The sequence below is a fragment of the Budorcas taxicolor genome, chromosome 20 (genome assembly GCF_023091745.1).
Source record: "Budorcas taxicolor isolate Tak-1 chromosome 20, Takin1.1, whole genome shotgun sequence".
NCBI lineage: Eukaryota > Metazoa > Chordata > Mammalia > Artiodactyla > Bovidae > Budorcas > Budorcas taxicolor.
Window position 1 is genome coordinate 27,627,109 of NC_068929.1, and position 72,089 is coordinate 27,699,197.

General features: G+C 41.3%; 2 protein-coding genes and 1 pseudogene across 2 annotated transcripts; 1 reads left to right on the forward strand and 2 right to left on the reverse strand.

The window, feature by feature from the left end:
* Positions 1-4,742: 4,742 nt before the first annotated feature.
* On the reverse strand, positions 4,743-14,793 carry GZMK (granzyme K). Its single transcript, XM_052658995.1, has 5 exons — positions 14,730-14,793; positions 14,315-14,462; positions 7,813-7,963; positions 6,766-7,035; positions 4,743-4,904 (listed from the first exon to the last, which is right to left on the reverse strand). Exons 1-5 carry the CDS (start codon positions 14,791-14,793, stop codon positions 4,743-4,745), a joined length of 795 nt encoding a protein of 264 aa, XP_052514955.1.
* A 10,074-nt stretch (positions 14,794-24,867) lies between these two features.
* Positions 24,868-32,913, reverse strand: LOC128065917 (histone H3.3A-like; annotated as a pseudogene).
* Positions 32,914-39,343: 6,430 nt separating this feature from the next.
* On the forward strand, positions 39,344-46,687 carry ESM1 (endothelial cell specific molecule 1). The gene is made up of 3 exons (XM_052659296.1): positions 39,344-39,644; positions 42,655-42,807; positions 46,587-46,687. Exons 1-3 carry the CDS (start codon positions 39,344-39,346, stop codon positions 46,685-46,687), a joined length of 555 nt encoding a protein of 184 aa, XP_052515256.1.
* Positions 46,688-72,089: the final 25,402 nt, after the last annotated feature.

Sequence of the window (72,089 nt, forward strand, 5' to 3'; positions counted from 1 at the left end):
AAATTAACAGAAAAAAATAAAGTAACTTTCTGGAAGCTCTCAGCCAATGATTTTTATTTACATCTCCTGGACCATTACTAACAGTGAGAGAGCCTGGAAAAGACCATCTTTTAGCTGTGTACATTTGTAACTCCAAATAAAATTTGACGTTTGTTACCAGGGAATAAGGAGATGGCTGTTGAGTAGCAAATCAGCAGGCCCTGGTACTGAAGAAACCAGATAAAACACAGGTAAAAAAAAGCCATAACACTTTCTGGGGGTTATTGGATGATCAGAGTACCAATGGGAATGTGTATGTAGAGATACTCCAAATGTGAGTATCTGTGGCCAGAGCAGGGATGGCCTGAGTACTCTTTGAGGGAAAGGCAGGTTGTAGATCTGTTGAAATGTCTCATGGGGTAGTTAAAATTCATTATGTTGGCAAATTTATCAAGATTCAGCGTTGATCTTCATTGAAACTTGATTTTTTTTTTTAAGCACACTGAAAGTAGATATGAGTCTTAAAGAGAAATTCAAATACCTTAACTTAACTTAAGGTAACTTAAAGGTAAAAAAAAAATCATAGATGTAAGAAAGCAAAGTGTTTATTATTATTTTGCAATAAGAAATAAATTTCAGGGAGCAAAATGCTCACAGAAATTTGCTTGGTGAGCATGGAATTAGAAAAAGACCAGATAAATCATCTGAATGCCTAGTGGAATTAGGCTAAAGGCAGGATTGGCTTGCTGTGGGATCAGAAGGCAGGTGTAAGGACTCATCTCCCTGTCTTCCCTGTATCCCCAGATGTCCTCCTCTCCTTCTGGTTGGGATGTTCTTGAGAGATGTTCACTTTCAAGCTGATTACAGCCTATCTTGTAGACTTGGGAACCTTACTGTCTCTTCGGAGTGATTTGTGTATTTCCACTCTACCCCAGTATGTATGGAGTTTACAATTTTAATTCTGTTAAAATTTAACTCTCAGAGGGCAATTTAATTCTACTTACCTCTAAGTTCTCAGGAGATGCCTCAGTAAAGCCCCATATGCTGCCTCTAATAGGCTGTTACATAGCCATTTACTGTTAAAGCCAGAAAATGAACATAACCCTTTTGTGGTGGAGGATAAAAGATGATGAGGAGGGTATGTCAGTCTAGAGTTGACTGGTATGACTCAGCAAAAAGACTGAAACAGTTAACAGGAAATCAACGTGTGAAAGCCTGAAAACAGGGCTGAATCTTGACCACTATTCAAGGAAGACAACTGTTGAGCCAGAATGACTTGGTACTCAAAGAACTCATAAGACAGCCCCTGGGTAGCTTTCATGTGTGTCTCAGTAATCTTGTGGAATTGTAAGCTTTTTGAGAGATCTGAGTATATTGCCCTCAGACAGTCTGTTTTCTCCCTCATCACATGTGTGTCCTTTCCCAAATGGAGAACTTTGTCAAAGAGGAAGAGGGGCCTGACTGACAGAAAGCAGCTCTCATTTAATGAAATAACTTTCTGAAACAATCAAGCTCTGAAGTACTATTCTGATTATTTCAGGGTGAGCTGGAATTTATTTTGCGCAAAAACTGTGAAAGAGACTAACTCTGCTCCCTAGTCCTATGTCGGTTTAATTGCTCACATGCATTAATATTGATTATATTTGGACCTAATTGTTTTCAGTGCTGTCACTTTTTATTAAAACTGGATAGACATAAAATAAAGCATGAAGCTTTTTCCTGTGTCTGTGAGGAATGCAAATGTGTTTTGTCCACAGTCATGAAGAAAGAAAGTGGGATAACTCAGAATGGCAATACATAATATGTTCCCCTAAAACCCTTGAGCAGTTTAAAAATTTTTTAATTTTAAATTAAAGTTAAGAATTAAAAAAATTTAAATAAGAGCAGTTTTAAAATATGCCTCTTTTTGACTCTCAACTTACCTTTGAGGCCATAGATGGAATCAAATAAGCCCTCAAAGACAGAATTCCCCACACTAAAATGCCATATTCTTTTAGGCTATTTTGGGAAGGTTTTTGTATGTTTAATAAAATACTACTTCCCTGAAAGGATGAGGGATACTTTTCAATTGTGGGCTCCGTCATCAGCTGCTGGTCAAAATAAACTGTTTATCTTCCAATTTCAGAGTCACCAGACCTTCCATAGCTGTTGATAGAAACTTCCTCTCTGGCAATCTGATCCGGTTGGACTATTGGATGTGAACAGCATGGAGTCTAAACTCAAAACACAACTCTCAAGTTTTTAGCAACAAATTATCAGGATACTCACCAACTGCAATCAGAGGAAATCTCAACAGTCCTTTTGTTATATTAAAGAGACTTACAACAATATGTTCCATGGATTTGAAATTTAGATGAGATAATTATTTTTTTTACCAGTGAGTCCAGAGTTTCTATAAATCCCCCCTCTATTTTTCTTATGAAATATAGTCTTGGATTTCTAGGTCATAATCAGTATACTTTCAATGAATCAAAATGACACTAAAATATAATTTTTAAAGAATCTTTTTTTTTTTTACTTTATTCTCAAAGAAGTTCTATAATTTTAATTAGATTGCTTTTTAACATAGTGCTTCCATTTGTAAGTATTCATAGTCAAATAGTGCTGGTTAATGTTTCTAAAAGCCAAGACAACAAACAAACAAGCATAAAAGTATCTATTTCTATATGAATATAAGAAAACTCAATGACGTCACATGGAAAAGAGCATTATTTCTCTTCTGAAACCCAGGTTAAATGTAAAGGCCGAGATGAATCCTTTGGCTGCTGACCATTGAAGGAGAAGCCTGAATTATGCTCCCATGCTCTGCTACCACCCATTCAAATTAGAAATTGTTATCACTGTAATCACTGGACCACCACAATCAAGGACAGCTGAGACCCACAAGTGCCCCTACTGAATTGAGCTTTGGTCTTCAAGTGTCAATTCGTATTGAAGGATTTTTAAAAAAAAAAAGAAAAAAATGCCATGAGACTTATTGTTCTTTTTTGTAAGATGTTATTAACGATGTTTATTATCAGTGGCTTTCAGATTTGAGAATTTATTAGAATCAACTACATTGCTTTTAAACAATGCAGATTTCCAGGCCCACCTCAACCCTGTTCAATCTGAATCTCTACGTAAGGAGCCAGAACAGTCTATATTCCAAAACATCTTCTCAGGTTATCCTGATGCCTTTGGTAGAAACATATGAACCATGGCACTATGTCTTTCTTAAGGGGATCATGGAAGACAGTTCTGTTTCCAGCACCAGAGGCTCTGCCTCTGGAAAAACAGTATTTTTATTTCTTGGATACTGTAATTCATATAACTGTTGTGTTGTTCTCTTTGCATTGACTCAGGGCCAAATATGGCTCCTTCTAGCAAAAGTGTAGGGAGGAAATTGTGATACTTTGAGTATTAACAACATTCCTATGTTCATCTTCTCTTTCTTACTCTCATCTCCTCCTTGTCTCAATTCCTTCACCAAATTTATTTTAATTAATTAGCTAGTTAATCACACTTATTTACTTTTTGACCCTCCTCACCCATTTCTCCTACTCCTCACCCTCCACCTCTGGCAACCACTAATTTGTTCTCTGTATCTATGATCTTTTTGTTAAAAGATTCCACATATAAGAGAGGTCATTTAGTATTTGTATTTCTCTGTCTGACATTTCATTTAGCATAATGCCCTCAAGGTCCATCTATGTTTTTGAAAATGGCAAGATTTCATTATTTTTTATGGTTGACTAATATTCCATTATGTGTGTGTGTATGTATGTGTGTGTATAAACCACAATTTCTTTATTTCTCATCCATCAATAGCCATTTAAGTTGTTCCATATCTTGGCTATTGTAAATAGTTCTGCAATGAACATGTTGTTTACTTGTTAAGTTGTGTCCAACTCTTTGCAACCACATAGACTGGAATCTGCCAATCTGTAAGATTCTCCAGGTAAGAATACTAGAATGGGTTGCCATTTCCCTCTCCAGGGGGTCTTCCTGATCTGAGTCTCCAGCATTGGCAGGCATATTCTTTACCTCTGCATCACGAGGGATGACTGCAATGAACATGGGGTGCATATATCTTTTTGAGGTAGTGTTTTAATTTTCTTCAAAGATTTGAAAGTGAAATTGATGGATCACATGGTATTTCTATTTTTTTCAGGAAAAATTATTTACAATTTCACATTTTTTTAATTGCCTTTTTTTTTTATATGTTGCTTTAAATCCTGTTGGGAAGAAAATGTGACATAAAAATAATAAGCACTATCTAAATATTTGTATAAATCTTGATAATTTTTTCTTCACTTGAGCTGGGATATTTGAATTTAGTGTTTCTTCAGACATGACTTAGCAACTGAACAACACCAATAATTTTAAAAATACAGCTTTAAGAATGATACAGCAGAAATAACACATAAACGTGGTTGAAGGTGATGCCACAACTGTCTTTTTTAATCATCTTTTTGCACTTTGTGGGGGTGTAGATTGAGTTGGGGGACATATCATTCCCTGTATCTTATTTCCATATAAGATGAATAGACACTCTTCTAAATTTTATTCAGAATAAAAGCAGCATAGAAGAAATACATCAGTGGTACATGTGAAAAAGAACTTGATTCCTCAACAAAATCAGTCCTAACAGGTCAGGAGTGGACCCTGACTGTGCTCCACCTTAACTACATTCAAGTACCTGAATGTAGTTAGCCTGTGGAACACATTAATGAAACAAAAATGAAAACAAGCAACTGACAGAGCCAAGAAAATCATCTGTAGTCTTAGTCCGCATGAGATGGGGCCAAGTTGCTTTTGATCCAAGCTTGGTATTTCCGGGTTAATAGGATGTAGATTCCAGGTTTCTTGGCATCACCACATTTGCGACCTCCAGAAACTAAGGCATGAAAGGCACCTTTGCAGACCAAGGGGCCCCCTGAGTCACCCTGGAAAGAAGAAAACGGGCAGATATTTGGCAAGAAGATGTTGAACTTTTTGGACTATCAGCTGTTAATAACCATCAAATGATTATTATCTGGGTCATTGGTTTCTTTGTGTCCTACAGAGTGCCTGATACAGTCCCTGAGCAGTATAAGTTCTCTGTGTCTCTCTCTCCATCCAGAACAATGGTTTTGTCCATTTGTTTCTCTGCCTCTCTTTGTCCATGTCCCTGTCTCGAAGACTTTGTACATGTACATGTCTTTTAGCAGTCACTGGGACTGTTGAGCTTTATTCATTAAGAAATGGGGAGACAAGGAAGTTTGAAATAATCCACTGAAATAAAAGAAATTTTTAAAATTAAGAATTTCATTTTGGTGCTCATGGGTTTGAAATCAAGTTGCTATTGAGGCTGACAGAAAAAAGCAATGTATTAGAGTAAATGTCTTGGTGGTGGGCACTCTACCTTCTCTATTATTTTTTTCCCATTGTCATATGGTTGAACATGGGGCTCTGCACATACCCAACACTTAGTAAATACTTGCCCAATGAACAGATTCTTGAGGACTCACTCTGACAACAAAACATGTAACAAAAATTCTGTCAAGGAAAGTGACAAGGTAATAGAGAAGGAAGCCTGGCTTTTCAGATAAGGAGCTGGGTTTTGAATCTAAAGAGCAGCCTTTGCCTCTGCTGCCATGCAGGTCCAAAAGTGCAGTACTTTGTGCTTGGCTGGCCCTGAAAATAGAGATTTGGAGGTGACAGTCTTGGGGTATTACAGTCACACATTATCTTTGAGATCATCAGATCCTCCCCTTAAAAATGCTTAATATAGCATGATGTGAATATATTTTTTTAAAGTAATCCATCTGTGCTAGGTAGCCTTCATCACCTGTTAACATGGTGGTGATTTAGTCACTCAGCTGTGTCTGACTCTTTAAGACCCCATGGACTATAGCCCACCAGGTTTGTCTGTCCATGGGATTTCCCAGGCAAGAAAACTGGAGTGGGTTGCCATTTCCTTCTCCAGGGGATCTTACCGACCCAGGGATTAAACCTGATCTGCATTGCAGGAGGATTTTTTACCTACTGAGCCACCAGGGAAGTCCTTTTTCTTTTTTTTTTTTAAATGCCTCAAGAAACAAAGAATTTGAAAACCATGACTGTTATTCTTTTAGTCAGTTAGCAGTCAACCTTATTTATGAAACACAGAATATTGAATATACATTTGAGCTTTTTGCATTTGAATTTTATAAGACCTCTCTATTAATTAGTTTAGGGGCTTATCCTGTGGCTCAGCAGTAAAGAATTTGCCTGCAACGCAGGAGATGCAGGAGACATGGGTTTGATCCTTGGGTCGGGAAGATCCCCTGGAGGAGGGCATGGTAACCCACTCTAGTATTCTTGCCTGGATAACCCCATGGACAGAGGCGCCTGGTGGGCTACAGTCCATAGAGTGGCAAAGAGTAGGACACCACTGAAGTGTGCATGCACATATTGATTAGTTTAAAGCTGGGGTGGGTCAGGGATTGAGAGATTATTTTCTAGTCACCACTTGTGACCTCAGGGTTGGTAGGCTTTCTAAGGAGGATAGTACACCTCAGAGGAAGCCTGTAAAAGTTATCAGATATAGTCCATTACCCTGATTAACAAACATTAATGAGTGCTAACCGTGTGTTTCACAAGTTCTATGGCTTATTTGTAGTGGCAGATGAGAAAGCACAGTGGAGGCTGTGCAGGATTGGAGAGCACCTTTTCGGAGTTGTGATGCTGTGTTCGCCACACCTCTCCTCCTTGCTGCGAGTGTGCGGATAGAGCTTGACTATAGCTCAGCACCCTGAAATGCCTGTTTGAGTGAGGGATTCTTACCTGACAGGAATCCTTCTGGCCTCTGGCGTCTCCTGCACATAGCATGGTTCTAGTTATAATAGGGTTGTGGTTGTAATAATCTCGGCTGTTGCACGTTTTTCGACTTATGACAGCGACAGTGACTTCTCGCAGGGTATCAGAAGGGCTTAAGCATTCTGGATCAGTGGCTCCCCAGCCAACAACCTGGCATTTTGTTCCAGCTTTAATATCAGTTTTAGCTCTTGGGTGGAGCAGTTGGACATGTTCGTTGAGTATTGCTGCTGTGTGAAGCTGACAGATTGAAAAGAGAGTAAATGATCTTTTGTCCCCAGTAGTATTTTGTGATTAGTCTGATCGATGTATGTGTGGTCCCTCTGTACTCTGAGGGCGTCCTTTTTCTTGAATCTACTTTGGTGGTAGCCCACAGCTGCATTTGTGGTTGTTGCTTTTCTGAACATGCTCTTCATTCCCTTTAGAGCTCAGTGATGCTCAGGGAGGAAGCTTACATAGAGCAGGAATTTTGCCCAGTCTCAAGCCAACTGGCCTTTGCTCTGCATTGGATGATTTTCTGTGGAATAACATCCATAGGTCATGACTTTGAGGGCTGGGCTCTTTCCTGCTGGATAGGACCCTTGAGTATGGTCTAGACTGAGTTTGAACTGGACTTAGTATGGTCTAGACTAAGTTGTAACTCACTTCTGTGTCCCTGAAGTCACTTGCTTGGCTCTGTTGTATAAGCGACTTGTACTTTTCATTTGCTAATAAGAAAAGCATTGGGAGAAAAAGCTTGCAGTGTGGATCCTTGCGCCTGTTGGGAGGTTCTCCTCCCACGAATGTGAACATTAGAGCTGTTTTTCCTTGTATAAACATAGCCCAGGCGTGTTTATGATATATTCTTTTTTCTTTCAAGGCATTAAATGGAGTACAATGAGCCCTAATAGAATATGTCACCACACATCACCTTGAACAGAGGGAGAATGCTAACAAAATGCTTTGTTAGATGATTTAACAACTGAACTGTGAGGTATAAGAATGTTGGAGAAATTGAAGGAACACAATGCTACATACCTTAACCAGCATAATGTCATTTGATTTAGGGTCTGTTGTAAATCCTGGGAATCTTATGAATTTTTTAATCTTAAATGTTTGCTTGGAGGCCTCATTCTTTGAGAGGGAGTGTGCTCCTAAAACCACTTCGGAAGATTGGCTTCTGGGAAACCTAAAAAAAGTGAAAAGAATAGACACACAGAATGGCTCCCCAGTCTTCCAATGGGGAGTAGAAATGGTGGAGAAACCATATACAAACAAGAATAAGGACCAGCTTCAAGGTAACTTGTGCAGGATTAGGCGGAGTGACAGAGGTCATGGGCCCAATAATGAAAGGATGAAAACAAGGGCCAAATCCATCCCAGTACAATTCCCCAGCTAGTGCCATATGGGAGGGAAAGAAGGAAAATCCTAAATGACCGAATTCAAGTTTATTCACCTTCCCAATATTAAATATTTTAATAACTAAAAGGAAAAGACTCAACTCTGGGTTTCCCTGGTGGCTCAGCAGTAAAGAATCTGCCTCCAATGCAGATTCGATTCTTTGGTGAGGAAGATCCCCTGGAGAAGGAAATGGCAACCCACTCCAGTGTTCTTGCCTGGGAAATCCATGGACGAAAGAGCCTGATGGGCTACAGTCTATGGGGTTGCAAAGAGTTGGACATGACTTAATGACTAAACAACAGCAAAGTCAACTCTACACTTGCTAATCTGGTATGTCTAAATCTCATCTCAGGGCAATGGGGAGAATTAAGATCCATTCTCATATGTTCTGTCCACTCAATTAGAAAGATGATTCAGACAAGAGAGGAAAACTTTCCTCTAGGTGAAAAATCATCTGAAATTAAGGTACTTTAGAGTTAGTAGCCATAGATAATTCCATGGTAGAGATTTAGAGGATAAAACTGGTGAGTCAGATGATGGAAACAACACTTTTGTTTTTTTTTAAATCCCTGCTGCTGCTGCTGCTGAGTCACTTCAGTTGTGTCCAACTCTGTGCGACCCCATAGACAGCAGCCCACCAGGCTCCCCCGTCCCTGGGATTCTCCATGCAAGAACACTAGAGTGGGTTGCCATTTCCTTCTCTGAAGCATGAAAGTGAAAAGTGAAAGAGAAGTCGCTCAGTCATGTCTGAACCGACTCTTAGCGACCCCATGGACTGCAGCCCACCAGGCTCTTCCATCCATGGGATTTTCCAGGCAAGAGTACTGGAGTAGGGTGCCATTGCCTTCTCCAGTCATATACAATTATAGTATGCCAATGTTTCAAAAGTTGATCTGATTTATTGTATGTTGAGTAAAATTATATTCACATCATTATGAAAATAGAAAATTATTTTTGAGATTTCAACAACACCTTGGAGCTGTTTCCAGACTTCCCTGGTGGCTCAGATGGTAAAGAGTCTGCTTTTGATCTCTGGGTTGGGAAGATCCCCTGGAGAAGGAAATGGCAATCCACTTCAGTATTCTTGCCTGGGAAATCCCATGGACAGAGGAGCCTGGCAGCCTACAGTCCATGGGGTTGCAAAGAGTCAGACACGACTGGAGTGACTAACACTTTCACTACACTTTGGAACCACTTGCATTCTACAAAAATGTCCCATTTTTATGTGTGTTCTCAGGAAACACCCATCTTCGAATCCTTTTTTTAGAACAAGGAAGGTAATAAAAAAGAATTATATTTGTTTGCATTTGTAACTATTTCATTGTCATATGGAAAAGGGTCAGGGCAGATTACAATAAAAACACACGTATCTGATAAACACACCTATATGCTGTGCTGTGTTGTGCTTAGTTGCTCAATCATGTCCGACTGTCTGTGACCCCATGATGTAGCCTGCCATGGGGATTCTCCAGGCAAGAATACTGGCGTGGGTTGCCATGCTCTCCTCCAGGGGATCTTCCCAACTCAGGAATTGAACCCAGGTCTTCTGCATTGCAGGCAGATTCTTTATCAGCTGAGCTACCAGGGAAGCCCAAACACACATATATATAGATGAATAAAGATTAGCAAAAATTAAAAAGAGCACAGCAACATACAGAAAAAGGAAGAAAAGTTTGTTTCAGGTTTGGGGAACCAGTGCATGACTGTGCATAAATGGGTTTGTATGGTAGGGCTCTGACTGCCGGGAATTAACACTTTGGGGTTTCTACCAAAAGAGTTTATTTTGGTTTATTTTGGGAATTTCAGCTCTATTTGTTGAAAAATTCGCCTGTTGCAAAATCAGGATGGGGATGAAATTCTCAAAGGATGTGGATTGGATTTCCTAGGATGGATTCAAACTCAAATTCAGTGTACCTGCTAAATCCAAAGCTGTGGAGGGGAAGGATAATATAAAATCCCTGGGGCTACTGATTAAATAGAAAAGACAGGTATGTACATAAATAACTAACATGGAAAGGCAGGGAGATATGAATGTGGGATGTGGAAGATGAATTCTGACTAGGGGAAGGGGGCAGAGAAAATGTCTGGTTTTCCTTCATCTTTTACCAATGTCCTTGATCTGTTAATGACTTTGAAGTGTTTTGTTTACTTTTTGTCTCCACTGGGACATGTGAATACCAAAAACAACCCAAGCAGACCATGAATGTTTTTTGAATTTTCCATTTCTAGATACAGTTCAACTGTAATCTGTACTACAAAGGTCAATATTTTCTGCCCACAGGATACCTGGAATTACCTGAGTCCCAGAATCCCACCTCCTTAGCTAAATTCAGGTTTGAATTCCCTTGGAGGAGAAGCAACAATACAGGCGTCTCATTTGCACAGCACAGTGTTTCCCTATGGGTGGTCTAAAGACCAGCTTCAGAATCATCTGGAGGTTTTTGGCTGCATGGCAACTTTATAAGCTCATGCCAAGTCCCTTCATGCCTCTTACTTCCTCTGCCAGTCTGCCTTGGCACTGAGCAGTGTTTCTGCTTAGACCCATTCCTCTGGGTTTGATAGTGAATGTAGATTTCCTATTTTTTTGAGATCTTTTGCATAAGAGAGGAGGGAATGACCAGGCTGTCAGAGATGGGCTATTACGATTTTATTCCATCAACATGACTGGATCATGAAATTTGTTCCTGAGTGATTGCCGTGGAAGGTACAAACACACAGATATTAATATAACATTGCTGTTGTTCAGTTGCTAAGTCATGTCCAACTCTGCGACCTCATTCATGGACTGAAGCACACCAGGCTCCTCTGTCCTCCACTGTCTGGAGTTTGCTCAGATTCATGTCCAATATAACATTATAACATTAGACAACATTTATTAAATTATTTTAGTGTGTCAGGTTTTGTGCTAAGCATTTTACATATTTTCCCTCATTTAAACCTCACCATGGCCCAGTGAGGGAGGTATGATGATCATCCCATTTTGCAGATGAGGAAATTGATGATCAGATACATTAACAAACTTGAGAAAGTCCCACTGATACTAAGCGGAGGCTCCAGGATGCAGTGAAATTAGGATTAACGCTCTGTTGGTTTGAACCCAAGGTCTGAATTTATAACCATTCTACTATGGGAGCCTTGAGAGATTTGCAATGGAATGAGAGCATGTGGAAGGGGTGGAGGTGGGGTTCTATCTATAATATTTGCTGGCTAAGCAGGTGACGCGGCTTCCCTTGTGGCTTAGCTGGTAAAGAATCCACCCACAATGCGGGAGACCTGGGTTTAATCTCCGGGTTGGGAAGATCCCCTGGAGAAGGGAAAGGCTACCCACTCCAGTATTCTGGGTGGAGAATTCCATGGACCATAGTGGGGCCATGGGGTCGCAAACAGTCGGAGTGACTTTCACTAAGCAGGTGACATGATGGGGCAAGTGTTCAATGGGAGAAGGCATTGGAAGAGACTCAGGAAGACAATAGACAAGACTTGGTGAGAGTTTTGCTTCTGATAAATTGAAATGCTGAAAATAAGATTATATAAGACACTTTTTTTTTTCTCTTTGCCAGTTTCCTTTTATAATCAGCATGGCAACTAACAGAGGGGCCTAAGTGAAGAACTTAGTGCGGATGAGTAGTGAGAAGGGAACACCCCAGATCTGGCCTCCTTCATCATTTTGCTGAGAGAGGGGTCTAGTGTTACTAAGCTATTCCCACAGGATACTTGGGAGTACACTTGTGGGAAGCCACCATTGAACTATTTCGTAAATATTTTGGATTTCATAAAGTTTAATATTTTTCCAAGCACCAATATGCCTATATTTTTACACCCAAGTGTCCTGTAGAGGAAATCTGAGCCACATATTCTGGAGTTCTTTTAAACTCCAGCCATTTAAAACAATATTTAGCAATGTTTTTTTTTTTTTTTTTAATTCCAAGATTCCCTTTTCCCCATTTTTCAATTTGTGAATGTATTTTTACTGAATCAAGTTCATTTGACAAAATTTAGAATTCAACTTAATAATACTATTTATCTTTGGGTAGTTGGCTATCCACGCCAGTATTCTTGCCTGGAGAATTCCATGGACAGAGAAGCCTGGTGTACAGTTCATAGGGTTGCAAAGAGTTGGACATGACTGAGTGACTAACACTCTCGCTTTTCTCCTTTGGGTAGCCCTTTACAGCTTACAAAGGATGTCACATAATGTGCTTTTAGCTTAGCAAAAACCAAAAAACCCTTCTTCTCCAATTTATTTCCCTTTTTTCTATACAACATTTATTCAGCCTTTATAATAAATCAAGCTCCATATCTGGGGAGGTGATAATTCATTTGAATGTGTAACCACAAGCATATCTGAAATGTGCATATTTGAAATCGAATGAACATTTATCGATGGTCACCCTTTGCCTAACTGGTCCCCAGGGGACAAATGCCCTAGAAAGGACAGAAGTGATGTGGACCCAAGTGTTATTTCTGTGACAGCAAGAACACCACTTAAATGAAGTAGCCATGTTAAGTCAGAAATTAGTGGCTTGCTATTTAGAAATAAAACAGAAGTTCACACAGTTTGCAGGCTTCAAAATTTCTTGTTTGTCTTCAAATAGTCTCATTAAAATGGGGGCAATCAAACAAAATCCCCAAGATATGAAAGCAAGGTCAATCAGTTGTTTCCTTTAGGCATATAACTGATGCCTAGACGGTAAGTGATTATGGCTAAGAGGTTCTTAAGTGTAGTGCTGTCGTGTTTGTAAGGAAAGGAGAAGGCTCATCTTTTCTTACTTTTTAGCTTATTCAGGCTAGAAAGATAAAGAAGAAATATACAAACAAAAAACAACTCCCCCAAACCAAAACAAGCAAATAAAACAACAAACACCAAAGTAGTTTTCTATTGCTTTTCTTTGATGATGTTTGCAGCATCCCAAGAAGGGTTTTGGATATTTTTAGCTGAAGGAAGAAGACTCTGGACAGTCCCTTGGACTGCAAGGAGATCAAACCAGTCAATTCTACAGGAAATTAACCCTGAATATTCACTGGAGGGACTGACGCTGAAGCTGAAGCTCCCAGTACTTTGGCCACCTGATGAGAAGACCTGACTCATTGGAAAACACCCTGATGCTGGGGAAGTTTGAGGGGCAGCAGAGGATGTGATGATTAGACAGCATCACTGACTCAATGGATATGAGTTTGAGCAAACTCTGAAGCACAGAGAAGCCTGGAGTGCTGCATTCCATGAGACTGCAAAGAGTGGGACACGGCTTAGCTACTGAACAGCAGTGAGAGAATCCTGGAGTGAGAGGTTATAGTCTGTCTCTACAAACACTTTCATTTTCGGTATCCCAGAAAAATACTCACCTCCTCTTTTTCTGTGTAAATCATCTCAACATTTTCTTTTTTTCACCTAGGGAAGCTGTTGCCCCTTATAGCTGTGATTCCTAAATTGCGAACTCAGGCCTCTGGGGTAGGCCTTGAGCAGGGGAGTTAAGGTTAGGGTCTAAAAGTCTATAAGCAAAGCCAATCTATTGCAACTTATCTGTTAAGTATTTTAAAATATTTAAATAGATAATATTTAATCCTCAAAACCCCATGAAGCAGTTATGTACTACAGTTATTATAACCCATTTTTAAAATAGGGTGCAAAGTCAGGATGTCTGATTTCCCCTAACAAGGTCAGGCACATTGCTGCTTCAGTTATAACTGTTGCTGTGTTCCTTGGCATTACATGAAAGACTTGAATTTGTCTATTAGGTTGCCTAGATCTCCCAGAAAAGCAGAACTTCGGGCAGAATCAAGGATGTGTGAGACGGTAAAATCGGCTCCACCAATTCGTCAGTTATCACAGAAGCTAAGGGTAAATCACGGTGGTGCTAGTGATAAAGAACCCTCCCGCCAATGCAGGAGACCTAAGAGGCGCAGGTTTGATCCCTGGGTCAGGAAGATCCCCTGGAGGAGGAAATGCCAACCCACTCCAGTACTCTTGCCTGGAGAATCCCATGGTCAGAGAAGCCTGGCGGGCTACAGTCCATGGGATCACAAAGAGTTGGACGCGATTGAAGTGACTTAGCACGCACAAGGGTAGATTGAATTTTCTCCCGAGAGGGGTGAGCTTCTTTTCTAGGCAACTTGAGGGGACACAGCGAGTAATACTCACCAGAAGTGGCAGTGGGCTGCTGTGAGCACCCACTGAGGATGGATCAGCACTCCCCCGCAGATGTGGTCGCCGCCGTACTGCAGGGATGCCATAAATGGCCTGGAGTGAGGGGACACTTCTCTCCCTCCGATAATATCCATGTTAAAACCTGCCAAAGAAAACCAAGAGTTAATGGAAGAGATCTAAGTGGATTATTTCTCTTAATTCTTTTGATAGTCATTATGTCATTTTCTAAGATTAAAAATCTTTCAGTCGCCTAATAGTGATTATAATTTTGCTGATGAACAATTGCATGCTACATTATAGTTTATTGGGATCTACATGGATATAAACATTATTTTCATTTATAATGTGATAACACAATCACTAGAAACTCATTGAATGCTGACAGGTGGTAGGTATAGGAGATACTTACAGTCTGGAGTCATGTAAGTCCCGGCTAGTAGGAAACATAGAAAAAAAGAAGAAAACTTAGTCATGTTAGTGGCTTAGATTTAAGAAGCCCAGATGAAATATTCTGACTGTATTGGCGACGGAAGGAAGAGTCTGAAGGCGGAGTTTTGATTTTGCAAATTTAACCTTCTCACCACAGGTGTTTTGGAGGTAAAATTTTTCACACCTAATGTTAAAGGTATGTATCAGTTTGGGGAGTTTCAGAATTATGCTTTTAGGACTTTTTGAAACAAGGTATGTGTTCCATAAAGATCTCATTTCCAGAGTTAACCATTTTCAGTATCTGTATAAGTACTCATGTTATAAATGGTGAGAAAATAAAAATTATCCAAACCATAAGAACTCAATGAAGTTGCAGACAGAGTTCAAAGATGTTCATTGCTCTAAAGTAATGCTTACTATTTTTCCTGGCAGAAAATGGTGCCTATCATATTTAGTTTCTATTTTTCATTTGGACATAGATTTATTACATAGAGAGACATGGAACCTTGCACAGATCATGGTTGCCTTACAATAAGTCTTAGCTAAAGCCTGAATATCATCCAGAGAAACCCATATGTTTTGTAGCAAGCTTATTCCTAGACATGCCATTTTCTCTAAATGTGACCAAATTTGGTTAAATTTTAGTTACATTTTTGGGAGATTCCATAATGTTATTAAAGGGGAACATTGGCAACATATTTTAAAATTCTGAGTCTTTATTTTACTCATTTTTAATTGAAAATGACCATGTGTTTATCCAGGGTCTTAATAATAATATCTTTTCAAAATCAAGGACTGCACTTTGTCACTCTCCCCAGGAACAGATGAAATGCATTGCCAGCCTTTCTATAGTACTTTCTCCTTTACCATAAAAGATATTAGCCTTAAGCTTCTATGAGATTCTGTCTGTGCTGGGTGCTGATCACTAGGGTAGATGTTATTAAATGAATACAGACAGACCAATTAGGCACCGCACAAGACCCCAAGCGCTTTCTAAAAACACTGATCAAAGTTAATCTTTAATTAACAGATCTTATTTTCTTTCTTCTAAAATATTTGCATCTTATCTTTTATTTTTTTACCAAAATAAATTGAAATCCAGAGCTATTATTCTTGCCAGATTGCAAAAGACTCCTACTGAATTGTTTCCTAGCAAGACAGTAGGAATAACACTAATAACTATTATACTTGCATATTCTACATTAAATTTAACAAATGTCTTAAATCTTCCTAAAATTCTCTTTACACGATCATTTATATGTTTTCATGTCTTATGTCTGTGTGGAAGGCAGGACAAACTATTATATCTGTTACAATTAAAGAAATTGACTCAAGAGAGGTTAAGTAATTTGCCTAAAGTTACACAGCATACACGCTGGATCAAATCAATTGCCTGATCTAAAATAAGTTGTGTATTAATAAATATACCACCAGAGCACAAAATATGAGAAATATCCTGTTTGTACTTTATTAGGATGCAGCAACAGTAAAGCTCTCCTGCATAGTAAACAAGAATGAACAAACCCAGTGCAGAGTGGTGACTTCCTGTCTCATAGACCTGGTGAGAAAAGGAGAAGCCAGATTAAGAAAAGCCACAAACTTAATAAAGCAAACAGCCATACGCTCCTGTTACTTTTCAAGTCACCTTTGTCACTGTTGGTGTGCCTCGATGGAGCCCTCATGTTTTTGCCACTTTTGCAAGCTGTGGAGTGGGCGTGATGATGCCAGCTCCTCACTCTATCACAATGATGTTGGGAACTTAAGCAAGATCAGGTGTGACATGTGGAAGTGATTTAACTATGAGGAAGAAATGAAGTGTGCAAAAGACAAAGCTTTATTCCTTCAGTTCTGGCGGAGTGGGGCATGGTTAAAAACATCTCTCAGCTGCTTATATCTGTGTAGCAAGGACTAGCATCCACATACATTTTTACAAATTGGTAGGCATTTTCAACTCAGTTTCCAGGGAAGTGGCTGATATTAGTCTTGCTTTGTTGATAAAGACTTGATGGAAAGTACCAAGCTAGCAGGTGGCAGAGTTTGTTCTTAAACCCTTAGGTGCTGGCTCCAAGGCTACATGTGGCTTTTAACCTGACCACATGCCTGCTGGGCTTTGAGAAGTTCTGTGGCTTAGATGCTCTAAGGGGCAAGCTGGCTGTGCAAAGGGAAAAAGGATTTAGCTGTATATACTGCAATTAGACATGGTGAGGTTTAATTTAATTGGGAGGACAGTCTCATAACTCTTGTAGCTGACCAGGAAAATTCTGAGATCATGTCGGTTTATAGTCAAGAGTTACTTGGTTTGGGCTTTAGACCGATGTGTGGGTCAATGGTATCATTTATTATAACATTCAGGATCCTGGATCTGAGAACAGTGGGCTGTGTAACATGATGAGCTCTGAGAGCTAATTTATTTCTGGGTGTTGGTTTTTGTTCTGTTGAGTCTGGTACGGGGAGAGCCATGTTTGCTTTGGATGGATTTTGCAGCAGCTGTGCTGGGCTGAGCAAGTGCGAGGCAGTGCTCTGTGCTGGACTAGTTCACGGGTTGGGGGCATTGAGCTTCTTCGCTGTGTTGTGTTCAGCTGTCCTTATTAGCTGCTCTTGGGGATGCTGATTTTGAGCTTGGGGTTTTTGTTTTCCCCCATCCCTCTTCTCTCTTGGCACTTCTATGTTTTGAGAGACTCGTATAGAACAGCTGTCTAGAAACTCCAAAGGCCACACGTGGTTCTCTCCCATGGGCTTTTATCACTTCATTAGCCACTCCCTCTAAAGCTTTGTCACTCAAAGCATGGCCCTCAGACCTGTACTGGTCTGTGACCTGTTTAGTATCCATCCTGGGCAAGAGGAAGACAGAAGTTGAGAGTCAGAGTTTAGAAGTTGTTACAGCCATTTATCGTGACTCTATACTAATTTATTTTATTTCATGAAATGCAATATAATATCTGTCCAATCTAATCATAAACTAGGGCATGCATTTTATATGCCTTTAAAAATTTTAATTTTTCTACGTATTTCTATTGTATAGTCCACAATGAATTGAAATGAAAACCAAACAAATCATCAAACAAAATTCCAAAACACACCTGGTCTTCCCCCTGGGTAGTTTGAGTACTGCTCTGTAGACACAACTGCAAAGCAGGTTTCTTTCAAGCCGTCCCCATCTCTTCCCTTTTGGCCTCCTTCAGAAAGTTTTCCAACACCAAGATTTCCAAGACTCCCATGCCTATCCAATTTTCCCCTGCCCCAGGCAGTCAAGCTCACGATTTGGCAGAATTCTACCGGGTCTTTCCTTTATGACCATCACCGCTGGGGCTTGGTTTCTGTCCAGTAATGACTTAGCTAGTCTGATAAATGCATCTGCTAACAATTATGATGAAACTATGGCAGTTTTGAAAATGCAGTAGGGAGGGCTATTGGGGTGCTGTATGATGACATTATATCCGAAGGTCACAGAAGATAAATCCTACTTCAGATTACAGCCGTTCCTCCCAGGAGATTCTTTAAAATGGATGAACTTGAGAATAATTGCAAAAGAGAACAAAGTATCCCTTGATTCAGACTTGGAGCTGTGGTCTTAATCTCAATGCAGAGAAACTGGGTAAACTGGATTGGAGTGTATGGAGTCCTGTCTTTTTCCTAAGCTGCTGCTGCTGCTAAATCGCTTCAGTCGTATCCGACTCTGTGCGACCCCATAGACGGCAGCCCACCAGGCTCCCCTGTCCCTGGGATTCCCCAGGCAAGAGTACTGGAGTGGGGTGCCATTACTGTCTCCATAAGCTACTTTGTTTGAAATACTTTAGCCGCTGCTGCTGCTATGTCGCCTCAGTCGTGTCCGATTCTGTGCGACCCCATAGACGGCAGCCCACCAGATTCCCCCGTCCCTGGGATTCTCCAGGCAAGAACACTGGAGTGGGTTGCCATTTCCTTCTCCAGTGCGTGAAAGTGAAAAGTGAAAGTGAAGTCCCTCAGTCGTGTCCGACTCTTAGCGACCCCATGGACTGCAGCCTACCAGGCTCCTCTGTCCGAACTGCTCTATTCTCTCCCCTTGGTGGAATGATGGTGGTGATGAAAGTAGGATAGAAGTAAATTTGTATCATATTTCTCTGCCTTAGTCTTTAGTCAGAACATGTTACATACTAATTATCTTCCTTTGTTAAATATGTTTCCTAGTCACCATTGAGTTAAGGAACAGAATAGTCCTTTAACTTCTTTCTCATTTACTCTTCTCCAAATCAACTCTGAAATAACGGCAGTGGATAGGAAGTACAGTGGGTGAGTACAGGATCTTGGCATAAGGAATAACCACATGAGAACAGCTTGAGAATTTGGCAAATGGGGATTTCCCAGTGCACTTGGAGCTGACTGCCTGGTCAGACACTGTCCTTATCTCAATCTTTTCTCCAGGCCTCAAGCTGCCCTTTTGTGATAACTCTTCTTTTTCTTTTCTTCTTCAGGGTGGCCTTTGATGTTCATTTTCACTGAGTTGAAAGGTTATGAGAGGGAAAGTCCCACATGGGGTGGTCCTGTGATATCACTGGATATTGAAAATCTTTTCAATAGGGAGGACTGCCAGAGGAAGGTTTGCAGGCCTGATCTCTCTTCCAGCAACAGACCTGTAGAAACACTGGTCTTGAAGAAAGGAATGGAGGACTTGGATGACCCTGGTGAAGCTTTAGGGAAAAAATGGGTCAATATGTAGTCAAATGAAAGATGTCAGGAAAAGAACTCGATGACAGAGACCAGAAGAAATGTGAAAGCAGGAAGGAAAAGGAAGGAAATAAACAAATATTGTAGAGGAAAGAAGGAAGCAGTCAATGGAGGAAAGGAGGTCTTACAATGAAACACTTCCATTTATATTTGAACATCTCAGATGCTGTGATATGAGATGTGAACATCTCATATTTTTATAATAGAAATAGATCTGTTAAAATGAGTACTCTTATCATATTGAAAGCAATTCAGTATTTAAACAAATCATAAAGTCAAGTCAAAGTAGGTAAAATAGTAAGTATTTTAGTGGAGATGATCAAATTCATTAATAAGGGATTCATTCATTAACACAATAAATGCCGTGGCCAAGCTGAAACTCAATAAATCAATTGATTTTTGGTGTTGTAGAAGACTCTTGAGAGTCCCTTGGACTGCAAGGAGATCCAACCAGTCTATCCTAAAGGAGACCAGTCCTGGGTGTTCATTGGAAAGACTGATGCTGAGGCTGAAACTCCAATACTTTGGCCACCTCATGCGAAGAGTTGACTCATTGGAAAAGACTCTGATGTTGGGAGGGATTGGGGACAGGAGGAGAAGGGGATGACAGAGGATGAGATGGCTGGATGGCATCACTGACTCGATGGACGCGAGTCTGAGTGAACTCCGGGAGTTGGTGATAGACAGGGAGGCCTGGAGTGCTGCGATTCATGGGTCGCAAAGAGTCAGACATGACTGAGTGACTGAACTGAACTGACTGTTGCCCTCCAGGCTCCTCCACCCTTGGAGCTGGTGGGCTAGCCCACTAGGGTCCTGTGATTTTGTGCAGCAGAACTCTTTAAGTAGACTCTGAGCAAGCAAACAGGAAGTTAGATGTAGGGTTGGGTAGTTCCACAGTAGAAGGTTAAGGAGGTATGACACCTGCAGTTGATAGATAGACTGTGTTTTGTTTGTTTTTGGTTACACCCAGCGGCATGTGGGATTTTAGTTCCTGGACCAGGTATTGAACCCATGACCCCATGCAGAAGAAGCATGGAGTCCTAAACCCTGGTTGCTATTGTTCAGTTGCTAAGTCCTGTCTGACTCTTTGCAACCCCATGGACTGCAGCACACCTGGCTCCTCTGTCCTCCACTATCTCTTGGAGTTTGCTCAAACACATGTCCACGGAGGTGGTGATGCTATTAACCTTCTCATCCTCTGCCACCCCCTTCTTTTTTTGCCTTCAATCTTTCCCAGCATCAGGGTCTTTTCCAACGAGTCAGCTCTTTGCATTGACTGGTTTGATTTCCCTTGCAGTCCAAGGGACTCACAATGATAAAATAAAAATTACATAAAATGGAGTCTAAATTAAGATTTTCATTGTTTTGTTGCTGTTCTGTGGCTCATTGTCTTCATCAACAAAATTATAACATTGGGAAGCTTCTTTTTCTTTTCTCTTGTATTCAAGATAGCAACCATACTTCATTGTAAGTGATTTGATGCCAATAGTTGAATCAGTCTGTCTTTTAATTTAGTATTTCCTCCAGACATTCTTTGAACATGTGTCAACAGGAAAGAACGTGTTTCAAAGTTCTCTTCTGCCCATTTCTCCCTTAATAAACAAAATGAAGTTTGAAAATATGTCTTTTTAGTTCTGTTTATGCTTTATAAAATTTGACAAAACCCAGAATTATCAGAACTGGCCAAGTTCACATTCTGAAACAGGTAAAATTGACCATGGGGAGCCTTTCATTTCCACTCTCAGAATTCCTACTTCTCTTAATAGTCTTTATCTGCAAGGATTTCTTGTTAGCAAATACCCACAAATACCTGATAGCTCAAGAATATTTTAAGATGTTGCTACTTTATAGTGTATTCTCATTTTCTTTAATGTTTCTTAAATTTTTAAAAAAAAAAAACCTCTAAATATTCAGAGGAAGCATCTCTAATGATGAGCTATCAGGGGTGGTAGAGAATATTCCTTGTCACATCACATAGGCATCACCTACTCTAAGAATGACTTTTTTGTTGCTGTGTTTTGCATATTGTTGAGTAATTGAGAAGCTGGGCATTCCTGAACTGCTGCTGCCAGTGGATGTTTAAAACTGTCACACTACAAGTGCTAAGGCACATGTGTTTCTGCCCAATGTATTTGAGTAGGTTGTGTGGGAGGTGGACAGAGAAATATTCTAAACTTTGGACTTTAATCAGAGTGATTTACTCGCTTAAATATCCCTATGAAGGGGCAAAGAACACAAAAAGGGCGAGGACGGCAGGAACAGTGTGGACTTCCGGTTTACAGATGCAGCAACACACACACAGACACAGACACACATGCACAGAAGCCATTTCCAGGTACTACGGACTAAGGGTATAGGAAGCTGGGCAAGGGGGTAGCCTGCTATTAAGGAAGAAGGTCCTTCTCTGAGTGATGCTTCCCTTGTGTTCTTAGCTGCCAGATACCTGCTGTAGGAATAAAGTCTCATGGTATTAGAAGTCTCAAAAATGTGACAGGATCCAACCCAGCAAGTTGCAGCCCCAGCTGACTGCATGCAAAGAGATGGACCCAAATCAAAGCCAAGGCTGCTTGTTGTGGGATCTAAATCAAAGGGCAAGGTGTTCTAGACGATGCATGCTAAGTTGCTTCAGTCTTGTCTGACTCTTTGCCACCCCATGGACTGTAGCCCGCCAAGCTCCTCTGTCCATGGGGTTCTCCAGACAAGAATACTGGAGTGGGTTGCCATTCCTTTCTCCAGGGGATCTTCCCCACCCAGGGATCGAACCAGTGTCTCTTATATCTTCTGCATGGGCAGGTGGGTGGATTCTTTACCTCTTGTGCCAACTGAGAAGCTTTCAATGATTTATAGTTCAGGGAAGAAGGAAAACTTTCCTAGTAGACCTGTCAGCTTTCCCTCCCAGACATCAAGAACACTCCTTACTGTTCATTCTTTAGGTTTTTTTCTTGCAATGTTGTTTTGTGAAAGCGTCAGAAGAGATTCAGAGAGAAAAGAGACTAGCGATGAGAAAGGTTGTGTGCATCCAAATGGCCAAACCTCTTGAGGGAAAAGGTCAGAAAAATTGATGCAAAATCTCTGGGTCAAAAACCAACATATGCGAAACCTGTATTTTATTTAAAAATAATTTTCTGGGGGGAAATCTCTTCATTCTCAAGTTTTAAAGTAGTAATAATAACCATGGGCAACAGTTGGCATCTTGAACTATATTTTAAACTTATTAAATAAAGGTTACTCTTCCAGTGGGAAAACAGGGAATAAGAGAAATAGGCGGCCTGTATTTTGCCAAGTGTGTCAGAGCAAAGCCAAGACTCCATAGCAATTTAGCAATGAAGGATTAGTCCCTGCTGAAATTCACTTTATAGACCATGAATCAAGTCCTGGACACAAAACAAGATCAACACAGAACGTACACAGAAGGGTCATCAGCATGTGGATAATGCAAGTAAAGAGACAAGGGACAATCCAGGCACATCTACTATGGGAACTTTCTGTTTTATCCAATTCATTAGTGAATGCAAGGTTTTTACCTGAACTGTCACCAGGAATAGTACTTCAGTATTTATATATGTTTATATATGTGTGTGTTTTTAAAGGGAACTGCTTAGTAAACTTGATATAATTAGACAGATCCTTTTATAAAGTCCTGAGGCAAAGAGGTAGCCAGGCAGGGTTACTTACTCACAGGGCAGAAGAAAACCCACCTGAGTTAGAAGCCATAATTCTGGTACCATAATATACTCCTTTCAGAATGTTGTTTCTTCCAAAGTGTGTGGTTGGGCTACAAGTGTTAGAATCACAGGATGTTATGGCTGAAAGATACTGGTTTCAATCACATCCTGTCAGGAAACAGAATCTGACTCAGGTGATTCAATGGGTCTTCCCTGGTGGTTCGGATGGTAAAGAATCTGCTGCAGTGCAGGAGACCCGGGTTTGATCCCTGGATGGGGAAGATCCCCTGGAGAAGGGAATGGCTACCTACTCCAGTATTCTTGCCTGGACAATTCCAGGGACAGAGGAGCCTTGCAGGCTACAGTCCTTGGGGTCACAAAGCGCCAGACAGGACTGAACTATTGACACGGTCATAGGTGATTCAAATGAAGAGACTTCAGTGAAGGGATGACTCACAGAAGCGGGCAGGGTGAAGGGACTGGTGACCCCCAGGGACATGCGGGCTGCTGCTGCTGCTCCCAACAGCCCAACAAGAGCTGAGCTCTGGAGAGGGGGCCTAACAGGAACTGAGGGTGTGGTGGGATTCAGCCTCCAACACAGATGCAGGCTAGAGCAGGAAAGGAAGAGGGAGGAAATGCCATGGCCTCTTTCTCCTGCTGTGATCCTCTGTAGGTGTCTCCCGGAGGCCAAACCCAACCAGAAGTCAAAGGGCAAGGGAGCCTGGGTGATGGCAAGGGCAGGAAAAAGGCAGAGATTGAATCTGGGGTGAGTGGGATGAGTGGCAACAAACCACATGCGTGCATGCTAAGTCACTTCAGTTGTGTCTGATTCTGTGCAATCCTATGGACTGCAGCCCGCCAGGGTCCTCTGTCTATGGGATTTTCCAGACAAGAATACTGGACTGGATTGCCATGCCCTCCTCCAGGGCATCTTCCCAACCCAGGGATTGAACCCACAGTTCTTACATCTCCTGCATTGGCAGGCAGGTTTTTTACCACTAGCACCACCTGGGAAGCCCGAAAAACCACATCAGTTCAGGTCAGTCACTCAGTTGTGTCTGACTCTTCATGACCCCATGGACTGTAGCAAGCCAGGCTTCTCTGTCCATCACCAACTTCCAGAGCTTGCTCAAACTCATGTCCATTAAGTCGGTGATACCATCCAACCATCTCATCCTCTGTCATCTTTCTCCTCCCGCCTTCAATCTTTCCCAGCATCAGGGTCTTTTCCAATGAGTCAGCTTTTTGTATCAGGCGGCCAAAGAATTGGAGTGTCAGCTTCAGCATCAGTCCTTCCAACAAATATTCAAGACTGATTTCCTTTAGGATGGACTGGTTTGATCTCCTGGCAGTCCAAGGGACTCTTAGGAGTCTTCTCCAACACTGCAGTTCAAAAGCATCAATTCTTTGGTGCTCAGTTTTCTTTTTTCTTTTTTTTTAAATTTAACAGTTGTATTTATAATTGTTATAAAGTTGAACTGCTGAAACTTGCTCACTGAAACATTTTGACTCTCATTGATGCTTTATGTCCCTGCATTTATATTAAAAATTCACACAGAAATGAAAATGGAAAAACTGCCAATACCTGATTTCTGTCCCCTATTTTCCAATTGCAATCATATACTTAGGTAGCTTTTGACCCCAATGGAAAAAAAATATCTAATATCTAACTTTCAGTACTACCAATAACAGGAGGAAGAAAATTTTTTTTTTTTTTAAGAATGAAATGTTTCCCATCATAGTGGATTCTTAAGCTTGTTCTCCATGTATGCGGCGTGCTAGCTGGATGTCTTTTGGCATAATTGTTACACGTTTGGCATGGATAGCACACAGTTGGTGTCTTCAAAAAGGCCAACCAGATAGGCCTCACTTGCCTCCTGCAAAGCATCAATAGCTGCGCTCTGGAAGCGCAGATCTGTTTTGAAGTCGTGAGCAATTTCCCACACCAGACGCTGGATGGGAAGTTTGAGAATGAGAAGTTCAGTGGACTTCTGATAACATCTAATTTCACGGAGTGCCACAGTACCAGGCCTGTAACGATGAGGTTTCTTCACCCCTCCAGTAGAGGGCGCACTCTTGCGAGTGGCTTTTGTAGCGAGTTGCTTCTTCGGTGCTTTACCACCGCTCGGTTTGCGGGCAGTCTGCTTTGTACGAGTCGTGGTATAGAGACCTCCTTATTTACCCCGCTTGTCCTTCGGCTGGAGCTCGGCGAGCTAGAGGCAGCTGCCGTTGGAGAGCGACTGCGGCTGGTGCTCAGTTTTCTTTACGGTCCAACTCTCACATCCATGCATGACTGCTGGAAAAACCATAGCTTTGACTAGATGGACTTTTGTCAGCAAAGTAATGTCTCTGCTTTTTAATATGCTCTCTAGGTTTGTCATAGCTTTTCTTCCAAGCAGCAAGCATCTTTTAATTTCATTAAGCAGAAAAACATCTACTTCGGCTTCATTGACTATGCTAAAGCCTTTGACTGTGTGGACCACAACAAACTGTGGAAAATTCTTAAACAGATGGGAATACCAGACCACCTTACCTGCCTCCTGAGAAATCTGGATGCAGGTCAAGAAGCAACAGTTTGAGCCAGACATGGAACAACAGATTGTTTCCAAATTGGGAAAGGAGTACCTCAAGGCTGCATATTGTCACCCTGCTTATTTGACTTATTTGCAGAGTACATCATGCAAAATGCTGGGCTGGATGAAGCACAAGCTGAAATCAAGGTTGCTGGGAGAAATATCAATAACCTCAGATATGCAGATGACACCACCCTTATGGCAGAAAGCAAAGAGGAACTAAAGAGACTCTTGATGAAAGTGAAAGAGGAGAGTGAAAAAGCTGGCTTAAAACTCAACATTCAAAAAATGAGGATCATGGCATCTGGTCCCATCGCTTCATGGCAAATTGATGGGGGAAACAATGGAAGCAGTGAGAGACTTTATTTCTTGGGCTCCAAAATCACTGCTTATGGTGACTGCAGCCATGAAATTAAAAGATGCTTGCTCCTTGGAAGAAAACGCCACATAGTACCCAGAAATCTGTCCTTTGAGCTCCTATGGGACACTCGAACTCTTTCTTTGGCCCTAGACAGGGCCCAGGTGGGCAGCATGTGTAGTAGGCATGTGCTGAATAAAGTAGCATACACCTGCTAGAGATAAGAGATCATTTGTTAGAGGTGAGCAGCCTGGCCTCCCCAGGAAAGAGGTGGCCTCTCTCCATGGAAACCTGGTGCGCCAGTGCTTTTGGCAATCAGCCCCGGGCAGCCTCTAATTGTGCCAGGAGATGGGCTAGTTCTTCCTCAGTCACGAATGCTGGGAGGGGAGTTCTGCAGCTAGCTTGTGGTATTCCAAAGCCCAAAGCCCCATCATGTCAGGAAAGACGGGCCTCTCCCTCAGTGTGAATGCCTAGCTGGTGGGACAGAGCTAGGTATTGACATGCCATGTCACTCTTGCATCCAGTCTCTGATTACATCATGTAAAGAGCTGGGGCCTCCTAATCATGGGACCCAAAGTCTAACTCTGTTTGGCTCTTGGTGCACGGCTCTAGGATGGGTCATGGGGAGACTGTTCCCACCTCCCCAGTCAACTCTGCTCTGTAACATCAGCTGTGTGTATACAGCTTTGCCAGCTGTCTTTGTTTACAAGAAACCGAGGCAGGAACCAATGGAGTGGTATGGGTGGCACCAAGGTTCCCACAGGAGATTTGGAGAGTTCCCCCAGTCCCCCAACTCTCCAGCCAAAATTTCCTTTAATTTTGTCATGTCATGTCATGTCATGAGGCCAAGGTACTCATCTATGTTGTTTTGCAAAGTGGGCCTCATCTTGAATGTTGCCCACTTCATCTACATCTAGGAAGTGTGACATTACTGTGACACCTCACCTGTGGCTGATGGGCAGACATCATCATGGGACAAAGAATTCAACCAGAAAAGCAAAATAGATGTGTCCTTTACAAAATGATTACATAAGTGCCCTTGAATAAATTAGTAATATTTATTTGCAGTGCATTGCAAGTTGCTCAGTTATATCCATATTTATTTCTGATCGCTTTGCAAGTTGTTCAGTTATGTCTTTAATCCCTTCTGCATCAGTACGATTTCAACTTCCATTCATTTTGTTTGGGGGTGGGTATTGTGAGAAATCGACTTTTTATTGTTCTGCTGAAGTCCACTTTGTCAGAGATCCAGGTGGCTATAGCAACAAAATCTCCTGCTAACTCTTCCTCTAGATGCAATCCCTGGAAATTAGTTGGAACAGATTATAGTGAGCCTTGCAAAATGCAACATTTGGTTTCAGAGGAGCAGTGAGCTGGAAGGCTCATCCGTTCTTTGATCCTCTGTGACTTCTCTGATCCTGTGAGTCCCTGTGAGTCATCCTATACCAAGTCTTGTTGTGGTTGCACTGTCCTGGAAACTGTTGGACTGTTATAAATAAGGCCCACTCCTGGCTGTCTTGACCTTCAGCCTTGAGGGTGGATTTTGCAGATCCCCCAGAGCGCTGGACCAATGCTCAAGACTCCTTCCACATGCATGAGATTGTGTTCATAAAAATAAACCATTTTAACAATTTGGGCTTAAATTGACTTTTTGTTGTGTAAATCAAGCTTTATCCATATCCCCCACCCCCATAAGTAAAGAGAATCAGAGGGTTTAGTGGGAGGAGACACAACCTGAGCTTCTATAACATACTGGAGATCTTCTCTGTCCCTTCTTTTCACACTGTTTACATCCTCTTGGATGCTCCAGAGAGGCCAGAAATCTTGGGGTCATGGAGGGGCCATCTGGGGGAGACCCAACCCAAAGCCTCAACATATTTTGAGAGCTCACTGCTTTACTGTGTGCTGGCTGGGTGTGTCAGTTTAACCCTAGGAAGTAGGTATTCTCATGTGTGTTTGCACCCGGGGAAGTCAAGGCTTAGAGACTGAAATGCTATGCTCCAGTTTTTACTGTGAAAAAGTCGTGTACTCAGGATTTAAATTCAAGTGGTGGTGGTTTAGTCGCTAAGTCGTGTCCGACTCTTATGACCCTGTGCACTGTAGCCTGCATGCTCCTCTGTCCGTGGGATTCTCCAGGCCAGAATACTGCCGTGAGTTGCCATTTCCTTCTCCAAGGGATATTCCAGACCCAGAGATTGAACCCAGGTCTCCTGCATTTCAGGCAGATTCTTTCTTTCTTTAAAAAAACACAACAACTTAGTTTTTAATTGAAGGATAATTGCTGTACAGAATTTTGTTTTCTGTCAAATCTCAACATGAATCAGCCATAGGTATTCTTGACCGACTTAGCTATAAGGGAAGCCCAAATTCAAGTGATTTGACACCAAAGCATATGTTTTTAGCCACTGCTTTATACGGTGAAATAAATTACTGCTTCCATCTCCATTTAATTCCTAACAGTGGGGCGAGGAGTCACCAGAGAAGTAGGCTTGGCACAGGAGGGAATGGAGGCGGCAGAAGGCACAGGGCAGAGAGTGATCCTATAAACTCTCTCCCACCAATGTGCTCATGAGGCAACGCCAGAGCTGCTTCTACTGTTTACCTTTAGAGGAGGGTGAAGCGAACCAGCACACCTGCAGCCACAGCTGCCTGAAACCTCGGCAGGGTGGGAGGAACCTGGGGGATGGGGATGGCTGTCTCAGTCACTGTCCCTGGGTTGGTGTGTGTGAGACTGTCCCTAAAGTTTGCATATGTCATTTCTTGAGCCCCTCAGATGTGCAGTATCTGAGGGAAGCATTGTCATGATCTTGACAACAACTGTAAAATTGTGCTGGCTCACCTCAACTGGTGGGCTCCCTGCACATCAAGAATTGTGCCCAGGTGACTTTCCTGGGGGTCCAGTGGCGAAGACTCCAAGCTCCCAATGCAGGGGGCCTGGGTTCGATCACTGGATGGGGAACTGGATCCCACATGCCGTAACTAAGAGTTCACATGTCACAACTAGAGATCCTGCCTGCTGCCATGAAGGTCGTACATCCTGAGTGCTGCAACCAAGACCCGGTGCCGTCAGATCAATAAATACATGCCTGTGCGTGTTCAGTCTCTGAGTTGTGTCCAACTCGATATTTACGTGCTTCCCTGGTAGCCTAAATATATCTGATCCCCGGATACAATTCTTTATGTATGCGTTTATAAAGAATTGTGTTGGAGAGCAGGTATGCCAAGTTGGGTGACGGTGCCATTCTGGCCCAGAGGAGCTCAGCAGGGGCACTATCCCTGAGGGTTTGACCATGAGGGGTGAAGTGTTTTGATGGATGCAGAGAAGAAGGGGAAAGGTGGATGGGGGAGAAGTCTTCAGGCCACATTGTTAGCAACCGTGGACACATTTGCCTACAATCTGGTCATTTTTGTTTTCTATGATGAGAAACACTGAACTGTAAATACTTATAGTATAAATACCTATATAGTGTTGTATATAGGTCAAGATTAAAAACAAAAGTTTAAAAAATATTTAGTTAAAAATAAATTAGAAAATTCCAAATTATCAAATGTTTATTATTTCTGGCCTCTGGCAGTTGAATAAATAACTTATCCAAAACCACTTCGTAAATCAGACTTTCTCTAGTTCTAAGCTCCAGTGTATTTAGGGCTGAGATGTTTTCTGTGGTTACTTTATTGCTTCCGCCCATTTCTCCTCTCTTCAGCTACTAGAGTCTTTGGTTACCTGTTTATTCTAGTTGCTCTGGCAGCGCGACTCTATGTGGAAGGGAGCTTTTCCTTTCCATTTTGAAGTTTTGGACTCTTGGAACTGAATTTGACATGCTCTGATGACACATCCTCTCCTCAGGGGAGAAGCCTGTCTCCCTGCAGCAGCTTTACGTGGGTTTCCCAATTGCAAGTGAGCTGTTTTGAAGGCTCATCATGTAGGATTGTTTGACAGAGTGAACCTCTGTTTTTGTTGCTGCTGTTGTTGCCTTTGTGGGGTGTGTGTGTTTGTGTGTGTGTGTGTGTCTGTGTTTTAACCAAGGAAGAGGCTATCAAGGCAAGCATGCCACACAGTCATCCATTTTTCAACAGTTTTACTAATTGGTTTCCTTTCAGGTCCCTTCAACCGTGCCCATCAGATATACCCTGCTAGGATCAGATACCCCACATGGTCTTGTTTTCAGTATGAGTACATGTCTGGCTGTGGGGTGTTTAAAAGGCCATCATCCGTGGCCTTATTTGAAGTTCCATTATTTTAAGTTAATAAAATGAAGGCATTAATACTAAAAAATTAGCACGAGTCAATTTCTCATCAAATTATCCATTTGTTATACTCTTGATCTTTCCTAGACTAGACCACAGGATGGTTGAAATTTTGATTTTGAGGATGCTTAGAGTATTGAAAGCCTAAAGTATATGTTGGAGTCCTTTTATTCTTGAAGACATTGTTTGGTGTTTTATTCAGTAAGCACTTCCTAATTATATTTACAAAGGAGAGAGGCTCAGTGTGTTGTCTGGAAGTGGTGGTATGTACACAGGCTCATGAGGCACTGTTAGAAATGTAAGCTCTGTGTGTGTGTGTGTGTGTGTGTGTGTGTGTGTGTGTGTATACTTTGGAACTGAGAGTGGGGTATCAAACTTGGGCTTTACAGCACGTATATATCACTCTAAAATACCTGGACAGGTTAGGATATTTATCAGGCAGCTTGCAAGAGTTGGGTCTTCAATTTCATCACATAAGGTTCTAGTAGAAGATTACAGACTGATGAAATAATTCATTCTGCTAAGTAAACTATTGATGGTGGATCAATACAAATAAAAGCAGATCTGTTTATTTAGACAAATACTATATTTCATTGACTCAGAAATGTTATCGGTATATTATGTGCCATTATGTCATTGAGAAAGAAAAAAATCCTTCCAATTAAACTCTGACATAATGCTTTTGCATAACTAGAATTTCTATTTATACTTATTGAAACTACTTTTTAGGCTTATTTGGACATAGATTTCTATCATTTAGAACTTTTGAACATTCCTAAGAGGGAAAATAAGAGGGAAAATAAATTCAATAAATTGGTTAAAATATTCCTAAATGACTCCCCATTTATATCTGGTCCTTCTGAATCACATGTCACAGAGATGATCAGTAATGCAGCATTTCTTAAAAACTAGCTTCACTATTTGTCTATGAGAATCTCTTCCAAATAACTGGCACTCCTCCCGCTAATTCTGATGTGCATGTGTAAGCAATGCCAATTACATTAAAATGGCCATATCCCAACTTCAGTCTGGTTAATATGTGATATATGTCTTAGTAAAATATGCTAAAATATTTGTAGTGCATAATGTAGTTAAAAATTATAGGTCAAGGCCTCAAAGATAGGTTTTTCCTGTCATATCTCCAGAGTAAATATTATAGACTAATTCTGCTAATGTGAAGGGATGTAATTAGGAGAAACCATTAGTTTAGAAGTTTCTCAAATTTTTTAGTTTGTCAGAAACAAATGGCTTACTTGTTAAAAATGTTTATGCCTAGGCTTACCCCAGACCCGTGAAATTAGAAGGCCTGGCGCTGACATGTTGACAAGCTACCTGGACATTCTGATGCAGGTAGTCTGGGGGCCAGTGCTTTGATGCACCAGCTCCTATCTGAGGTATCTTTAGTGTACATTAAGCCCTCAGACAGTAGGCTTGGAAACTTCATGAACTCCTTAGTGGCCAAAAGAAAGAAAGACACTTAAAGGTCACCGTGTGGCTTGAGGACATCCTAGGAAGAAAAGAGCCAACATAATTCTATACCAGATCAGAGAGTCTGAAATTGTAATTCCTTACAAAATTCTAAATAAGAGGTGTGGAAGTTCTGCTTCTTGTTTCTCTCTTTTCAGTAGTTACCTTTACATTTTAATAAAACATGCAATTATTTATTCAACCTATATATCATGTAACAGTTAGGGCTCTTCATCACGAGATAAATTCTGATGAGTCTGGCCAGGTTGGTCCTATTAACATTTTATTACATTATAGAAGGTGTCAGTTTAGGGTCAGAAGAAGGAAGTGCCATACTGTTAGAGAAGCAAAGTAGCAGAATCATTTCCTATGACTCTTGTATTAACCAGAAATTCTAGTTTTTAAAATTCCTAGTGAAAATTCCAAAAGTCTTAGCAATAACATCTAACATGACTTTTTAAACCTACTTTCTCTTATGTCAGATAGTTCTAATGTGTAAATGACTTCCAATGCCTAAACTATTTCTTTAGTCATTTAGGAAACTAGCAATTAAAAAAAACTTCTTTAGGTCTAAAAGAGCAGTCTGTGGGCTGTTTAGTCATCCCACTCCGGATGGGGTGAGGCTGTAGGGAGAAGTGGTGGGGTCCTTTTAAGCCAGAAAGTGGGTGTTTAACCATCATTCTGAGACTGAGAGAATGAAAAATGGTACCACCTTGAAGAAGGTGAGGAGAATGGAGGAAGGGGTGAGGTCTGAGGTAGACAGCCCCAGGCTTATTTTCTTTTCTGGTATATAATTTATCCTATAAATAAGTAACAATGTTTCACACCAGCACCGATAGCTTAGAGTTGAAAATATGTTTTCACGTCTACATTATCTTTGATCTTTTACCACATTGCTTTAAGAAATAGACAACAGAGTTTCTATCCCTTATATTTTGCTGAGAAAAAATGACATCATGTTAATCAGGAAAGCTGGTTGGTGTCTTGCACCAGGACTGATGGTGGAGCTAGACTGAAATTCGGAATCTCCTGGCTCCAAGTGGAGAGCTGCTTTTGGGACTCACACTGCTTCTCTTCTGGTATCTGGAAAGTGCCCAGTGCTTCTAGCTGTGGGTTCATATTTGGAGGTAGAAGGACACTGTATGACATCTTACAGATGGATCATAGACTCAGAACCCTGATTGGAGAAAGGGCTAGTTGTTAGACTTCTCACATTAGCACCTTCCAGAACTGGGGGGCAAAGACATAGGCAGCTGGGCAGTGAGAGCTCCTCACATGCCCCCGAGTCTAGACTTTCTCACTCTAAAAGAAATCCTGCCAGTTTGAGTCCACAGTGGAAGTTTCTAGATTTGGTCAGGGTTAGAAAAACGACCTGATTCCGTGTCTGCTTCCTCAGGGGACTCCGTTGGAATCAGAGCTCTGGATATGGTGTTCAAGTTCTTTGAGGGGTGCCCAGAGATTCAGGGTCAAGGTTTGCCGTAGAAACTGTAGGTGTCCTGGGCTAACCTTCTCAAACTTCCCCACACTTGCTGTTCCTGCAGGGCTATTTGCTCTGAGCAACCATGATTGTCCCTCACCTGCCTACAGCCTTGACCTGCTTGCTCATTAAGACCAATCAGAGGGCCCCTTGCAGGCAGCAAGCCAAATCTAAAAAGTGCACTTTTCTTTACTCCCCTAAGCAGGTGTAGTTTTTGAAAACTGCCTGTAACATCAAATCCCTCTTTGCTATTAAAATTGTCTTTATTAAGAATTGAAAATTGGAGAACTGGAGAGATTTTTCTTTTGGGAAAATATTTGCTCCAAGACATAAGATCATTTTAAAAGAATGAAACAAATCTTTAGAAATTCAGACTCTTCCTAATAATAGTCACAATGCCCCTTTTGGTCTTCTTAATTCATTACTGAGGTAGAAAGGAGAGATGCGGGGTTTAAGGTGACTTGCCTAAAGTCACATAGTTTGGTAGTGATGGAGCTGTTTCCAGAATGTGGTGCTCCCAGACCCAAGGCTGCAGGTCAGGAGGACAAAGCTGGTTAGCTATGTTGGAGCTGACGGGATGGGACCAACCTCTCTCCTCAGACCCCATTCCACCCTCAGCTGCTTCTGCCATCTCTACTTCATTCCATCCTGTCCAAGAACCTGGCCTTACTTTGCTTCCCCCGGGGAACATGGTTGGGCCATATTTAACTTACTGCTGTCTGAAAATGATTCCGGGAAACAACTGTATATGTTCACATATTTTTAAGTATAAACTCTAATCATATGTTAGATCTCACCACAGACACATGCAAAATTGCCATCAGCTGGTGTCAAAGCAGTAAAACTCTCAGATGAGACCAAAAACCAAAACCAAAACTAAACTAGAAAAAAGCCTCAGACACTTACATGCCTCCACTTGCTCCTTGGAAATTTTCACCTTCAAAATTTTCACCTTTGCAATTCATTCTATTTTTATTAAAATTTTTTTTTAATTTAAAAGTTTTTATTGGAGTATAGTTGATTTACAGTGCTGTGTAGTTTCATGTGTATAGCAAAATGAATCAGTTATTCATATACATATAGTCACTCATTTTTGAATTCTTTTCCCATATAGGCAATTATAGAGTATTGAGTAGAGTTCCTTGTGCTACACAGTAGGTCCTTACTAGTTATCTATTTGATATATTGTTGTTTAGTCTTTGTGTTTGACTCTTTTGTGTCCCCATGGACTGTAGCCTACTAGGCTCCTCTCTCCATGGGATTCTCCAGGCAAGAATACTGGAGTGGGTTGCCATTTCCTTCTGCAGGGGATCTTCCTGATCCAGGGATCAAACCTGCGTCTCCTGCATTGACAGGTGGGTTCTTTACCACTGAGCCACCAGGGAAGCCCATTTTACATATAGTAGTGTGTATATGTCAACATTAATCTTCCAGTTTATCTCTGTAACTCAATTTAGATGAAAAAATGCTTATTTATTTGGTTGCTTTGGGTCTCGGTTGCTGCACGCAGGATCGTTCGTCGTGGTGTGTGGGCTCAGTAGTTGAGGCCCATGGGCTTAGTTGCTCAGTGGTGTGTGGGATCTTACTTCCCAGTTAAGGATCAAGCCCATGTCCCTGCATTACAAGGCAGATTCTTTTTTTTCACAAGGGAGATTCTTAACCAGTGGACCACCAGAAAGTCCCTGTAACTCAATTTAAATCAAATTTATCTGATAAAGAATTTTGTGAGGAATTATTATTGTGCCATGTACAATAATAAGCATGGTAAAGTTTGAATTGACCATGAGCTTTGGAATATTCTCAGAGCCTTTCTCTCTTTAGCTATCCAGAAAAGATGCTTGATATAATCACAAGCAATTATTATGTGCAATCTCAAGCACAAAATGCCAGTACACATTACCTAGGCCTATTTTTCTACTTGGCATAATATCACATACGATGCAGGGAGCTCCAATCCAGTGCTCTATGACAACCTAGAGGGGTGGGATGGGGTGGGAGGTAGGATGGAGGTTCCAGAGGGAGGAAACATATGTATAAGTGTGGCTGATTCATACTGATATATGACAGAAACCAACATAATATTGTAAAGAAATTATATTCCAACTAAAAAAATTTAAATTAAAACATGAAAAAAAAAAAACACAATGGTATTTTAAATACACACGGTGTACTGAGTTGAATAGTTATATGATTTTTATTGTGTCTCCAGCCCCTACTGCAGAAGGCCACATGCTGTCCTTTGGATCGTGAGGTGGTCTGTTTGACCCACCATGGCTTGAACTTGCATTTTCAGAGCTGTGAAAGCTTATGTGATTCCTCCTGACCTCACTGACAGCCGATGTACACAAGAAGGTTAGAGATTTGCTGGTTGTACCTCAAAGCAAGCCTGCCAGGTGGACTTCCTATCCTCAACATCATCAGCTTTGTCTTCATCTTATTTCCCCCCCCCTGCAGATTAAAGATGGCTCCTTGTTAACTCATGCTCTGATTTCCTAACTCTTCATGGTCATAGCTAGCTTTCCTCTTAGGACTGGTTGATCTGAGCTCAGGGTTGGGTGAGACAAAAATACAGCTAGACAAAAATCCCTTAGGGACTGTGCTGGGACCAACAGTTTTTGTGGGGTCTTGAAAAGAGTTGAAGGAGCCCCCAAAATGAGATGTTAGGTACCACTTGTTGAGTTGGTTTCACTGCCTGTGAGCTCTGTTGAGCATATTTTCTTTACTCTTCTGTGTATTGTGTTACAGTTTGCTATTATTTGTGAATTTGGTATCCTCAGTTGATATGTTCTCTCTTTGTTGTTATCATTTACTAAAGTGAAAGTGAAAGTTAAGTCACTCAGTCGTGTCCGACTCTTTGCGACCCTGTGGACTGTAGCCCACCAGGCTTCTCCGTCCATGAGATTCTCCAGGCAAGAATACTGGAATGGGTTGCCATTTCCTTCTTGAGGGGATCTTCCTGACCCAGGGATCAAACCCAGGTCTCCTGCATTAGAGGCAGACGCTTTAACCTCTGAGCCACCAGGGAAGCCCTAAGTATTACCAATTTTGAGAAATGCAGAAGATGGTTTCCTGTGAGCGCCTCTTCTTCCCCTCAACTCTTGGGATTTGGACATTCAAAGGCCTTTATTGTTTCTTCTTTAAATTCCTATAAAAATCAGAAGATTCTTACTTTTTTTTTTTTTAAACTCAGTGCCAATTCTGGGATGGCTATATTTTTAAAATGAAGAGTAGTCATCATTTACTGAATGCATATTACTTGACTGATACTTTCCATCACTTATCAATCTAGACACTGACCCTATTAAGAAGGTATTATTAGCCCATTGTGTGCCATGCAAAAAGGGAGGCTTAGAGACATTAAACTAAGTATACTTAGGGAGTGAGTGGCAGAGTAGAGATTTGGATCCGGCTCTGACAGAATCCAAAATTTATAGCTAGACCAAATTAGTGTGCAGACTGGATCCAGTCCAAAAGAAATGAAGGCACAGATGATGTTTTCTAATTTGAAGGAAATACTGGCTAACATTTAAAAATTAAGGGATTACATTCAAAAGTCTGGATTCTACCTTCTCTTTAAAGAAATCAGAAGATTGGGCACAATGTGCTCATATTCCTACATGGCAATTGTCAGCCAATCCTAGGGATTGGCTGCTCCCCTTAGAGCAGGCATGTGCTTGCAGGTGGACAAATCCCCTTCCTTGTATTACATGCCGCCTGGTGTAGCTTACCACCTCACCCACTTGGGTCACCTGTTTGGAATCTACATGTCTTTGACTTAACAATCTTTGTTCTAGTCTCTGGAGATGGTCTGCCTTAGGGTTGGAGTCCTGTTTTTTAAGATTTGCTAACTGTGTGACCTTGGACAAGTTACTTAACTCCGTGAGTCCTCAGTTTTCACATCTCTAAGATGGTGAGAAGAATAGCACTTAGCTCTTGAGGTTTCTTTGAAAGTTAAGTGTGGTAACTTCCATAAAGAACTTAGCATGATGTCTGATACATCAAAAGCTTTATATCAATAGACTATTTAGGTGTTATTAATAACCACTATCCTGATTAACCACTCTTCTCAGAAACTAGAGTTCAGCAAAGTTTGAACAAGAACCCTTTCTCAGGATCAGCCTAAATTGTGAACAAGGCCATCAAGACCATTGGCCATGGAAACATGATCATGTTGTAATTGGCAATGTGAGTTTGACATTAGACTGACATGGTTCAAGTTCAATCTCTGACATTACAGGGATCTTGGACAAATTATTTAGTGTCTTTCTGACTCAGATTCCTCACTCATAAAATGGGCATGAAAATGGTACCTAGTTCATAATGTTGTGGTAAGGATCAAGTGAATTAATACATGTAAAATGCTTCAGAACAGTGTTTGGCACATACCATGCACTCAGTGGATGTTACCCACTATTGAAAACAACCAATGTGCCATTTGCCAAGTCTATGTTTCCTTCTGGGAGATTAAGGTAGAATATTTGAAACTGGATTGTCATGAAAAATATGGGAAATTTGAAAGCTGAGTCACTTGCTTTCATTTCCTGTGTTCTCACTTCCCTGCACCTTCTGTCCCCTACATCCTCCTAAAGCTGCACTTTCGAAGGCTGATCATCAAGTTGCATCCAATGAACTCAGCCTTATCTTCTACAAGGGACAAAAAGCTTAAGCGATCAGCTAGCTTCATACTGTCAGTTCTCAAAAGGGAGGCAGAGGCTGAGAGGAACCTGTGGCTTGCCTATCACTACATTGTGACAAATCAAGAGCTGTCAACCTTATTGGTATATTTATTAGAAGACAGTGGGATTTTGCCTATTTCAATAGGTGGATGCAGCTTAGAATCCAACACATAGCTGGTGCAAGAACTCTCCTCTCTCCTCTTTCACTTTGTTTGTTCCTGTCCCACAAATCTTGCTTAATGAGGCCTTGATCCAGTTAATGTACTAAGAGGACTGCTTGGTCTTTCCTGGAGGGATCTAAGCACTGTGACCCTCCATAGCATGTAGACCTTGTTCCCTGATGGGTTATGTTTTCCCTTCTCTGTGACTTGCCTCCCTGGACCACATTCCGATTTGCCTGCTGGCTCATTTGTTTCCCTGGGCTGGCTGCCTTGTTTGGTGGTTTTTAGTGAGGATTCTGATCAATGCCAGGAGGTGAGGGGTAGGGCTCCGAGTGGGCTCAATGATTGGACAGGCAGGCTTGGTGATGGATGAGCCTTCTCCTCAGTGAGTCTTAACTCAGGAGAAGTCCAGCTGGTAAGTTTTTCCAGAACTGAGTAAACCAGAAGCAGTGCCAGCAGCGTCTTACCTCTTGTGGTTTTTGTATTGATCTGAAAGGAAATTCTCTGCGGCAGTTCCACGTCTCACTAGAAAATACAGCTACATCCATGATAAACTTAGATATATGTCATATGAGCTATTTTAGAAAAAAACATTTGAAGAGGGGTGGGAGGAAGGAAGAGAGTGTCTCAAAAAAAAAAAAATCCCTTTAAAAATATTTTCTTTCTCCTCAGTATTGAAAAGGCGCACTCTAACCCTTTCTTCTTCCAAATGATCTCATAGTTATTTATTGAAGGGAAATACCAAATGCTTATTTATTTATTTTAAAAGGAGCTTCTTCGGTTCTGATGATCCACGTCGATATAATTTTCCTCCTGACTGCAGAGGCTCGGAGACAAAGCAACACCTCCACGGATGAACCGGTGTCAGAACAATTCCTGCCCTGGAGGAGGGTGTGCAACCTTCTTTATTCCCCCTTCACAGACGTCCTTGAGCCCTTGAGACGGATGTGAGCGAGTTTTTCAGTCCTCATGCAAAACAACCATCTAAACATAACAGATGACATCAGCTCAGGCTTTTCAATTCCTGGATGGCAGCAGCGTGTTAATCCAGCCTTCATCCTGGATTTCATAAACTAAAACAAGAGAGCCTGCCCGGAGGACAGCGCTGCTGCTGGGTTGAGGAAATTGATGACGGGGAAGCATGCGGGCAACCCAGTGTATAAAACTCATAAACGTGTAGGCAGACGCTCAGCTACCACTTTGGACGGCGGCTTCCCGCCAGCAGAGACCCCGCCGCGGGAAGCGGAGCCGGAGCCGCGGGAAACATGAAGTGCCTCCTGCTGCTGGCCACGCTGCTGGTCCCCGCGCACCTGGCGGGGGCCTGGAGCCTCAAGTACGCGGTGGATTGTCCCGAGCCCTGTGACAGTAGCCAGTGCAAAAGCAGCCTGCACTGTAAGAGGACAGTGCTAGACGACTGTGGCTGCTGCCGGGTGTGCGCCGCGGAGCTGGGAGAAACCTGCTACCGCACAGTCTCGGGCATGGATGGCGTGAAGTGTGGCCCCGGGCTGAGGTGTCAGTTTTACAATGAGGAGGATGATTTTGGTGACGAGATTGGTATCTGCAAAGGTAAAGAGCGACCCCTTGCTTCTTGCTCCTTGCCTAGGGCACCCTGAAGGCTTTTAGCCAGCGTGGGAAGAGAGGAGCCTTTCCTTCTAATGCAAAGAGGGAAAATGCAGGTGGGTTTAGGGACCAGGTTCCCCCCACAGGTGCTGTCATAGGGAGAGAGAGAAAGATAACTTTACAGATTGCCGCTGGGAACCCTGCATGTAAGAAAGCCCACAAAGAAATACAGCGTTTCACTCGTGATGTTTAAGAGATTTTTTTTTTTAAGTTGCAATGGAAAATTGTGTTGCTTCCCTTTCTGGAAGACTTTAGAAATTTGACAGGTAATCTGTTACGGCTGGAGTAGGTGGTCTCTTTTCTATAGACAGTGATTACATAGGTCTGCACTGGATAACCTCTTGGAGTGGTGGCTAGCCCTGGGATTTAGTGATTCTTTGATCTTAAGAGAGTCTACAGGGTTGAGGGCACCTCTCATGATCAAGTATTTCTGATGCACACTAATGCACTTTGTGAAATAGGATGACTTAAGTCATCTAGCAAAAGGAGTCACGTTCTTGGAAGAGGATACCCTGAAGTATCAAACAAACCCAGAAAAATAGTGTAAAACAAGCAAAAATAGCACCTAAAGAGAAAAAAACAATGGAACTCTGTAAAGAAAAAGACTTAAAGAAAAACTTTATTAGGTTGAAATTATAGCTAAACAGTGTAGTTCAACATTTGTAGAATTTATTTCAAACTTAGTGACTATAGCTTAAAATGTTTAGAAATGAAAAAATGAAGATTTAAAAATACTCTGTGTATGGATACCTCATGATCTCCTTAAGGATTATTATTAAGGTTCAGTACATATGTGATAGGTCCATTCATCAGTTTTATAGTACAAAGAAGCTTTTAAAATTAAAGGGACTAAGTTTCTAAATAATTTTAATGTGTTTAACACAATTGTAAGCTTTTATGAATAATAATCATCCAGTATTGAGCTAATCTCATGAATTCTTTTAGAAAAATATAAGTCGATTAACTTTTAAGCCACAAAACATACTAAAGATTAGGAAATAGATGGTTGAACTTTAAGGAGAATTTTAGTTTTTTGCTTAGTTTATTTTTGTTTATAACCAATGAAAAGTAGAATACTGAGGAAACATTTTCTTTGGTGGACTTTCACAGAGATGTCTTTCAGCTGAGTGGGATCTGTGATTTCTGTAAATTACAGGGCTTATCAGCCAAGAAAAGAGTACTTCACATAAGGAAATTAGGGAGGAAGTGGTTAACACAATCATACTTACTATATAACAAGTATATGCCGTGTATTGCTTTTTCTCTTGGCATAAAAACTGATTGTATATATGATTGTAAATGTCCAATTACATATGGGTAAAGAAACAGGCTGTAAGGCATCTGGAGTCTTTAGCACTCCAATATTCACTGAATGATCGAGGTAGCTGTTAATAAGATTTATTTTAAAAAGCTGTTTAGGATAGCTCTTAGACATCCTTCAGACTGCACATGGGTCTGGTTACGAACATTTTTCTTTCTGCTGGAAATAGTGAAGCTGTGTGAACCTCGACAGCTACATAGAGACATTGCATTTTGCTGTAGGCAAAATTTTGTCCTTCAACTTTTTTTACAGAACACCTCTGTGAAAACTGTATAGTATAGCTGCATATCTGGATGTTTTCTAAATATTCAGGTATTTTGCATTGCCTTGGCCAGATAGCAATATTTATTGAGCACCTACTATCTGCCCAGCACTATTTAGTATATTGGGGGATACAGTAGGAGCATAACTGAGAATTTGGCTAGAGTTTTAGTTTTCAATATCACTGGAGACACAGTCATAACCTAATCCTGCATGCTTTTCTGCCAGAGGCTTTTTCAGTATTGCTTCTAGGACTTCTTTTTTCCCAGCAGAGAGGCTAGTGTTTAAAACCATGTGCTTCTCTAATCTGAAGGACGCAGAGTACAGCAGTCATAAATCTCTTAAAAAATGTATTTAATTAATATCTATCTTGATTATTCTGTGGACAATATTAGATTGCCAAAGACTTAGATGCCTCACAATTTGTTTCTTCACCCATGTGTGATTGTACATTTACAAGGACATTCTTGTGCCAGGAGAATAAATATTCTGCATCTATTCTGCTTGGCTGTTCAGGGCTGGCTATTCTATTGAGATGCTGTTCACATCATAAAAAACATGCATTTTTAATAATGAATTTGTTCTCTTTTTTTCAATATAGTATGTTTTAGTCTAAGTATGGGAACATCGAAGCTCTAAAAGCTTCCAGATTTGGGTAGGTATATGAATATATTCTCAGCTTTCTTCTCATTTAGCATATTGTATTTTAGCTCTGCAGAGGACTTTATTAGTGAATCCTCTTAACATCTGGAGGAGTTGAATATGTTTGTACTGTCGTTTTGATAGATAAGGAAGTTGATAAGAGTTGGAGCAGATTGAGGATTGGTCACTTGATGAAGAGCTGAGATGACAGCCCTCTTAGCCCCTGGTTAGTTTAAGCCCTTTCCTAGACATTTAGAACAGTAAATTGCCTGTGACTACAGGGAATTCAAAGACAGAATTCAATTTCATATCTTTTAAACTCTGTGAAGAGCTGATACACGTGTCTTTTCAATTGCCTACCTTCACTGAGCTGTCACAGAGGTAGCCCAGTGAGACGCTGCCTTTTGGTTTCTAAGCAGACAGTAGACAGAATTAAACCCAGTTCAGAGGTACTGGTTATGTGTATCTGTCTTCAGCTAAACTTCACAGCAAGGCACTACAACTAAGGAATCCATTATCTGGTCTTAGTGTGTGATTTCACATTTGTGACTTTAAGCGTGGGATTCACATTTCATATTTTCAAAGCTTGGGATTTTCAGATAATTGGGCTTTATCTGATAGTCAAGATTCAAGAGGTTTGTTCAATTACTGAGGCTGTGCACACAGGGACTGTGAAGTTGGAAGCTTGTGTATATCAAGAGCGCCCTCTCTCAAGCTTCCCTTTGTCCTCAGATTGCCCCTTCGGCACCTTCGGGATGGAATGCAAACAGATTTGCAGCTGTCAGTCTGGCATATGCGACAGGGTGACCGGCAAATGTCTGAAGTTTCCCTTCGTCCAACATTCAGTAACCAAGGCTACCAACCAGAGATTTGCATCACACACAGGTAAGAACTGATTCCCAGGTAAACACTGAAACAACAGTCTCATTTTCAGTTTGAATAAGAAAAATTATGGATGAGTAGAACAAGATGGTGGTTTAAATGATTTTGTTTCTTTTATTCTACTTACGGGAAAGGTAGGTGGCTGTTGAAATTTGTTGCAGTTTTACAAAGAGACTTCATTAATAATTTTTAGATTGTACAATTTTTCACAAAGTTTACCCAGTGTATAGCGAGGATAAATATGACTGATTACCCAAAAAGGTAATAAAAATAACCAAGATATACAAAGCTCTTTAAATTCTTCAGTGATCTGTTTTATATATGTACTAGACAAAGCTACTTCTCTCCCAACTTAACAGTGAAAGAGTATTCTGAGGAATTTATTGGATAAGGCTTAAGAGCCAACATAGAAAATATAAAACATTTCTTTCTAAAAACCAAATGGACGTATTTAAGTGGAATGATTCCAAGCATGTCTTTTTGTGGATTTTGGAGAGAATAAGAGATAGTATCTATGATTAAAATTTGGGAATCATCTCTAAACCTTTGAATGAAAATGTAATAATACTCACATGCTAATTGTTAGTGCTTATGTATTTCTTACACAAGTTATTAGAATGTGAAAAATACAGCTTGTAAGATGATGTTAAGTGCATATTTGGTAATCTTGTTGAATAAATGGTTAAATTGGAAGTAGCTCATTTAAAGCAACAAGTAGTCACAACAACTACCAGTATCCACAAACTATATGCTTTTCTCCCCTAGATATAAATAGTTGACAATCCAGATTTATTTCAGTTCTTGTTTCTGGTTCTTCACACTTCAAATTAATTAAAATTTGAAATATTTGACAAATGTGCTTATTCCTCAGCTTTACCTCCTTCTTATACGTGGGTTCAATTAAGTACCTCAAAATAAATGGGAAATATTGTATTTTTACATGAATTATTAAGTGTGGCTATGGCCTTAAACATTAAAGTGAAACCTTAAAAAAAAACCTACTGCATGAATATCTTCGTGAATACTTGATCTGGAAATTAAGATCAATATTAACATTTTAAATTCTTATGACTTGTCCCTATAGTCTTTGACAAACAATATGGAAGAAAATTGAGTTTTAAGTCCTGAACAATTTTTTATTGAGGTGAAATTCACCTAACATAAAATTAACCATTTTTAAGTGAATGATTCAGTGGCATTTGGTACATTCACAGTGTTAGGAAGTCACAGCCTCTATCTAGTTCTTGAAAAAATTTCTCAGCTCCAAATAAAACCAGTGCCCATCAAGCAGTTACCCCCACTCTCCAGCCTCTAGCAACCTCCAATCTACCTTCTGACATTTTCAGTTGCCAGGCTGCCCGGGTGGCTTCCCAGGTGAAGGACCTGCCTGCCAATACAGGAGACTTGAGACAAGGGTTCAGTCCCTGCATGGGGAAGATCTCCTGGAGGAGGAAATGGCAGCCCACTCCAGTAGTTTTGCTGACAAATCTCATGGACAGAGGAGCCTGGTGGGCTATGGTCCATAGGGTTGCAAAGAGTCAGACATGAATGAAGCGACATAGCACGCACACACGTTTGAAACTTATTGTTTCAGCACTACTAGTTGCCTCAAATACTTGAAGCTTCATTTGTCTTATTTTGCTTTCTTAAAACCACAGGCTACAAAGAACATTGAAGGAACAACTTTATTAATAGAATCCTTCTTCTCTCGTTAAGATTGCTCCTGACCTTTCTCACCAAGAGAGAATTGAATCTGGTGAATCTTTGTCACTCTTTGGGGTGTATGTCTGGGGGGCGTGCTCTAGAACTCCTCTGGAATGTCCTCAGAGATGGAACTCTTCTCTCCCCTCCATGCTTCCTGCTGCACACACAGGAGCACGTCTTCTGCTTCTCTGGACCAGTGTGCTGTCTCTTTCCCTCGGGCCTGTCACTTTCTCTCATTTGCTTGCAGATTCTGCAAAAATCCTGACCAATGTATATAGTTGCCTTGGAAAAAGATACTCTGGACCCTTGAACAACATGGATTTGAACAGTTTGGTCCACTTATACACATATTTTACCCCCAATAGATATAGTACCTATATTTTCGCTTTACAGATCTTTAAATTAACTAAGTGTGGGGGGGAATTTGTTTTCAATTAGAGATCACAGTCCACAGAGTCAAAAGAACTAGGGTTGGAGTCCTGAGTTTATCCAAACTCTTTCAGCTTTCTGCCCTTGGGTGAGTCATTTACCAGTTACTTTGTTTGGGGGACAGATATAGTGGTAGGCAGATTTTCCACTGCTCAGGGGTTGGCACCTCTAATACCAGCATTGTTCAAGGAAGTGTCAACTGTATTTTGCTGGATGAAAATTACATTAAGGGTTACATAAAAAAATTTCTGTACTCAATTAGATATCAAGATTCTTATTTGAAATTTATGGAAAATGCATTTTCTGACCTAAGGTGTTTCCTTTGATAAAGGAGCAACTAAAGATGACTATTAGTGTCCTCTTCTTAAATCTCAGCTGGGAAAGAATCCCCTCTCCAATATGGGAGACTTGGGTTCAATCCCTGGGTTGGGAAGATCCCCTGGAAAAGGGAACAGTTACCCACTCCAGTATTCTGGCCTGGAGAATTCCATGGACTGTATACAGTCCATGGGGTCTCAAAGAGTCGGACACGACTGAATGACTTCCACTTTCATAAATGTTAGATTGAGGATGGAGTGCAGAATATCCTAAAAACCTCGTGGTAAGGATGCACAGGAGCCCTTCTGTTCAGTCGTGCATCTCCACATGGGACTTAATGAGTTTTAAGTGCTACTGCTTATAGGACGGGGCTTGGTTGCGGCCTCAGTCCTTGCCACGAGTTTCACATCATCTCTGCCCAAGTCTGTTTGGGCCCAGTCTTTGTAATTTGCGCCAAGGTTCCTCAGCACAGGGACTTCCGGAGGAGCCTTTTATACCTTGATTGGATGAAGTGGTCTTTTCTAACTTTCTACCTGTTGATCACAGCATCCTTGGCAAGTGGGCTTCCTGGTTTCTCATCTTCATTTGTCATTGCTGTTTTTATTGTTTAGTAATTAGCTCTCCGACTTTCCAAGACTGGAAATTCACAAGCATCTTTTTTTTTTTTTTTGTGGGGTGGGGATAGTGGTTGAGTTTCATGAATTTACACGCATTTATCTACTGGACCATCCTAACCTCTTAATAGCATTCGATTTCACTGCAGAAGCAAACACACTTCACTACTCTTAGAAGCAGAAACATTTAAAAAAATTCTAAATATTAGAAACTTGTTAGGTAGAGCAAGGACTATTTCCATAAACGTTTATAAAAGGCCCTTTGGTCTGCTTTCTGCATTCTAGAGCCACATCAGTAAGCTAATTCCTCTTCCATATCAGATAGTAAAGAGTCTTACTTAGAGATCTATACTTACACCATTTACTCATTCGGTAAGTAGTAAGTGCCTACCATGTTCCAAGCACTGTTGCAACAGTGAACAAAACAAGTCCCTGCCATCATAGAGTTGATATTCTAGTGGTACAGTGAGAAAGGGAAAAAAAGGGGGAAAAAAAGACAAATAAATGTATAGAATAATGTCAGGTGATAACGGGTGAACAAAGACGTTTAATTCAAGGAAATGCTAATTGGTAGAGGGCAGGTGAACATGGAATAGACTTTTCACATCTATTATAGATTTCATTGTAAATGTGTTATAATACAAGAATAAGACAAAATTTTACATAATCTGGGAGTTACAAACATTTGGACATGATTTATATTCCTCCTAATCTCAGAGCATGACGTGGCATCTGGAGATGGCAATGCTACGAGAGAAGAACTTGTGACGGAGAATGACGCCCGATCTCCTGTAACGAAGCGGTTAAGTCCACGCTGATCCTGGGAGGGATTTCTGAGAGAAGACCCTGTTTTACCAATCATTCAACACACAGCCAACGTTTTAGGAATTCTCTGTATTATAGCATATGGACATATGAGTTTTGGAGACCAAGTGTGATTTAGGGTGGGTCCAGAAAAAAAAAAAAAGTATGCAATCCATACAATGCGTATGACTGAACTCTTTTAGATATTTGATAAATATTTGAATGCATATAGATGTGTTATATATGTGTTTTTAGTCACAGTGACGAACTAAAGATGCGATTTGAATAACCTTAACTTGGAGGGAAATCAGCCAAAGAGAAGGCTAGCCAAAGCTGAAGACCACAGCCAGTCTATGGCTCTTTGATTTGATGTACATTAATGTCCAGATATGGGCTGGAGAGAATTAAGAGCAAGAGAAGGTGGGGGTGGGGGCTGGGAGAGTATGATATTTAGGTCTTTCTTTGGTAGCTTCAGTAGAATTTCTTTGTGCTGTTGTAGCCATGCGTTCCGGGAAACAAACTCACTCAGAAGGACAATGCAGATAGTGGAGTGCAGTTCATTACACCGGCAGGCCCAAGGCAGAGTCTCCTCTTAGCCAAGGACCCTGACCAGTTTTTCTGAAAACTTTATATACCCTAAGTGTACGTGCCCAAACCCACCTCCCCAAATTCCCTGAAACTAGTCTGAACAAAGGAAAAGAAAGATACAATCAAAGTTAACCCGTGATTCATATACCTTAAGCCTAGGTAGTTAACAGTGGACAATTATCAATAGGCCTGTGGCCATACCCAAATAAGCATAATAGAATTTATGATTCTATTCAGTTACGCAGATAATTAGGGTATTCTTTTAGGCAACAGAGAGTCTAGCTATGAGCCCTGGGGTTCCATCCATGGGGCCTGGTTTTCCAGTTGGTATGTCGTTTCCATAGATACTGGGCACATAGCTCAAAGTCCACAGTCCGGCCCAAGATGGAGTCCTGCTTTCAAGATGGAGCCTGTTCTGTCTGTTTCCTCCTTCAATCCCCCCTCTTGATGCTCTTAACTCATAGTATGAGCATCATTCATAGGGATATATTGCACCCTGACTCTCCAACCCCCAATTTGGGAGAACGACATCGACCTTTGGGTTGGTTACAAAGTTCATAATACATTGTAAAATAAGGGTCCACAAAGCAGACCTATCAGGGCAACTATAACAACGGTAAATATAGTTTTCCACCAACCACCCTTTACCTAAAATAGGACTGAAGTCCAAAAAGGAAGATTATCATCAGACATAACTTTTACCTGACCTTTCATGTCATCTAGGGTGGCTGATATATAGCCAGATAAATCGGGAATAAATACACAACATTCAACTTTAATTATAGCACAGGTCTGTCTTTGTACTGAAACTATGGTTAGTCTCAAGATGATACCAGCAAGTCCTTGTAGCGGCAGTTGATTGTAGAGCTTCATCTCTATTTCTTCTTAAAGATGATCTTGGTTTCATGGGGCCCAGTGGGGTCCTTTTGTGTAGTCTGCTTGGCATCCTCCGGGTCTGCGTGGTATGCTCTCCTCACCCTCGTGTGGTGGAGTCAGGGAGTGACACCTGCAACTTCAACAGCGGTCGGGCTGGTTAGAACAACAGTATGGACCCTTCCAATGTGAGTCCAAGGAGTCGTGTTTCTAGTCCTTGACCACACCTGATCCCCAGGCACAAATTCATGAATCTGTTCCCCAAGGGGAATGGCACCCTCTCTTGTACAAACTTAGTTACCTGATTTATTACCTTAACCAGTTGTTCCATCTGCTGCGAAATCTCATCTCCCCTTATTTGAGGCAAATTTGTTGACACCTGTTTTATTATGGGAAGGGGTCTCCCATATACAATTTTGTATGGAGAAGAGCCATGGAACTGTAGGGTCATCCTGAGTCTGAGCAGAGATGTCGGAAACAAGTCCACCCAGGAACAGTCAGTCTCTAAGATCCACTTGGAGAGTGTCTCTTTAAGTGTCTGGTTGGTTCCTTCCACCATCCCAGAACTCTGGGGCCTATATACTGTATGTAATTTCCACTTGATGTTTAAAGTTTTGCTTACTTGTTATACTAAATCAGCTACAAAAGCCGGGCCATTGTCCGATCCAATGGTGGTAGGAAATCCAAATCTGGGAACTATCTCCCTAAGCAGGAACCGGGCTACTTTTGATGCTCTTTCAGCCCAGGTAGGAAAAGCTTCTACCCATCCTGAGAATGTACCTACTATGACCAGCAGGTAATGGTAGTGTCGGTGAGGTTTCATTTCAGTGAAGTCCGCTTCTAGGTGTTCAAAGGGCAGTGTGCCTTTTACTTGAATCCCTGGAGGTTTCTGTCTGTGCCGAGAGGCAGCATTGACCTGTGAGCAGGCAGTGCAGTTCTGAGATTTTGTCCTTTTGACAGCTGGAGGGCCTGGGTTAGAACATATAGTTCGGTCTGTTGAGCGGACCAGTGTGATGGCAGAGAGCTAGCTTCAACGATGGTTTCTTCCATGACTACTGCATTTCCCAACAGTCATTGTCCTTGTTTCACCAGGCTGGTGCCATTGGTGTACAGGACCAAATCTGGGTCCAGGATTGGCTGGTCTCTCAAGTCAGGCCTGCTGGCATATTTCCTTGCAATCATGTGAGGGCCCACCTTCTCCCACAAGAAAGAGAGTGGCCAGATTCAGGGCCTGACAAGGCTCAGTAGTAACATGGGGGTTCTCACATAACAGTCCCCGGTATTGAGTAATCCGGGATGATAACAACCATTTATGGGGGTCCCCTCGCAGGAAAGTGTTGACCTCATGCAGGACTTTTATGAACAAATCTTGGCCCAAAGTCAGCTCGGTTGCCTCCCAGACCAGTAAGGCAACTGCAGCAACTACCCATAAGCATCCCAGCCACCCAGTGTCAACATTGTCCATCTGATTAGAGATAAGTCACTGGTCTGTCCCATGTCCCCATAATCTGGGACAACACTCTCATAGCCACCTTGTCCTTTTCAGTCACATAAAGAGTAAATGGCTTAGCAAGGTCTGGCAGGCCCAATGTGGGTGCTGACGTAATTGTACCGGGTTTGAATTCTATTACCAGTGGGACTTGTTTTGCAAGCCTGGGACGGGTATGTTGTCTTCCACCCAGACCTCAGGGAATTGCTGAGTTAACTCTCTCTCTTGACTGTTTAGCCCATCTGGTTTCCTTGCCGGGAGAGCAACCTCTGTTCATCTTGAGGGGTTACTGAGAGGAAGAGTAAATAGGTGGTTGAGCCCACTTGAACAGTGGGTCTTTCATCGGGGGAAGGTCACTTGTGCCCCCAAGTTTCTGCCTAACAAAGATACTGGACATTGAGGGATGTATAAAAATTCATGGGTCACTTGGTGTCCCCCCATCTGACATTTTCAGGGTAGGCTAGAGACACAGAGGCTGCATTTATCACCATCTGAGACCCAGCAGCCTCTGGCTGGGTCTATTGGCGTATAAAGACTATAGACCTCGAACAGTCTTTCACAGAACTCAGAGGGTGACTTGCTTTCCCTTTGAATCACTTGGGTTTCCCTGGTGGCTCAGAGGTTAAAGCATCTGCCTCCAATGCGGGAGACCCGGGTTCGATCCCTGGGTCGGGAAGATCCCCTGGAGAAGGAAATGGTAACCCACTCCAGTACTCTTGCCTGGAGAATCCTATGAACGGAGAAGCCTGGTAGGCTACAGTCCATGGGGTCACAAAGAGTCGGACACGACTGAGTGACTTTACTTTGGAGGGTTTTGCAATACTCATAGCTTTTTGGGCCCCCCTCTTGAGACCTCGTGAAATAGTCACCTGATCTCTCCCCAGGTGGCCCCTCCCTTCCTCTGTGTTACGGTCCCAGCTGGGCCTCTCATCAGGGGTGCCTAGTTCTGCCCATCGCTGCGGGTTTGCAGTACCCTCAAGTGCCATTTCTCTTATCCATTTTCTGGCCTCAGGATCCTGTGCCTTTCCTCAGTGCTGAAAAGGGAGACTAGTAGTTGGGTTATGTTATCCTATGTAGGGCAGTGGGTTCGAAAAATAGACTCTGTTAGCCTAATCATGGCTTGTGGGTCCCCCAAGTACGGTGGAGCGTGTCTCTGCCAGTTTAATATATCCGTAGAGGAAAATGGCTGGTAATAATAGGCTACAGGGAGCTGATGGTAGTGCCCCATGTGTCCTGAACTGGAGGCTGTTGTAGGTCTCTGAGGGGCATCTGTAGTGGGGTTCTTTCCCTCTGTTCCTTGGTGGAGCGCAACCTCTGTCTAATTGCTGTGTTTTCTTCCCCCTTCCCATCAGTACTCACCGGGAGAGGTGGATACAATCTAGAAGGTCCAGCTGAGGTGGAATTCTGGGGGCATTGATCAGAGGTCTCCATTGCTGGGATTGGAGCCTGCCGAAACGGCGGCTCTACAAACTCCGGGAGAGGTGGCGGAAGAGTAGTGGCTGCTGCAGGAACTTCACCTGGCCCTGGATTGGGCATTAATTAAGGCGGCCTCCGGTCCTGGTGGAGCACTTGGCGTGTCATTATCCAGTATGGGGAAGGGGTCAGGTCATCCCCGTCCAACTCCTGTAGAATTTCCTTTTTTATCATCAGTCAATTTTTGTGCCATTACTATTTTTCCCTTTCCCTTCTGGATACAGAACCTTATCCATGTAGGAGGGTCTTGAGCTAACCATGAGTCAGTATATGGATATTGATCCAGGTGTCCTGGCTCTCCTGTGACTACTGTATAGACTGCTTCCACTATTTTTAAGTTCATGGTGTTCTCTGGTGGCCATCCTACTCCCACAGGGGGCCATTCAACCTCACAGAGTATGTGGAGGTGGTTAGGCTTCATCTTCACCCCATAGTCTCCTCCAAATCCCTTCTTTAAATTTTTAATCATGCACTCCAATACAGTTGCCTTAGATTCACTTCTCCCCATCTTGCTTACCTTTTCGGACCTTGTTCTACTTTTCCTTTTCATTCTGTCTATGAAGTTCTCATTACCCTATGTACTTCTGATATTTCCACTCAATGACACTTAAATTGCCATTCTGCCTTCTTCCTAATTGGGGTGAGAAGAGCCTTACCTGCCAGATCCCAGAGGGAGAAGGGGGATCTGCATGCCTTCACCTGCCAGTCAGCACAGCCAAACCAGAACACCACGTGGTCCAAGACTGTTTCTCCCTTAAGTTTTTAAGTCCATTCTGCCTTGGTGGGCTTGATCAGGTGCAGATGAAAATACAGATGGGTTAAATATCCCACGTCCCAGGCCGTCTCCGGAAAAGCCAATTCATACTCACTTATGTATCCCCCTCCTTCCAGCCTGACGATTCTGAGGGGGTCAAGAATTTCATAGCAGATGGGACGCCTCCTTGGCGAGAGCAGCATACAAGCACACAAAAACCAAGTTTCTTCTCCTAAAAATCCCCTGGCAATTGCTTGGTAATAATTTTCCCCAAGACGGCGTGGACACCACCTCCTAAATGACCTTCACAAATTGCCTTCCTAAACCCTAACATGCTCGGCAACCTGTGTACCAAGCAATCGTTGCCACCTACCTAATCCGGGCTCCTGAGGGTCTGTGCCCCTTCTAATCCCTCCCAGGGGGGTGATCAGGCCCCCTCTTCCACCCTACCAGGTGGGTTCCTCCTCACCTGAGCGCTCAGTTCCCCTGCTGCCATCCACTACCTGCTAACGTGAAAGGTCCAGGCATTGAGAAGCAGAATCCTTCCAGAAGGGCCAGGCGCCTTCCCTCCTCTAGAAGATTCAAGCCACAAGGCCTTGGAGTAGTCCCAAATGGGACTTGTCTCCTCAAAATTAGGAGTTTTCCGGCCCATGCACCAAATGTTGTAGCCACGCGTTCCGGGAAACAAACTCACTCAGAAGGACAATGCAGACAGTGGAGTGCAGTTCATTACACCGGCGGGCCCGAGGCAGAGTCTCCTCTTAGCCAAGGACCCCGACCAGTTTTTCTGAAAACCTTATACCCTAAGTGTACGTGCCCAAACCCAGCTCCCCAAATTCCCTGAAACTAGTCTGAACAAAGGAAAAGAAAGATACAATCAAAGTTAACCCGTGATTCATATACCTTAAGCCTAGGTAGTTAACAGTGGACAATTATCAATAGGCCTGTGGCCATACCCAAATAAGCATAATAGAATTTATGATTCTATTCAGTTACACAGATAATTAGGGTATTCTTTTAGGTGACCGAGAGTCTAGCTATGAGCCCTGGGGTTCCATCCAGGGGGCCCGGTTTTCCAGTTGGTATGTCGTTTCCATAGATTCTGGGCATATAACTCAAAGTCCGCAGTCCAGCCCAAGATGGAGTCCTGCTTTCAAGATGGAGCCTGTTCTGTCTGTTTCCTCCTTCAGTGCTTTTTTTTTTTTTTTCACTTTGGAAAAAGTCAAAACAAAACAATCACTGAAGGAAGTGGGACTTTTGAAGCTTGTGGGAGTTTGAGCAGCAGCCTTGGACTGAGGCAGGTTTCAACCCCGTCTGAAGGATGGTTCTTGGGTACAGGGCAAATACACACTTCCATAAATGGTTTTAAAGAATGTCACCTCAGATTGACAGTAAGGAAGTATTTTGCCCATTTAGGAGAAGTGTGAAGGTAAATATTTATATATTTTTGTAAACACTTGTTAGTACAAGTCATCCTCCACACCCATATTTATCACTCTTTTGAGAAAATAAGCATAATATCATTGTTCAAAATGGTTAGAATAAAAGTATAATTCTCTAAGCTTTTCAAACATCCAAGGCATGGTAAATTTATTATCAATAATTATAGTAAAATTAACAGTAAGTATAAGAGAAACCTAGAAAAATTTAGTCACCATGGATTTATAAAATGTCAAAACACATGAGGGAATTTATTTAAAAGTAAGTGCAATGATTTACATGAGCTTTAAATTTAAAGTAGAAAATGCTTTTTATCAAGTTTGGAAAAGAGTCAATTTTAGCAGGAAACGTCAGCTTTAAAATATAGTTCATTTTAATGTATTTTTTTCTTCAAACTTGGTTGATAAGTGGAATTATGAGTACCCTTGGAAGGATTTTATCACAAACAGGACTGTTGTACTAGATTTTGTTAGGAAATATTTGCAGAAGTATTTCATTTGGAGTGAAGAATTGTTTAAGATTATTTCACTATTTGCCTGTATTTTATTCTCGAAGTTTGCCTACAGAGTTGTGAATGTGTGTGTGGGAGGGTCTTTTAATGTAAGCTGAATAAGCTATTTGGATTTCTTTTAAAAAGACAAGTTTATGATTGATCAATAAAAAAGAAAACAAGACGGTCACTCCTGAGTCCATTCATGACTTCATTGATCATTAAAATATTTAAACGATTCAGTCAATGAATAATAGCTCATTAATGCACATTAGGCAGGCTTCACATGTAAATTTTCTCCTACAGATAAGCATCTTCTGTCAAAATTTTTTCCTTTGCCTTCTTACAGCTTCCTAAAAAAGTTGGTTCTTGTATATTAACAAGAAAACACTTCTATTGGTGTTTGACAGTGGTTACAAACATTTCAGTTAGGCAAAGACAAATGTGTCAGTGCCTACAAAAGAGTAGAGTAACATACAGCTTTGAAGGTTGAGAATATAAAAATCAAGAATAGTATTAAACCCAATATTGTATAAATCAGCTACACTTCAACAAAATTAAAAAAGAATGGTATAAGTTCACTCAGTCTTATATGAAAATTACAGAAACATTTAAAGTGAACTGAAAAAAAAAAGAAAAAAAAATAAAGTGAATTGATACAGTGCTGAAAAAATTATGTTTGCGTTAGGAAAAATATCAAGTTTGCATAAATTAATTCTTTTTTTTAAAGAAGGGAGAAACTGGATGTGAATGAGACAATGTTACATTAATATAAGATATAAATATTATTATTAAGCAAAGCAGAAAGCGTCAAAAATCTTTACTTTTCACCAGTGCGCAGTGAAGTTTCAGAATATGCTTTCAAGGGGTAGGGTTACTTAAAGATCTGCCATCTTGAACTGAAGGCCAGGACACAGTTCAGTTGCCGCTTTGGGATAGTGAATGATGGAACACTAGCTAGACTAGGGCAGGGCTTGCCTCTGCTCCTGACTCTGTAGCAACCATGTATGTGACCACAGACAAACAGAGGTGGGTTGATCCAGTCTTAGTTGCAGGCATGTTTTCTAGCTACCCAGCTTCATGCTACTGAGTACTTTTTGCTTTCTTCATTCCAAACACTAGTACCTGTCTATCTTAAACTGCTCTGTCATCTTCTGACTTCTTCATAGCAGTGGTCTCTTAAATCTTTGGATTTTGCATATTTTTATTGCAGTTTCTGAGCATGCTATTTGATATATACATAGTATGGTATTAGTACATTATGTTCATTATAAAATGTATATAATTGCTCAGTCATGTCCAACTCTTTGCAACCCCATGGACTGTAGCCTATCAGGCTCCTCCGTCCATGGAATTTTCCAGGCACGAGTACTGGAGTGGGGTGCCATTTCCTTTTCCAGGTGATCTTCCCGACCCAGGGATCGAACCCTGGTCTTCTGCATTGCAGGCAGATGCTTTATCATCTGAGCCACCAGGGAAGCCATAAAAAGCCAAACTAAAATTTTTTTAAAGGATAAGAGATACATATAAATAGAAATTCTGAGATTTTCTTCCTCCATCCCAATAGGCTATCCTGGGAGCCACCCGAGAAGCAAAAGAAAATGCCATGGCTCAGTGATCTCCAGTGAGGCCCAACCTCATTTGATTTTGAAGAGAAACCAGGCTGGCACATATTCCACATAATAAATATTTCTAGGATGAGTGGATGAATGGATGAGTGAAAGGGTGGATGGGTAGACAGGTGGGTGGAAGGATAAATGGGAAGAGAGAAGGATGAGTAGGTGATGAAGTGGAGGAATGAATGAAGCAGGTGACAGGCCTCCTGCCTCCAGCAGAGCCGCAGTACTGAGGGAGTAGATGGCTTCTCATTTCCTTTCATCTGCCAGCTCCTCTGTTTCCTTGATGGCAAACTTATCTGCCTATTGGGATTAAAGAAAACAGGGGCATATGTTAGAGTCAGTGAGTATGACAAATAGGGGTTGCCCAGGGCAACAGAGACAGGGAGTTTGTCTCCCCCAGGCACTGGGAACATCACTTGGTAGCTAGACTGGAGCATTATTTTCTGTGAGAGGCAATTTGGGAAGACTGTTGTTTCCATCCTACACATTATCCCTTCTGTTTATCCTGAGCTTCCTAGGAGAGAAGAATCCATAGATGTTCAACATCAGACAGATATTTAGAGGGTGAATTGATTATTTTTGATTATTCATCAGTTAACATTAGTCATTAAACTAAGGCTAGAGTTTAGAGTGTATATGTTACAGAGCAGTGGTTCTCAAAATTGAATGTGTATCAGACAAAGAGAACAGACTTGTAGACACAGTGGGGGAGGGAGAGAGAGCTATGAATTGAGAGAGTAGTATGGAATGTGTCCATTGCCATGTAGAAAATAGGTAGCCAGTAGGAATTTGCTGCATGACTCAGGGAGCTCAAACTGGTGCTCTGTGACAACCTAGAGGGCTGGGATGGGGTGGAAAGTGGGAGGGAGGTTCAAGAGGGAGCAAACATATGTATACCTATGACTGATTCATTTTGACATATGGCAGAAACCAACACAATATTGTAAAGCAATTATCCCCCAATTAAAAATAAATTTAAAAAATTTAATGTGCATCAGAATCCTTCAGTCAGTCAGTTAAGTTGCTCAGTCGTGTCTGACTCTTGCTACCCCATGGACTGCAGCACACCAGGCTTCCCTGTCCATCACCAACTCCCAGAGTTTGCTCAAACTCATGTCCATCAAGTTGGTGATGCCATCCAACCGTCTCATTCTCTATCATCCCTTTCTCCTCCTGCCTTCAATCTTTTCCAGCATCAGGGTCTTTTCCAATGAGTCAGCTCTTTGCATCAGGTGGCCAAATTATTGGAGCTTCAGTTTTGGCATCAATTTTTCAATGAATATTCAGGGTTGATTTCCTTTAGGATTGACCAGTTTGATCTTACAATCCAAGGGACTCTCAAGAGTCTTCTCAAATACCGCAGTTCAAAAGCATCAATTCTTCAGCACTCAACTTTCTTTATGGTCCAACTCTCACATCCATACATGACTACTGGAAAAATTGTAGCTGTGACTAGATGAACCTTTGCTGGCAAAGTAATGTCTCTGCTTTTCAATATGCTGTCTAGATTTGTCATAGCTTTTCTTCCAAGGAGCAGGCCTCTTTTAATTTCATGGCTGCAATCACCATCTGTGGTGGTTTCAGAGCCTAAGAAAATAAAGTCTGTCACTGTTTCCATTGTTTCCCCATCTATTTGCCATGAAGTGATGGGACCAGATGCCATGATCTTTGTTTTATGAATGCTGAGTTTTAAGCCAGCTTTCACTCTCCTCTTTCACTTTCATCAAAAGGCTCTTTCGTTCCTCTTCTCTTTCTGTCATAAGGGTAGTTTCACCTGCATATCTGATATTCTGCCTATCAGAATCCTTTGTAAAGCACAAATTACCGATTTGGTATGTCTGAGGTGATGCCCAAAGATTTTCCATTTTAACAAGTTTCCAGGTGATGCAGATGCTGCTTATCCAAGGACCACACTTCTAGAATCACTGATACAGGGAAATTTAGATTTGCCTAGAAGTGAGATAAACTAAGGGGCTATCAAAATCTATCATTACTGGCCTTATGAAAGAATAAGTTGCAATATTTCTTCACCACTTGGTTCATTTAATATTTTACTTGAAGATACTTAACTATTTAAGTTGCTGAGAAGGTTGAAATGTCAGAGAAACTTTAAGCTAAATCATGGAGACTTGTGAGGGACAGTAGAGGATTATAGGCAGAGGGTAAAGGTGGAAGAACCAAAGACTCAGAAAGTAATTAAGGAGCCTGTGGCCTCGAGAAGAGTGATGAGTGGCGCCATGTGTTGTGGAACATCAGGCAGACCCGAAGAGCCCCTGGTGGCCAGCGTTGAGCAAAGTCCGTGAAGAGGTCAATGGAGAAGTGTGAATGAAGAGCATTGAACACTGCATGCAGGTGAGCACTTTTCCAGAAAGTCATCTGGGAAGGACAGAACAGCAGTTAGTCTGCAAGTACAGAAGAGAAACCCTACTTACTAGCAGAATATTTCTTTGCTCCTGTCCCCCACTCCCCCAAGATTAAAGAGACACCATTCTAAGCTAGTGGTTATCAGTCAGAGATGCAGATAAAGGCTTTCTGAAGTGATGGTATAGTTTGATGTGATTACTTGAATCCAGTTTAGAAAATTCCATTTATATAGAGTTTTGAGATGTAACTTTTATAAAGTAGATATATTCATAACTTTCAAGCTCCCTAGAAAATACAGCAGTATGTAGAAATCTGAGATACTGGGGTTGAGAAGAGGGGCCTTAAGAATTAGTGTAAATCTTTTATTTTACATATAAAACTCCCTAGATCCAAGTATTTCAGTGATAAAATGCCATGCTTGGTGGTAAAAACTCTACTACTGTAAAGGGTCATTGTACCACTGTTAGCCATTGATTTTTAGAAATGAAAACATTAAAATCTTTAGTTTGCCTTGTTGCTTAGTTGATAAGTTATGTCCAACTCTTTTGCGACCCTGTGGACCATAGCCTGCTAGGCTCCTCTGTCCATGAGATTTCCCAGGCAAGAATACTAGAGTGGGAGGCCACTTCCTTCTCCAGGGGATCTTCCTGACTCAGGGATCAAATCCACATCCCCTGCACTAACAGGCAAATTCTTTACCACTGAGCCCCCAGGGAAGCCCCTACCTCATATTTAAAAATACATACACACCTCAACACACATACACACATAAATGAAGGCTTTAAAAGGTATACACACTTTCATGCAAAAATTATCCAAGTCTATTTTAAGGAAATAATTTCAAGTTTTCGAAAATGTTTTAAAGACTAATGTGGCAGTTTCTACAATATTGAAAAACTGTAAAAGATGTGAAGAGGTCATATATAGGGTACTGATTAAAGAAATGACAGTGGAGCCAAGCACAGACTCTGATTTAGACACTGGAAATGATGAGGTTCATACAGTGATTGACGTGTTCACTGCAAAGCAGAGGGTGACAACGTAGTTGGTGTTGGGATTTGGTCAGGTACTGTGGCTGGCAGTGGAGCACACATGGGCTTCCTTGTCGAATCCACAATCAGAATACAGACTCCTTCCAGATTTTCACCTGTTTTTTAAAGTAATACCTTCGTCAGGTTAGAATGAAACATTCACCTTAGTTTTTATAGAAACAACGATCCTGTTTTTGTGCTGCTAGCTTATTGATCTTTTAATATTTAAATTATGTAACCATGATAACTGGCACAAACCGGTTTGAGAAAAAAATTGCAACAGCCTCTTGGTATGTTTCTATTTCAATTGGTAGAAATGCAAAAGTGTTCAGGTGCATCCCAGAGAGAGACCTGCCTACCTGCATCCTTTAGTAGACACTGAGGATGTCAAGATTCTATGTTATCCAGAGAGAATGGAAGTATGTGTGATTCCTGTGAGAATATTAAGAGAAGGTTGCTTGAGAGCACTTTGTACTACGTTAAAAAAATATGCAACAGTGCTATATAAATAATATGATCTTTGTGAAAAATATAATTTTACAATGTAAACAATTGTACTTGTTTTATTAACAATGATACTTATTTTAGTCTTTATAATTTTAGCCATTTTCCAGAATTTTGCAGTTAGCTTTATAATAGGGGAAAAGATTTTCTTTCCATTTTTGAAAATTTAAATTGTGGCAAATTTAAACGAATGAAAACAAATTAGTGGTTTATTACATACATGGTGAACTAAGAGCATCTTCCTATATTTCAGTTGTTTTGAGATGTACTTTGTCATCCTGGTACTGTGTTAAATAGGGAGATAGGATTTCAAAGCAAGTAAATGTAGAGAACTATAGTTTTCTTACAAATACTAGAAAGGCTGCAATGCACATTAGCATACATTGCACTTCTCTTGTGGAGCAAATCTTTGTCCAACAGAACCAAATCCAGTGAATACTTAGAAAATATAGATAAAGGTCTCTGGCTTATAGTAGACATTTAAAATTACAATATACCTTCTGCACCTATGCACAGAAATGCTGTCTGCTTAAACAGGGGGTTAGGCAATCAGGGTTTTTAAAGCATTTCCTGACACCTGTGAAGTTGGTAAATATTTCCTGTTTCTGTTGTGTCTAGAGAAAACAGGAATTAACAACTTGGAAGTGATGATTAAACAAGTTGTGAAGGACTTCTACATAGGCAGCTCTCAGTATGAGATTCATTTTCTTAAAATCTATCATGACATATTTCTCTTAAGGGAGAAAATAATTGTCATAATAATCTGACAACTGACTGAATGATGGAAGATAAACCTTATACCCAGGAGGAATGGCACCTATATTAATGGTGGGATGTGTACTATATATTTTCGTAATTTAAATATAAATTCGAGTCTTCAAAAGTAAGCAAAACTGAGAAAGTAAGCAACGAGTATCCTTTCTCTGGCTTTGTGCTAAATACACAAAGTTAGCCATTTTGAAAAATATTTTTGTTATCTTAGGTACTCTGGAAGTACTTTGATCTGAGTGAGCCAGGATTAGCTCATTGCGATACTCACTAATTATCAACTTCAGATGTGTTCTTCAACCATGTCGTTCCAGTATCTTCCGGGCAGAGTGTAGGTAATGACTTATGTGCAAAGTCCTAAGGACCTGTGCACAAGTTCTCTGCATTTTATCCTATCGCTGCACCTGCATTGTTATTTAGTTGCTAAGTTGTGTCTGACTCTTTTGTGACCCCATGGACTGTGGAGCCTGCCAAGATCCTCTGTCCATGGGATTTCCCAAACAAGAATACTGAAGAGAGTTGCCATTTCCTTCTCTAGGGGATTTTCCTGACCCAGGGATCGAACCCGCATCTCCTGCATTGGCAGGTGGATTCTTTACCACTGAACCACAGGGAAGCCCCTGTGTCTGCCTAGTTTAAGCTTATCCCACAAAGCAGATAATTTAAGTGTTATTATATAAGCCACTCTCACTTTTTGGGTATCTCAGATGTAGATTAATTGCAGCAAGACAGAAATATTTAAAATATTTCACATTCTGTTAAAAGTGAATACATAGACTGTAGAAAATCAACTGACTCCTTAACAAACTTGAAGATACCTGTGAAAGGTGAGTAGCAATGAACGAAACTCAATTGACATCACCTGGAACTCTCACACTTCTACAAAAGAAGTTACTATTTTTAAAGAACAAATAAGAGTGTTCTATTTAAGTCTCCAAACAATTATTAGCATGCTCCTGAAAAAAAAAAAAGGTACAATGCTTCAGGAGAATGTGAGGGAGCCCTACAGATGTGGTACACTTCCCTGTGTACTATTTTTAGTTGTCTATTCCTGCCTTTTATTTTGGGACTTGGCCCGCTTCCTCTGTAGTTTCCCCTTAACTTGTTCATATCTTTCTTACTTATATAGTGCATTTCAAGCTGGCTTTTTTTTCACCTCTCAAAGGAAACTCAAGGAATGTTGACCAGTTCAGAAACCCCCACTAGTCTTGGCAACAACAGAATTCTTGGTTTGAAAACAACCTTGGAAATCCAGGGTCATGGTTGACTTTCTAGTTATTTAATGATCAGAGCTGCAGAGGGATTGGAAACCAGGCATTAGAAGATTTTGAACACCATTTTCATGAAATTGTTTCATGCCTTGCAGAAACTGAAGGAATTTGAGATGGACTTTGATTCAGTATATTTATACTAAAGCAAAATTCAGTTTAAAAAATAAGGAAGGGCTTCTCTGGTGGCTCAGTGGTAAAAAAAATCTGTTTGCCAGTGAAGGAGATGCGAGTTTGATCCTTGAACCCAGGAAGATCCCACATGCTTCGGAGCAACTAAGCCCCTGCACCATAACTACTGAGCCTGTGCTCTAGAGCCCAGGAGCTGCAACTAACCGTGCTGCAACTATTTGGCCTAGACTCCTGCTTTGCATCAAGAGAAGCCCATGCTCTCTGTAACTACAGAAAAGCAGGTGCAGCATAGCCAAAAATAATACAATAAGTATTTAAGATGTGAGCTTTTAAAAAGTGCCTTTTAAAAGTATAGTCATTTTAAAAAATAAGGAGAAAGTCCTGGAAGTCTAGTTTAGGGATAGTTCACCTTTTATCTATGAGCAGTCAGGCAATGTGGTTGGGGAAGTATTCATCCTGTATAGCGTCAACAGAAGCAGAGTAGATGATGATCCCCATCTTTAAAGAACCCTAGAGAGAGACAGTGAGATTGGACAGACAGAACCGAAACACACCTGTGCACAGTGGAATCCTATGTGGTGGTTTATGGTTCTTGGGTGTCGTCAAGCAAAACAAAACAGAACTGAAAAAGTTGACTTTGGCCAACCTCAACAAAAGTGTAATTCATTGATAGGATATGGCGTATCTCCCAAGATGGAAAATCAGAACACCTGCTGAATCGATCAGTTTGGAGGATGCAGGGTAGCTTGGGAGGTGCAGGTGACAGGAGTGAATAGACATCCTTGCTGGGATAGAGAGCTACAGCTGTTCTCCTCCTATGCTGGTGCTGCTTCTCTGAAATTCCTTTTTGGGGCTATCACCCTCAGGCCTTGTGGCCTGTTTTAATGAAGAGTTCAGTTGACACACATTCCTCCTTTTAGGTGAATTTCCCTTTTGCTAGCTAGTGAAGTTGCTCAGTCTTGTTTGACTCTTTGCGACCCCATGGACTGTAGCCTGCTATGTTCCTCCATCCATGGGATTTTTAATCTTTTTTGTTGTTGTTGTTTTTGCATACTGGAGTGGGTAACTCTTCCTTTCTTCAGGGGATCTTCCCAACCCAGGTCTCCTGCATTGCAGGCAGATTCTTTACCAGCTGAGCCACAAGGGAAGCCTGGATTTCATTTTTGGATGTAGTCAAAGCCATTTAAAGCTCAATGTGGCCAGTGAAATGTTGATTAACTTGGGCAGAATTGTTTTGATAAATAACTAAGTTGTGTAAGATAACAGGTAGGAATAGGGCTGGGGCAAGAAAGAGTGCTTTCAGGAACAAAGAAACTAACCCTGTGGTCTTGGGGTGTTAGGAAATAGGGACCATTCTAGATCATCTGCGTTATCAGAACTCTTGGGTGAGGCACCAAATGTCTTCATGGGTTGTGCTGCTCAAGTGTCTTCATGGGTTAGATGAAGCTTCTCAATGAATGGAGCAGAGGCCTGACCAGGCTCAGATGGGACCAGCATGGGGGCAAGGGCTGTCGTGTCAGTGGCAGGAAGCAGTCACCCTTTGACCCATCTTATAACCTAACCACTAATTTCTTTCTTTTTTTTTTCTTAAATGACTTTATTTTGATGTCAAAGAAAAAACACTTTATTATTCACAATTGCATTAAGACAAAATTGTCTTCAAGAAAATCCAGTTATTTAACATCAGTGACTTTTTATTCTTCATCTTGAAGTATATTTTTAAAAAACCTCTTCCTTTCAACCCTACCTAAATAGCTGCAACTTATGCTCAAACAGGAAAATCATATAATATGCATACATATGGAGAGCAGGACTGATAAAGTAAAAGTGATAAAAATGTTAACCTTTGAGGAATCTGGATGAAGGGTATGTGGGAACTATTTTCCATTCTTGAAACTCTTCTGTAAATCTAAAATTAGGTCAAAGTAAGTGTTCAAGAAGTGATCACTGGTATTTTGATCAGCCTTTCCATGCTGCTTCCTATACTGTCTTTTCCACATTGTCTTACAACAATTTGGTCAACATAACACCTATTAAAAATCTTGAAAAGCTGCTACTTTTAGGAAATATGCTCAGGAAGGTGACCATGCCCTTGCTTCTGAGACCCTGAAAAGCACCTTTTGTCCATCTCTAAGTCTGCATGAGGGCCATGACACCCAGAAGTAACAGGAAAAGCAAGGATTGCATCACTGAGGGACCAGAACACCAGTTTTTTGCAGGTGGAAGTGCCCTGTTAAGATTGACTCTGACACCTACAGTGAGTAAAGGCAATAACCAGGGGGAGGTGTCCGCACCCAAGGGAGCTGATGTGTCCAAGGCTGAGGATTTTTTCCAGAGCAGATGCAAGATTCCTCTTAACTCTATGATCATTGTCGCTCATTGTAAAGTACCACATCTGTTCAACATTGTCTTCATTGGTTTGCGCAATTGTTTTCAGGCAATAAAGAACTGATGAGAGCCAGAAATTCCACTTGGGTGTTTGTCTGCAGACAATGAAAACATTAACTTGTAAAAATATCTGCACTCTCAAGTTTATTGCAGCATTAATGGCCAGGACATGGAAGCACCCTAAGTGTGCATCAATGAAAGAATGAATAAAGAAATGTGGTAGATACACGATGCAATATTATTCAGTCATAAAAAAGAAATAAATCTCGCCATTTGTGACAATATGGATTAACCTCGAGGGCACTATGATAAGTGAAATAAGTCAGAGAAATACTGTATGAGCCGACTAATACATGGGATCTAAAAAATAACAAGAAAAAACCAAGCTCATAGACAAAAAGAATGAACTGGCAGTTGCCAGATACAGAGGTGCTTTGGGGAGAGGGCAAAATGGGTGAAGGTGGTAAAAAGGTACAAAGTGAAAGTCACTCAATCATGTCCAACTCTTTGTGACCCCATGGACTGTAGCCTGCCAGGCTGCTCTGTCCATGGGATGCTCCAGGCAAGAGTACTAGAGTGGGTTGCCATTCTCTTCTCCAGGGGATCTTCCCGACCCAGGGATCGAACTCAGGTCTTCCACATTGCAGGTGGGTTCTTCACCATCTGAACCAAGGTACAAACTCTCTGTTATAACATAAATAAGTCTTGGGGATTAATGTACAGCACTGTGGCTATAGTTAATGATACTATTTGTATTCGAAAGTTGTTAAGAGAGTAGATGGTAAAATTCTCAATATAAGAAAAAAATGTTAACAAAAACAGTGGTGACTGTTTCTCAAGGCATACAAATATTGAATCATTATGTTGTACTTCTGAAACTAATATCATGTTGTATGTCGATTATGCCTCAATAAAAAAAGAATTAATGAAATCTAGAAAGATGGTACTGATGAACCTATTTGCCAGCTCAGTCGGTAAAGAATCTGCCTGCAATACAGGAGACCTGGGTTCAGTCTCTGGGTTGGGAAGATCCCCTGGAGAAGGAAATGTCAACCCACTCCAGTATCCTTGCCTGGAAAATCTCATGGAGACAGAAGCCTGGTGAGCTGCAGTCCATGGGGTCACAAAGAGTCGGGCACGACTGAGCAACTAACACTAACACAGTGGAGACACAGACATAGAGAACTGAATTATGGACACGGGTGTTGGGGAGGAAGGAAAGGGTAAGATGAATAGAGAGTAGCATGGAAGCATGTACACTACTGTATGCAAAATAGATAGCCAATGGAAATTTGCTGTATGATTCAGGGAACTCAAACCTGGGCTCCGTGACAACCTAGAGGGTGGGAAAGGGTGGGAGATGGGAGGGAGGTTCAAGAGAGAGGGGACATATGTACACCTATGGCTATCTCATGTTGATGTATGACAGAAACCAAAGCAATATTATGAAGCAATTATCCTTCAATTAAAAAGAAATTTAAAAAATTAATGAACTATGGTTAGCTATTCCTATTCAAGTAAGATTAATTTTCCATTTTCAGAGAAATACTCTAATTGATGGGGAGATGAGTATATTTATGTATTTCCATCTTTATAGGTTGGTGGCTGTCACTGAGACTGCTCTGATATGTCAGGGTTGTAATTCTGAAATTCAGGATCAAGGTGAATTTTGATTCCTTGATGGGTGAAAACTCAGGTGGAAAAAACTAGACCAGATGTTTTCACCTCTTCCAAGGTCTATTTTCTTTCCTCTGAGTGCTGGCTCGGCTGCCCTTATTTAGGTTTCTGTGTGTTTTGAAGTAAGGAGTAAAGGTCTGAGAGGGAGTAAATTTCCTGGGGAAGAATGTGAGGGCATTGGGGTAAATCTTCTCAGACACATTGTTTACTCACTGACAAGGGAGCTGGAGTATGTGTGGCTTTAGGGGGCATTTTATTTGTGTCCTTTGGAATGACACATCTTGGGGGTGTTAAAGTGAACTCTACTCATTATGCTGTGGGAAAAGTTTTTTCCTTAATGACCCGAAAACATGGGCTTGTTATTCTGAAAAAGCAGAGTACATCCTCATTCCACACAAACAATGTGACACAGAGCTGGCATCCGGCCAAGGTTTTCTATGAATAGAACTTAGGAAGGAGAATGTTAGAAACACATTGGATTCGCAGGGCAATCCTGGATGCCTGATCCCAACAAAGGAAATGATTTACCTACTCTTCTAAGGTAGAAATGAAGAGGATTCCCTCTTGTCCTCCTAACATAGGACCGGGCTAGGGCTTCCCGGTTAGCACGGCGAGTGTCCGTACAACTGAGATAATGCTGGCGCCTGCCATCTGAGACATACTTGCTTTTGAATTGTTTTCCCAGAAGTAAGATGGATTTCAATGGAGAGAGTACACATACATCATCTGCTGGGGAAGCTGTCAATGGTGTTGAATATGGAAGTGTCACCTGGTCTGGCTTGCATCATGTGCTTCAAATGCCATGATTTTGTCTAGGCTTATTTGATTACAAGGAACAGAAATTCAATCAAAGTAGTTCAAAATTTTTTTTAAAAATTGGTGGGTGTTTGGGTGGCTATTTAATTTGTTTTATTTTTTGGCTATGCCATGTTGCATATGGATCTTAGTGCCCCGAGTCAGGGATTGAACCCAAGCTCCTTGCAGTGGGAGCATGGAGTCATGGGCCACTGGACCACCAGGGAAGTCAGGGTGGCTATTTTCAGGAAATAGACATAAAGTATGGCTGCTCCTATGGGAGCTAAAGAGACATCTGAAATAGAGACAACTCCTTTCTCTTCCTCTGTGGTCACTTTGCTCCTCATCTTGTTCCACTGTTTATGCCTGGTTCACTCTCCTTTCTGTTAAGTGGCTTCTTCTGCTTAACCATAATGTTAATAATAATAATACCAATGGTAGCTTATATTTTTTTGAATGTTTATTCTGTACAAGCCTTGTTCTAAAGTGTTTTATCCGTATTAATTTGTTTAGGCCTCACAATAACCCCATGAGGCAGGTACTATTTTTATACCCATTTTTCAGATGAGTACACTGAGGCACAGTGAAGTGGGATAACTTGCCCAGGGTCAACAGCTAATATGTAGCAGAGATGGATCTTGAAATCAAGCAGTGTGGTTCTGTCTTGGCTCCTTCACTACTTTGATTTGCACTAGGTATTGCCATGTTTTGGCAGTAATTTCTTTCCCAACCCTACATAATCTTTTTATTTCTAGAACTCAAACTCATTGGTTGACTATATAACAGTTTCTGAGTGTATAAGTACAAATTTTTGAGAGAAAGGTCTGTTTGGTCAACAGGCCAATCAATTTATCTTTCTGAAGACAATGTATCTACTGTGCTCTTTCACTATGCTTTGGTGGTAAGTGACAGAACCCCAGTATGAAATCATTTAAATATAAAAGGGAAGGTGTTGGTTCTCCTAATTGGGAAGCCCAGAAAAATATCTCTGGTTATTTTCAGGTCTGACTTAATCCAGGGGCTACACTTAGGTCGTTAGGGTTCTCTCTGATCACTCTGGCCTTAGTGTATCTTGTTATCTTGTCTATAGTGCTCCCCTGATCCTATTCTTTGCTGATTTAACTCTTAGTCACTTTTTAAATTTCATTTTAACTGTCCACTTTTTAAAACTTTGCCTAGATCCCTGCTACTGCTGCTGCTAAGTCACTTCAGTCATGTCCAACTCTGTGCGACCCCACAGATGGCAGCCCACCAGGCTCCCCCATCCCTGAGATTCTCCAGGCAAGAACACTGGAGTGGGTTGCCATTTCCTTCTCCAATGCATGAAAGTAAAAAGTGAAAGGGAAGTCGCTCAGTAGCGTCCGACTCTTTGCGACCCCATGGACTGCAGCCTACCAGGCTCCTCCATCCATGGGATTTTCCAGGCAAGAGTAGACATGGCTAAATTACTTTCTGATATGCTCTCCAAACACACACAGTTTTTCTGCAGTCATTTATGAGATGCGATTATCTAGCAATTAAGACCACACTAGGTCTTTTCCTGAGACTATAAGCTCCATGAAGATAGAAATTGCATCTAACTGTTTTCTCTCATCATTTATCTCTAGGAAGTAGCCCAGTGCTTGGCATATAGTAAGGATTCAATTAATATGTGTTAAATTTTTAGTTTTAAGGTGGTTTGCTTCATCAGGGAAAATTGTATAAAGCAGTTTTCCTTTTGTACATTTCTCTTCAACTTATATTTTACAAGTCTAGGGTGTGGCTGACTAAGAGCAGTGATTTGTTGTTGTTGTTTAGCTGTTAAGTCGTGTCTGACTCTTGTGACCCCATGGACAGTAGCTCGTCAGTGATAGGTGAAGGGAAAAGGTACTGGAACTTCCGCTCTCTCAATTAGTGAAGAGATAGCAGGTGTGAGTAGGCTTTCCTTCTTTGGCATTTACCTTCTCAACATAAACCCTTAACACCAAGCACCATGTAGAACCCAAAGACTCTCTTAAGAGACCCCATGTCCAACCCTCACTTGGCAGGACATGAAAACCACCCTGCCTCTCCTGGGGAAGGCTGAATTCACATGCCCCGGCCATGCCTTATGTTAACTAGGATTCAGAGATCGAAGGAAGTGCCTGGTTATTGCTGACAGTGGCAATGAGAGGCGACCAGAGCCGTCTCTCAATCCACACATCTTTTCTCTGTGTAAGGAAGAACTGCACCGTCCATAGGTCCTTGATACCTGGGTGGGGCCATCTAAAGAACAGATCTCAAAGCTGAATAGGATGGTGTCATGTGGGTTTACCTCATTTCCTTCCATTCTCCTCAAGATCTCAGAGAACATCAGGTCTGACTGTATCGTACTGACAAATCTGCTGACACCATCATGCAAGGTGAGGAGATGCTAATGTGGAGAGCCACGCTGGAGGGCCATCATAGCTGAAAGGATGAACACTGTTGTGCAGATCTGTGCTGGCAACTCCACACTCTGCCCAGAGTCTCCATCAGGTGCCCATTGCTGGGCTTGCTGCCAAAAGAGCTATGCTCTCAGCTGCCAGCTTCCTTATACAATTGACTCTGCCAGGGAGAGTCTTTCAGTGGGGAGGGGGCTGCCTGCATCCACAGACTAGCCAACATGGGAGTGTAAAGACCCGGTCCCTTTGCCCCAACTCGAGACAGCTCTGAATGCTCTTCTTGGCTTCAAAGCTCCCAGCAGGCTCCCTTGAGGTTTCTGTGGTGACTGCATCACAGGTCAGCTTCTCCCTCTGTCTAATCCTGTCCCTTGCCTTCCCTTCCTTCCCTCCCCTTTCTTCCCTCCTCTTCCCCTCCTCCCTTCCCTCCTACAGGTGTTGCTTCAAGGGTGCTCCCTAATAAACCACCTGCTTATTCATCTCCATCTTGGAGTTGTCTTCCCAGGGAACTCAACCTGTGATGAGCAGCCTGCCTAGAGGGTACTGGGGGTTTTCACACAACCCACGCCTGCTCACCGAGTTGTAGCCAGTGTGATCCAATAGCTGCCTTTTGGGGATCATTTGCCCCAGTGGGTGTCTCTTTTTGGAAATTCCCCTGCCTGGAGGGGGCGCCTTTGTGTAGTGCATCAGCTGGGAAGAATCACTTTTGTAATGTATCTGCCTCGTGGGTGTTCTTTGGCAATCTGCATTCAACCACCAGAAAGTATCTTTTGCCAACCCAAGCTTTCCATATCACCAGTGTGCAGGCCTATTAAGTTTGGATAAACTACAAAAAAGATAAAAATATTTGTGGGAAAAAAATCAGAGAGGAAGTGAAATAAAATGTCTTGAATTTGAGGAAAAAAATAAACTAAAAGGAAATTCCATAGGTAGTTCATCAGAGCTCAGGTCCTTGGGATTTTATTAATCTGAAAGGGAAAAATGCAAAACGGAAATCGCTCTTCAGAATTAAAGGCAACTTCTGAGGTGGCAGGAAGATGGCTGGGGAGTCCATTGCTGTTTGCTATTTAGACACAATCAAAAAATATTTTTCAGTGTTGTGTGGCATCTCCTGGGTATTGAGACAGCTCACCACAATACTCATGGGCTTTTGGCAAACAATAGACAGGAACCAGAGAAAAGGCACCACAATTCCATCAGGACTACTTGCATTAATTTTAGGCCAAGTAAAAGAAACTCTAGATGGAACATCCGAAGGGTCCGCCTAGTAAAAATAGAAAAATTCCTTTGTCGAGAGGACTTGGGACAGTGAGACAGGCTCTAAGATTTGCCTTGATTTGGATGTGTTACCACCGTGAACAGATACAAGCTCTTTAAAGACAGGAGAAGTCATTTTGTATCCTTGATATATGTGGTCCAACATTTCACAAATACTAGATGAGCAATAAGAACAAGAAGAGCAGTAGTTTTGAATGAATGAATTCAGCTGATTTAGTCATTCAATAAGTTTACTAGTTGCCCTTCGTGAATCAGATCCTGGATCTACAGAGAGAGGGGACAGACTATTACACATAGAGGATAATATAGTGGGATAAACCCTGAAGTGAAGTGTGTCCAGTCTACAACAGATTCAAAGAAGCATCTCACAGAAGGAAAATTGAGACATGTAGCAGTTGGATGAGGAAATACGTAGGTCAAGGAAGTTTGAGACTTAGGGAACAGTGTATACAAAAGCATGGAGATTTGTGAGATCATGGCATGTCTGGGGTATATTAAGTAGGTCTAATAGCTAATACATCTAGAGGATGGAGGAATTTAAGATGAAGTTTTAGAAAAAAATGTGAAACTGTAGAGGCAGGCTCAAGGCAGATTGTGCAAACTCTTCAGTGCGATATACAGGAGATGATTTTTCTCCTATAGCCATCAGTTATAAACTGTACACAGTTTTGTGCACAATTGTCTAATGATGAACTCAATTGTATATCAGTGTAATGGACACAAAATGAAGGTGAAGAACTGTTTCTTAGCTTTTTCAAGGTAGCTATAGCCCAGTAATGAAACAATGAGGATGATGATGTACCAGCAGCAGGAAGTTTGAGCTGTCAGGCTGTTTATTATGTGATGGGATGACCTCATATCCAGACCTGGATAAACACAAATAGTACCCTTACATGTATAGAGAACTTTCAGTCCTCAAAACTCTTCTAAATATAACAGCATTTGGATTCTTACACAAGGCTGCGAGATGGGCAGGGGCAGAGATGTCCCAGACTTTGCAGTGAGGATTTAAACAGTGTCTGTAAAATCACACAGCAGTTTATGGCAGACACCTTTTTCCTGTAGAAATTTATGGTTGCCAGTAGTGACCCCTCTACTGGGAAGGCAGGAGTCGGCAGGTGAACCTTTCCACACTATTTGTTCATAATCTCTGTAGAAATGTGGCCTTGACTAGCAGACCCACTGAGGAACACACCCAACCAGAAACTGTCAGGGTGAGGTGACCTGACATTTGGAGTGCCGGGGATGTGTGGCTTGGGGGTGCTTCATGACCACAGATTTGCCTGTTACTGATTTCAGTTACTACCATGCAGCCTGTGTTAAATTTTATTGTATCTGAGCAAAACAATACAGAGTCTTCTTTAGCAAGATTCCAGAAGAGGGAGATGGAGAGTGCATAATCAACCATAGTAAAGGAAGCAGTAATTCTGGGGAGGAATAACATTTTCCATGAAAAAGGGAACAGGTGTCATTGGCTCCAAATTCTGCTGTTAGATAAAGAGTTTGTTTGCTTGTTTGTTTTAGCACTTTGCACAAAAATGAGAGTTAGCAAAGTGAAAAAAAAACATAAAAATTTTATATATGTTTGGGATCAAATATAAGATAAAGACTTTTATATTTTAAGTGTTTTTTATTTTATTTTTCAAATGGAGTGTTTGCCAAAGAAATTGCATTTTTAAAAGTTTGGGCCAAAGATCCATAGATAGGCATATTTCAAATATTCTATCCTACAGTTCAAATGGAGAATCTTGGCATATATTTTTGTGGCTCTCCAAACAGCCATTAACTTTACACTTACTATGTTCAATCTAGTATTTAGTCCATACAGAATATATTGCCAGGACGGTTTTTTATTTTATGTTGGATGTTTGTTTTTCTTGAAAATCGAATATACTTATAACTTAATAGTCAAGAACCAAAATTACTGTAAAACCACATTGCCACCAAAATGTTAAAAATGACTCCAGAGATAACAAACAGTTTAACAGAATAAAAACACATTAAAATTTTAAAATTATAGCTATTTTTCACAATTTAAAATGAGTTCCCATTTTATGTTTTTTAAATGGAGGTAAGGTCTTAGAGG

Excerpts from the sequence above, each read along its gene's own strand:
- ESM1 (XM_052659296.1), top strand. The coding sequence starts at position 39,344 with ATGAAGTGCCTCCTGCTGCTGGCCACGCTGCTGGTCCCCGCGCACCTG. Across the intron at positions 39,645-42,654 it reads CGAGATTGGTATCTGCAAAG|ATTGCCCCTTCGGCACCTTC; the intron begins GTAAAGAGCGAC and ends CTTTGTCCTCAG. Across the intron at positions 42,808-46,586 it reads GAGATTTGCATCACACACAG|AGCATGACGTGGCATCTGGA; the intron begins GTAAGAACTGAT and ends TCCTAATCTCAG.
- GZMK (XM_052658995.1), bottom strand. The coding sequence starts at position 14,793 with ATGACTAAGTTTTCTTCTTTTTTTCTATGTTTCCTACTAGCCGGGACT. Across the intron at positions 7,036-7,812 it reads ATGACATTATGCTGGTTAAG|CTTCACACAGCAGCAATACT; the intron begins GTATGTAGCATT and ends TCAATCTGTCAG. Across the intron at positions 4,905-6,765 it reads GCCAGAAGGATTCCTGTCAG|GGTGACTCAGGGGGCCCCTT; the intron begins GTAAGAATCCCT and ends TCTTCTTTCCAG.